Source organism: Rutidosis leptorrhynchoides, chromosome 6 (assembly GCF_046630445.1).
Source record: "Rutidosis leptorrhynchoides isolate AG116_Rl617_1_P2 chromosome 6, CSIRO_AGI_Rlap_v1, whole genome shotgun sequence".
In the NCBI taxonomy this organism is placed as follows: Eukaryota; Viridiplantae; Streptophyta; class Magnoliopsida; order Asterales; family Asteraceae; genus Rutidosis; species Rutidosis leptorrhynchoides.
In genome coordinates, this window is record NC_092338.1 from 441,106,375 (window position 1) to 441,178,463 (window position 72,089).

At 33.1% G+C, this 72,089-nt stretch overlaps 7 protein-coding genes across 7 annotated transcripts; 3 read left to right on the forward strand and 4 right to left on the reverse strand.

The window, feature by feature from the left end:
• Window positions 1–5,948: 5,948 nt before the first annotated feature.
• LOC139852113 (auxin-responsive protein SAUR21-like) lies at window positions 5,949–6,373 on the reverse strand. Its single transcript, XM_071841338.1, has one exon. It carries the CDS (start codon window positions 6,302–6,304, stop codon window positions 6,005–6,007), a length of 300 nt encoding a protein of 99 aa, XP_071697439.1. The 5' UTR covers window positions 6,305–6,373; the 3' UTR covers window positions 5,949–6,004.
• Window positions 6,374–8,368: 1,995 nt separating this feature from the next.
• On the reverse strand, window positions 8,369–8,905 carry LOC139852814 (auxin-responsive protein SAUR21-like). The gene has a single exon (XM_071842150.1). The coding sequence runs from the start codon at window positions 8,838–8,840 to the stop codon at window positions 8,514–8,516; it is 327 nt and encodes a 108-aa protein (XP_071698251.1). The 5' UTR covers window positions 8,841–8,905; the 3' UTR covers window positions 8,369–8,513.
• A 2,299-nt stretch (window positions 8,906–11,204) lies between these two features.
• Window positions 11,205–11,519, reverse strand: LOC139853125 (auxin-responsive protein SAUR19-like). Its single transcript, XM_071842502.1, has one exon. The coding sequence runs from the start codon at window positions 11,496–11,498 to the stop codon at window positions 11,205–11,207; it is 294 nt and encodes a 97-aa protein (XP_071698603.1). The 5' UTR covers window positions 11,499–11,519.
• Window positions 11,520–12,896: 1,377 nt separating this feature from the next.
• Window positions 12,897–16,346, reverse strand: LOC139852424 (SH3 domain-containing protein 2-like). Its single transcript, XM_071841718.1, has 10 exons — window positions 16,210–16,346; window positions 15,635–15,757; window positions 15,230–15,299; window positions 14,995–15,146; window positions 14,781–14,882; window positions 14,488–14,688; window positions 14,344–14,406; window positions 13,490–13,636; window positions 13,330–13,404; window positions 12,897–13,245 (listed from the first exon to the last, which is right to left on the reverse strand). The coding sequence occupies exons 1-10, from the start codon at window positions 16,267–16,269 to the stop codon at window positions 13,129–13,131; spliced, it is 1,110 nt and encodes a 369-aa protein (XP_071697819.1). The 5' UTR covers window positions 16,270–16,346; the 3' UTR covers window positions 12,897–13,128.
• Window positions 16,347–17,912: 1,566 nt separating this feature from the next.
• LOC139852772 (uncharacterized) lies at window positions 17,913–21,269 on the forward strand. Its single transcript, XM_071842102.1, has 7 exons — window positions 17,913–18,153; window positions 18,720–18,851; window positions 18,972–19,031; window positions 19,192–19,268; window positions 19,355–19,411; window positions 20,072–20,138; window positions 20,732–21,269. Exons 1-7 carry the CDS (start codon window positions 17,953–17,955, stop codon window positions 20,849–20,851), a joined length of 714 nt encoding a protein of 237 aa, XP_071698203.1. The 5' UTR covers window positions 17,913–17,952; the 3' UTR covers window positions 20,852–21,269.
• Window positions 21,270–21,693: 424 nt separating this feature from the next.
• LOC139851351 (auxin-induced protein 15A-like) lies at window positions 21,694–22,230 on the forward strand. The gene has a single exon (XM_071840374.1). The coding sequence runs from the start codon at window positions 21,750–21,752 to the stop codon at window positions 22,047–22,049; it is 300 nt and encodes a 99-aa protein (XP_071696475.1). The 5' UTR covers window positions 21,694–21,749; the 3' UTR covers window positions 22,050–22,230.
• Window positions 22,231–28,686: 6,456 nt separating this feature from the next.
• LOC139852868 (auxin-induced protein 15A-like) lies at window positions 28,687–29,270 on the forward strand. Its single transcript, XM_071842209.1, has one exon. It carries the CDS (start codon window positions 28,786–28,788, stop codon window positions 29,083–29,085), a length of 300 nt encoding a protein of 99 aa, XP_071698310.1. The 5' UTR covers window positions 28,687–28,785; the 3' UTR covers window positions 29,086–29,270.
• Window positions 29,271–72,089: the final 42,819 nt, after the last annotated feature.

The following is a 72,089-nucleotide window of genomic DNA, read 5'->3' on the forward strand; positions in this document are numbered from 1 at the left end:
GACTTGTGGGCAAGGTTGTAAAACTCACGAGTCGGGGGCGCATCGGTCGAGACCTAAAAAGGACGCGTCGGCAGAGTCGGGGACGCATCGGTCGTTGACCAGCGTTGACTTTATTAATAATTTCTTAAATATATATTTATATATGTATAAAATAGTTGATTATGTACCATAAATTTCTTAAATAAGAACTTGAAGTTAAATACAATCAAACTTCAAACTCAATTAAAGTTACCGAGTACATACTCAGTAAGGACACAGAGAAAAGAGCGGCCCAAAAAATGAAAACAAACCATAATTTTAAAACATATCACATCTTGACAAAAATTTGACCGATTTTGACCAAATTTGACCGTCTTTGACAGACTTTGACCGAGCTTTTAGCTTTGACCGTCTTTTGAGTCGTTTTCAGAAAAAGGGACGGAGAACCCGGAAAAATGACGCATCGGCCGACTTTTACAACACTGCTTGTGGGTGAGTTTGGTTGACTTTTCTGTATTTTATTTGACTTTCCAATTCTAGTGTTGGATGAACTATAATCTTCTATCTTACTAATCCGGTAAGATAAATCCACGTGGCGCCTCCATAGTCATCTTTAGCAATTCTAATTTTCACAGAATTTTGAATTAAAAAAATCCCCTATTATCTAAAAATGACGTGTGTCCCATTAGACACACGGATTAACTGCACCAATTAATTAGGTTTAACAACAATCTCTCTTCAAAAATAAAAACCACCCAAATCCTTTGACGACTGATTATGTCGTATCCAATCCGTTTGGAGGAAAACCTTCACCACCACTGGATTTGTTACGATTTTTCGAGCAATATGGTACCAATTTGTTACGATTATATCAAACTACATCAATTAGGGTTAACCAAAATCAAAAAAATCTCATCAACGACTGTCTTCTTCAACAGATACACATTAGGTTGTATAATCATCGTCAAAGGATGCAGTGGTTTTAAGGTAGATGGTGAGTTTGATTCTATTATTTCAATTCGTTAAATCCAAATTACTATCAAAGACAACGGGATTTGATTCAAGTATGGATTAAATACGAATCCAATCGAAATACAAATAAGGTTTTAAGGTACGCATATCAAATTATGTGTTTCCCGTTCCATGTAAAAATAGTTGAATCCCACTGTTGTTATTACCATTATTATATGTATATATTTTACTGAATTTTATATGTAAATAGTCGATATGTTAATTTGTTTATTCCCATTGTTCTTATTGTTTTATTTTACAGATGCATAAATCAAATATCTGGATGGTAGACAATCATTTCATGCAATATAGTCAAAATGGGTAATCATGTAAAATGAGTTTGGGTGTAAACCATGTAGATGCAATGTAGTCTAAATTTTGATTCATCTATTGATCTTTATCTAATAGAGATATATGGATCCAATTTCTATCTTTTTCACGCAGCTATACCCGTCATTAGTTGAAATCGATAATTAATAGTTTAATTGTTTGATTGTGTTTTTTTAGGTGCATCTTCAAGTTGGTTCTGCCTAAGTATCACGGCAAATTCGCGTTGAAATTCACTTCAGGTTTTCATTCTTTTAATACATTGACATGAATTGATCAAAAAATCTGGGTTGTTAGTCGATAATACAAAATTCATAGACAACATAAAATTATCATCCATAATTCCTTGAAAAATCACTGATTTTTACTATTTTATTACTATTGTTGTTTGAAGCCAATTACTGATTTTATTACTATTTGTTGTTGTTTGAAGGCAATTATTAATTTTAGTACTGTTTGTTGTTGTTTGAAGGCAACTTGGATTTGGATTAGTAGTTATTTGGTTTGTATGTTTTTTTTTTTTGGGCAAAGAAGCGAATATATTAATTTTCAAACGAACATACAAGGGCCGGACATTTCCCTAAGCCCAAAGCAAACATACACAACAAACAAAACACAACCACTAATCCATTACTAATTTGGCATCAGCCCACTTCATACACCAAATTCTACCAGCAATTAAAACTGCAGGAGACTTTTTAACTTTCAAAAGCATCAATTTGCATCTAACTGAAGGTTTGTATGTTGTAGCAGCAGTCATTTGGACTTGGTTGGTACTTATTTGGTAGGTACGTGTTTATTTATTTATATAATGTGATTGAATTAATCATTCAAGGTTTGTTACTCTTTGAAGGTATTGTGAGTTTAGGTACTAATTATACAGCTTGTGACTTGAATGCAAGTTGTTGTGATCATGTTTATATCCATTTTGCTTACATATATTTTCCTTTATTTATGGAGTTTATGATTATTTGATATGTAGGGATGGTTGGAAGTAAAGAGTGCTCGCAACTCGATGGGTGGTTCGCGTGTCAATAGTAGCTTGCTTAATTCTATTGGATGGATAGAGCCTTTCACCGTCAAATTCATGTTTGTGATTTCCCCTTATATAACTATTTATCTTCGTTATTAATCAATATATATATTGATTATACTTGTGTGGTTTATTAGGTCTATCTTAGTACTGTTTGTGATTTCCCCTTACATAATATTAGATGTGAGCCCAGCGGTAAAATAATAGGTCTGTCTTAGTACTGTTTCAAAATGGGTTGGGCGGGCTGTATTTTAATCGTAAATGTATTTTTGTTCAATCTTAAACGTTTGGCCCGTTTGATATTAGGCATAACCCATATAAACTAATTCACAATCTTATGGGTCGGAATGACCACCTCTACATTGTATTTCGATATTGATATTTTTGGCATTGCCATTTGGTTTTACAGTTGACTGCTCAATGAAGCTGCTGTCAACTTTTATTCATTTGAACAAGTGTTGTTGCATATTGACTTTTTGTGATGAATGGTTGTTCATCTGATGCTGTGGTTGGAAGTCTTTTAATGACCCACGGGCTCTTAAGTCTATTCGATTTACTTAACTGAGGAGTACCCGTGCAACGCACGGGCTCTTAAGTCTATTTAATATATATCACTATATGTTGTTATAGTTAGTCAATTTATATTTACTCAAGGTGGTGGTGTTATATGAAGGTGATTTGAGTTAATTCGAAGCCCGAAGAGTAGATGATGATTTATTGTCTATCGGTGTATCGCAAGTGGTTCGTAAAGACGAAGAAGGGATAACAAGGTAGAAATCTAACACTTGAAAAATGTTATCTACTTTTAGGCTTTAGGTAGGAATCGTGCAGCCACATTGTATGAACTCTGAACTATTCTATTATGTATATGTTTTCAAGCTTTGTTTAATTGCTTGTCCATTTATGATAACAATTATAATTCAGACGATGCTTCAGATGATGAAGATGACGCAGAAGGTGAATTTTGTATAAAATTCTTAAAATTGGCCTTTTTTCTTTTTCTAATGCTACAATCTTTGTTATGTGCAGAAAATATGGGGAACGATGCAAAGTGGAAAGAATCATTGGTTGAGAGGACAATAGCAAGGAAGACCATTAATCTTATGAAACTTGTGTATGGAAAATCTGAAACAAATTCAAATGATTCTATTCATGAAGTTATCGATGACGATGATGAAAGCAATGACGATGACCATTTTAAGCCTAAGGGAGAAGGAAACTAGGTCTGTCCTACTCACGTATAGTTCATTAATTGATTTCAAAGATTGCTTGATGGTTAATGTATATAATCTGTTGACCCATTGTTTGACTTTTCCCATAAACCAAGTAAAGGATTAGATGGCGATCAAGTAGATTATGAAGATAGTTCCAAATTTACCAATTATTTATCTCAAAATACTAGAAAGATGTAGAAACAGTTGAACGATTCGTGATCGATTTGAACCTGGCGATTGGTCAAAAGATGCTCGCCGAGGGAAAATTGATGAGGTGGACGGTGAGAAGCATGATGATGATGGTCCTGTTTTTGGTGTGTTTAATTCTGTTGTTCTGTTTAAGTCCATGTTGAACTGTTGGGCCTGGTGAACTGTCCAATTAAATCTCATCAACTGGTACACTGTAATTGGTTACTATGATTACCAGGTTTATTCATTCCAACCAAGGCTTACTCAAATTTTGTTGCTTTGTGGCTACTCAAACAGAACTGGGTGCCCGAAATATAAACGTTGACAGAGATACTTTCATTGAGCTAATTACCAAAACGAGGTCTAAACATCCAATATTTATTTTGATACTTCACTTATGTGTCTGTCAGTTTGTAGGTTTTTAACGAAGGGATTTACCCCAACAAAATTAGTTATGTTTTTAAGTAATTTATATAGAGTTTAAATTTTTAGCATACCCTTTTGTGTTTATTGGTTTAAGTCTAATTATTTATTGTTTTTAATGATTGGTATTTCAGATAGTGTATAATCTTGATGAAAGCTAAATAGATTAGTTGAAGAGGTGGATATGAATGATGGATTTTCAAGACTCTTTGTTTTATACTTGTAAGGTAAGATAAGGTAAGATGTATGTTGATCATTAATTAGTTGTAATATTTTGTTAATCATCATTTTTTTAATTATAGAATTTAAAATTTAAACTAATCTAATGCTTGAAAGGTTACATCATCCTATTATTGTTTTATATTCTTATAAATTGTTGACAAAAAAAAAAAAAATAGTACTGTATAATTGAAGATTGATGTGCGAATGGGCTAGGTGTTAACGTACAGTGATGGATTTAAGCTTAGTTTTAGCTCAAATTAATTAAATAGTTATGAATTTAAGCTTAATTTTAGGTCAAATAAAAAAGTTTAGTCGGTATAATTGATCTTTCCATTCTTAAGAGTTTGGTTTCTGTTCAGTGGGGTGTAATTAAAGACAATGTGAAGATTCAAATTTATATGAAAACAATGAATATGTTTATATATATGAAAACTAAATGGTGAATTGGTATAAAATATATATTTATGTTTGTTAGTGGGGTGTTTAAGAATGGAATGTCATTCTTAACAAGTTTCAGATATATGACAAGGGTAAGGATGCAAGAATTATAATAAATGTTGTGTATGATTTTACAAGACGTGACAAAATGAGCGGGTTGTGTTGGGTCCACTTTAGGTTGTTATGCAGAGATGATTATGAAGTCTATCCTGGCCATAAGGTTTGTAGTTTTGATATAATTTCACTTTAGTATTAAAAAATATTTTGTAGTTTTGAGTAGGAACAGTAGTTATAAAGTGGATTTGTGATCAAATGATGTTAAAGTATGCTTCTTGTAGACATTGAGCATTTCCCATCACTTCATCTCAGACACAAAGAAGTCGGTGTGTTCTATTACATTGTCCAGGTTTGAAATCCGTTCTCATGTTTCTAATACAAGTAAACCTTAAAATTATAAAATTCATATGTTTTAACGTCTTTAATTACCTCTTATGATAAAATGAGTTTTGATGTTTATTAGGATTTACCAAGATTAAGTGGTGTTGAATATGTTTGTCAGTTATATTGTGGATTTGAGGCCAATTTTGTTTCATTAACCTGGTTTTGATCAAGTGGGGTTGTAGATGATTTTATTGATTTTGTTTATTACCCTGTTACATACTTTTTTGGATCCAAGTAATCTGATAAAAAAAGGGAAATTAGATGCAAGTATTATCAACCACATCAATACTTTTCACACTTTTCCTATAATATCGTTATTTCATATATAAGTTTAAAAACTAATAATGTTTGCGGATGAGTCTCTGTGCAACGCACGGGCTCATAAATCTAGTTCGTTAATACAAAGGCACACAACTTTTATAAAGATAACACATTTTTTCAAATATTTTTCCTTTTTAATCAAAATGTTAAGTTTTTAAGCAAGCAATAATGCAACTCTATTTTCTAAATTATTAAAGATTTCTTTCGATTACAAGACATTTTCAAATTTGTACCCTTATAGCATATGTTAAAGAAGATTTATTAGATCAAAGTTTCCATGAAAAATATGAATTCTACAATCATATTCATATATTAATACATACTGGACAAGAATCTCAATTTACAAAGATTAATAGTAGTTCCTAGTGATTAGTTATTACAAAATTGACCAACTGCTGCATACAAATCATAAGGCACCCAAACGAGAAACAAGGTTAATAAACATGTCTTCACTAAACGGAATTGTGAGGCCACCCATTGGATGGTTGTACCCGTACTCTTCCTCTGTCTGATGTAGTAATTCTTGAAACATAGGTTGGCTTAGTACCGATACAGGTACCACAAATCGCTTCTTCTCCTGTTCCCCAACATAAACAGCAAAATGGCCTTTCGGGATGTCCATAGGCGTCGATATGTTGCTTCCGTTTGAGAATGATCTAAGAAGAGTTTTCTTTGCTTGAATAATCCGAGGCACACAAATAGCCATTTTTTATTGATTGATCAAAGAATGATATAATTAAATCTTGTATCTACTAAAAGAAAGATGTTGTGTAAGTCTTGAGAGTGAGTTGTGTTGGTGCTTTTCCTTTTGTTATGCTCTCTATATATAAAGACTTGTTGAAGCAATAGATCAATTATTTGAAATGTATAAAAAGATAAGTGAATGACACTTATTAATAATAATACTATTAACAGACCGCAGAATTACAAGATCATGTGATTGTGTTTTCCAACTTGACAGAAACAAAGCTGCTACATATGTCAACATCCATAACATTAACATCACATAACAAGGATACATAATAGAAAAGGATCACTTGAATGGATAGAATTTACATCATGGTCCCAGATACATAAATAAAAATGTGGCTATGCTTCCTAACAAATACAAAATCCAAACTATAATAGCTGGAATTGTCGTACGACATGCTAATGATATCCAGTGATTAGTGATCAAAGTATCACTATTTTTATGGATGTACTTAATTGTACTTAACAAAGAGCCAATCTATAGCTAGACATGGTAATATATGTTGGATGTGCAAAGAAGATCAAAACAAGAAACAGGTACTAGGTCGCGTTCGGGTATAGTTTGTCGCGATACGCGACATGTTGGAACGCGACACATGGAGCTGGAACGCGACAAATCAATCAGTAATCAGGACTCGATGGCTATCGCGTTTTGATCAAGTTTGTCGCGTGTGGATGCAGTTTGTCGCTGAACGTGATGGGGTGTCGCGAAACGCGACTATGTTCGTGGCCAGCAAGTTATTTGATTTGTTTCCTAATTTTGATTAGCACTATAAATATACCCTTTGTATTATGTAACCCTATGTACGAAAATCAATAAAAAAAAACTCTCTAGTTGCCCGTGGACTAAAGCAATCATACCGATTGCATATAACCACGTAAATTCTTGTGTCTTTTACTTTTCTTGCATTTATTTTGTCCGTTTGTCGTTTGTGGGATCACAATCTATTGATTGGTGATCGTTGTTGGGTCCATAAATTCCTAACAATATATTAATGTGCTAGCCCGTTACTATCATATACAGTCGGATAACGTGGTTTATAACTGTAATATCCTCAAATCCAAATAATCAAATTCAAAGGAGCTAGTAGTTGAATTTGGACCAACGAGTCAAACAAAAAGTCAAATTGTGCATTGGTGTGAAATAGGTAAGTACATGGACCAAAAGTTGCTATACGTAAACTGAATGTATGTTTGGTGTTATTAATTCAGATAGAATCGTTACTGTTGAACAAGAACTTAGTTGACCACAGAATTAGAATCATGTGATTCATATGAGTCAAGAAATAAACGGGTCAAAGGTACCATATGGGTCAAAAGAATTAAATGTGGAGAAAGATGAGTAGATGACTATAAGAGTCGTCAAATGATAATAAGAATCATTAATTGCTACTAAAAAATTACAATAACCAATTGTAATGAGTTTGGGGGAAGTTGGGAAGCAATTGTATGAAATGGGTCAAGAGTGCTATGTTAGTCGAAATTGAACCAATGGGTACAAACTGTTAGATAATATGTTAGCCTAGTCCAATCATGTGATAATATGTTAGATAATATTTTTTTTTTTTTTGTTTGTTGCAACCAAATCAGCGAATATCATTCTATTCGGTGCAACAACAAAAAAAAATTGTCACTTTGTTTATTTGTTAGTTTTTATTTTTTTTAACTCCAGTCCAAACTTTTACGATTTCGCCGTTCGGACTGCGGGGGAGTGTTAGATAATATGTTAGCCTAGTCCAATTATGTAATGGGCTTGGTCCATCTAGTTTTCTAGGGTTAGGACTCTATAAATAGTGGCTATGTAAACAATAATATTGACGGGGTTTATCATTGTTTAACACAAACTGGTTTTAGGTAGTGTCATATTGCTGTTTAAGGCCCAGAAGTTATTGACTAAATATTTACATAACACGTATAAGATCACTTGTGAAGTGAATACCAGATATGGTGCGAAAATATTTGAAAACAGAACCCAATCATTTAATCTTAAAGTAACCAAATATTGTTGTTTAATGTTCAAACGTGTTAGAAACAATGCCAAAGTACCCGATAGATAACTGTGAAATAGAAAAACGATGGTTCTTAATTCATTCAATTAAACTTTATACAACTGAGACAATTCACATCTCTATTCACAAACTATAATAGTTCCTAGTTTTTAATTGTTAACAAAATTGTGTTGCATACAACAACTCATAATGCACACCCAAACGAGAAGCAAGATCAGTGAATACGTCTTCACTACATGGAATTGTGAGGCCACCCATTGAATGGTTGTACCCAAATTCTTCCTCTGCTTGATGTAGTAATTCTTGAAACATAGGCTGGCTTAATAGCGATACAGGTACCACAAATCGCTTTTTCTCTTGTTCACCTACATAAACAGCAAAATGGCCTTTTGGGATGTTCATAGACGATGTGTTGCTTCCGTTTGAGAATGATCTTCTAAGAATTTTCTTTGCTTGAATAATTCGAGGCATACGAATGGCCATTTTCTAGACTTAAAAAGGATGATGAAAGGTATTTGTTCTTGCTAAATATAAGAAAATGTTGTAGAGGATTTGTAACGAAGTTATGGTTATGAAGTGCATATTGAATGGTTTATATAGAAGCTATACTAGGGGGAATTATGCATTATTAGATGATAGATAGTGACATATGGTTGATTAGGATAATCACATGGTTTGTCTTCCAACTTGGTTTTACAAGAATGAAAAATACAAAATCACTTATGAAGGAGAACATATGACCTGGTTTTAATTTGTACAAGACACCATGGTCCTTGTATCACATAGGTATTATATGGTGGATATGAAAGGGAAATTTAATGACTGATTGTGATGGAAGATATAAAAAAGGCAATCTCACATGGTTACTTTCTTCTACCAACTAGCAAGAAATAACAAGATTAAGCGTCTCAACCATAAAATTAAAATGATAGATTATCTAATATATATAACTAGTTGTGGAGCCCTCGCTTCGCGCCGGGGGCTCCGTTTTTAATGCGAGTTAAAAAAAAAAGTGTTATCTATTTTGTAATAAAAAAAAAATCGACATCTAACATTGAAGGGTTGTTCCTTTGTGATAGTTGCTTCTTTTAGCGTTCGGTTTTTTTTTTTTTTTTTTTTTTAAGTTAGTTGATCTATTTTGTAAAAAAAAAAATATTTTTCGACATATTTTGGTATCATTGAAGGTTTGTTCCTTTTATGAAAGTTGCTTTTTATCGTTTGAGACAAAAAAAAAAAAATAGCACAGTAGTAGCGTGGTGAGTGTTATTATTCAATATTTTTAGTGTTAGTGATGAGATAAATAATATTTTAGAATATAGGTACAAAATAGGGGGTTCGATTTGTATTTTAATGAAAGTTAGGGGGTTGGGTGTGTGAAAAATGAAATATTAAATAGTACTATAAAATGGGGGGTTCGATTTGTATTTTAATGAAAGTTAGGGTTGAGTGTGTGAAAAATGAAATATTAAATAATACTATTCATAACTAGTAAGACAAATTTTGTCTATTAGTTATATTAGTAATAGTAATAGTAATTATCGTGGATTATAACCTTCACTAGTCCTGCAAAAGAAAAAGGATTTGTATGACCAGATTTATAATCACACTTTTTAGTGAAGATGAATAGTAGCAAAGCACATGGTAGTGTCCTAAGGTCGAGGTATCTGTAGGACATTGTGCCTTGATCACGTACACCTGATAACCATTATTAAAGTATAAGTGACTTAAATGTAACGTGTTTATCACCCAAACAAGGTTGATGCCAACAAGGCAAAGAGTTGGGCTAAAACTTAGTGAACCTGCAGTTATCCTAATGTACATATGATTTTCAATTTTCTTGTTTTAAGATGAGTTATTACGATAAGATTAGATAAGTGATGTTTCTATCAATATGGACACAATATAAAATCTGATGAACTTTGAGGTGAACAGAAGTAGTATTCAAAAGGAATGTTTCTATTCTTTTGAGCTCAGTGATTTCTTAAATTATTTAGTGATAAATTATGATTAATGAGTAAAAAAGTTTATGATATTCATTTACAAGCTAAACATTGAGCTCCGATCGATGGGCTTCAGGGTGCATTCGATGTTGACATCATAATGGCCTTGATTAGTAAAAGTACTAGCTTCTATAAACTCTCGGAAATAATTACCTGCTGCAGGAACTTTCCTGAAAGCTTTTGAATGGTAACCGTTTTAAAGTTTATTGTTTCTATTGTTGTTCTTGTTCTGATATACTACGTATTTCTCTTATTCAAAATATCTGCTAACATGGCCGTCTCACTATTTTAATGGCCCAGTTAGAAACATTGAAAATAGACTCTTATAAACGTTAAATTAATAATTTATAATACATATAAAAAGATATATAGTACTAAAATCTTACCAATAGAAAGCAAAAATTAGCGTGCGATTAAATTTTCTGATAAATGAATTTTCAAGATTTGATATATGAAAAAAATTATAAATTAATGTATTACTACGTAGCATTATATAGGACTTTTAAATTATTGGGCCCTTCAAAATTCGGGTCTCTGCTTAGTTGCACACTTCTCACATGTGACCGAGACGCCAACCTTAACTTACCCATGGAAGTCTTTCAAATTCATTGTAGGTGGCACAAGATAAACTAATGACTGAGAATCACAGTTTAACGACATAAATCATGTTAAGAGAATGGTAGAAAGTTAAATAAGTTTGACGTTTATGTATAAAATAATGTGAAATCGTATTACAGTTATCATTTCAAAGTTTATACAACTGAATGAAGATCTCTATCTACAAACTATAATAGTTCCTACTTGTAGATGCTTAAAAACTGTGATAACAGAGGCAAAGTCTTAAAGCTCATAACGCGCCTAAACGAGAAGCAAGATTAATGAACATGTCTTCTCTACACGGAATCGTGAGGCCACCCATTGGATGGCTGTACGCGAACTCTTCTTCTGCCAGTTGTAGTAATTCTTGGAACATCGGTTGGCTTAATAGTGATACAGGTACCACAAATCGCTTTTTCTCTTGTTCACCTACATAAACAGCAAAATAGCCTTTTGGGATGTCTATAGACGTGGTGCTTCCATTTGAGAATGAATTTTTAAGAATTTTCTTCGCTTGAACAATCCGAGGCATACGAATGGCCATTTTTGAGTTTAAAAGGCTGATGGAAAGAAGAGAGATTTTCAATGTATTTCTTAATATGTTTTGAAGGATTGTTATGAAAGTTGTGGTTGCTTTGTGCATACTGAATGGTTTATATAGAAGGTGCATTAGGCATTAGATGATAGATAGTTATATATGGTTTAAAAGGCAAACTCACATGGTTTTGTCTTTCAACTTTATTTTAAAAGGATTATAAATACAAAATCCATTTTTGAAGGAAAACATATGGCTTGGTTTCAATGTGTACATAACATAATGGTCCCTCATCATCATTCTTATTCTGCAAATCCATGTATCATATACTCGTATTATATAGTGAATACGGAAGGGAAATTGTATGACTGATTATGAAGGAAGATATGAAGAGCAATCTCACATGGTTTATCTTACCAACTTGCGAGAAAGATAAATTAAACAAGATAAAATGACAAATATTATTGTGGACTAAAATCTTCACTCTACAACAAGAGTTCTAAGCACAACTAGTGATGAACAGTACCAAATCACATGGCGTTGTCTTACCGTTGAGGAATCCGTAGGACATTGTACCTTCACTCCTTAATAACCATCATGAAGATTGTAGTTCAAGTGGTATAATGTGACCTATTTTGAATTGGCTAATTGCAAGTGAATTTTCATACTAATAATAACTGCTATAATATTGGGTTGGAAACGGTCACTAGACAACCCATTTAGACCGTGTACATATGGTATAAAAACTCATCTTCTCCGGATAGTCTGAACAGAAAAACCTTATCCGTTTGCCATTTATTGCTGGAGTACTAAAATATAATTACAGTACAATTTAAAATAGAAAGGACTTTTTAATTAATTTCAGAGTTTCAGTTCATATATGTTCGCCAACATTGTAAATGTAATGTTTATACAATGATTACAACGATGACCAATCTGAGTTCAACTTTTAACATTGTCAGCATTCATTCTGTTGTAACCGAGACACAAAGTACAAGTTAGAATTGTTGACCGCACAAAATGATTTTTAGGTTTAATTATAACCATCTTTTATTATTCTGTTTAATTTAACTGTGTTGTCAATTAGATAACCGAAAACAATCATGAAGGATGCTACTGATGATTTTTTTCAGATGATCTAGATGCTGGTTGGGAAAGAACTATTGTTCAGTATATATGAAGCTTACCATTTCAAGTGTAACACAAATGAAATCTTTTTCAGTGCGTTCAGAAACAGGTATACAACACTAGTACAAATTCATCAAAGTACGTGCCTATGTGGAAGAATAGAAGGCGTGAAAGATTAAAAGGCCCTTACAAAACATAGGTGTAAAAATTAAAAGTAAAGAAAAACTGATATACAAGAGTGATTATCAATTACAAATTCACAACGAATGACAAACTGGTTTCAATCAAAAGGCAGGAAAATCCCACTAAAAAAATTGCAAAATTGGACAAGAAACAAAAAACAAAATTGAAAGAATGTACATAGCTTGGATAATGAAAGGTATGCGTGTTCTGTATAATTCTAACAAGCACATAACACTATGTTTTATGTCTGAAGGCCAAAAAAGCATACAAATAACACTTCGATTGAATATTTAAATATAATATAATGTGCAAAGGACACGTACATACTCTAAAAGATGTCTGTTACTTTGCTGGCAAGAACACGTTCCCGTCTTTCAATGTACCCAAGTGGAAACCAACCCGCTTTCCCCTTACATTCACCTTCAGCCCAACCATTATTGGAAACCTGCAAAACAAATAAGAGTTTAATTTAATTGTTCAAGACATCCTAGGAAGCCATAAATATACCTTATATGAGTAAACCTGATACCTTTCTGATAACAACGTAATCGCCCATTGATAAAGAGAGCTCCACATCAGACTCACCCTGATATGTGTACATCGCCTGAATAAAAAAACATTAAAACATATTCTTAGTAAAAGTAAGAGTAAGGTAGTTGATTGGTTACATAAAACTTTTATAGACTTGCCTCTCCTAAAAAGTAGTCCACTTCATCATTTGACCCGTTTTGCATTGGAGAAGTGAAGGCATTATTTACTTCTTCATATGATGGAGGTGGGGGCATTTCCACAGATGGAGTAGGAGCTGCTTCGATTCGTTGTCGCTCTGATAGCATCTAAGCACGTCATCAAGGAAAGAAAGTTATTCAAGCTCGAGAGGTGAATTATTGTTTGGGTTATATTTCCTCTTCAATAGGCCAAACGGGTCAAATACAAAATTAGCTAAACAATGGGACGGGTCAATTGGATAAAGCAGGTTAAATGCAGAAGAGTATTTAATACATTGATAAATTATAAAATCAGAGAAATGGACAAGTATTGGCGGGTCAGGTCAACCAAACAGACCCACATTGATCTGAGTAAAAAATTACTTATTTTGACCCACACCTGTTTAACCATGTTAACCAGCCTACCCAATCCGCCCATCTTGCCACTCTGTTTAGAATACAAACATTTCAGACCAAAACTCTGAAAATTCTTACAACTAGCATCAAGCACACTAGTAACTGTTATTGCATTCTTTTGCATCTTTTTCTGTTGAATACAATGCTTAATATACATGCTACTTTTAACATAAACAGCTTAATGATTCATGCTTAGATTTTACTCTTTTTACAGGCCAAATACAAATCTATGATAATCAACTTACACAGCCAAATGGTTTTGGTCAACATGACACATGAAAGTTACATCTTACATCATTTTAGTGCTTATTTGGTTTCTTATATGGATGTCAAGTTCTTATTCACATGTTAAAAAACAATTACCAAATTTATTATCTATGACAATTAAAACAAACTGGAATCAGACGATTCTTGCATACCTCGCCTTCAAGCTGATCCAGAATCTGAAGAACCTTCTGATGGTACGCACGTTCTGATTCAATCTTTTGAAGAAAACAAAAAAATATTCAGATAACATAATGAAGAAAAATAAATAAATATCCAATAAAGTGAAGAAATTTTACCATGGAAATTAACCTCTGTAGGGTCATTTTTTGTTGTTGACCTTCAACAGCAGCCATTGCTGATGCAGCTTCTCTTCCCAATATTGTCATGTTGGATTTCAAATCTTGTAATTTTGATTCTGCTGCTTCAAGTTTCACAATCATTTCTGGATTTCCCGCCCCTTCTCTAACTCTTGCTTGTCTTTTAGAAACTTCAACCGCCTACCAAAATTAAAAGGTAAATGAAATTACAAAAAATCTCATCATTAAACATTAGATGAAAGGTTATCATGTTTAAAAACACAATAAAACACCTGTGCTTCAGCCTCTTGTCGCATTCTATCATAACGTTGAGCAAGATGGCGGGCATCTTCAAGTGGTGCACCCATTACCATTGCTCTTAATGGCTCTGCAACCTGTTCACCAATGGACCAATAGCAGAGTGCCACGTACACGTTAGCATGCCAATGTCAGGTGCTAACTCAGTACATCATTTTAGACTGTATGAACTATGAAGGACATACAAACCTGTGTCCCAAAAGATTTCAATAGGTTTCCTATTTCCTTCTCCATTTGTGCACGAGCACGTGAAAAGTTTTTTGCAGCTCTTGAAAGCGTACTGCCACTAGTGCACGTATTCTCAACACCATATTTTCGACTATCTTCAGACAATTTAGTTCCTGCTTAATAAATCATTCATGTAAAACTACATCTACCTGATGGCCTTAGGTTAAAATTGTAAAAAAAAGCCTCACCGACTTACCTATTTCAACTTGTTTGGAGCCAGTAACAATATATCCTTCAACTCCACGAACAATGTCCCTTTGAAAATGCTGACAGTAAAAAAGCATTGGATTGTGAGAAAAGAAAAAACATATATTATCAGCAGAAATGTTCTATTTATGTTCCAGTTAGCTTCATGAAATCCATGACCCGTTAATCCTATACGGAAACTTTTTTTATCAGCTTATGTAAACATGTTTCTGTAATTTTCAGCAATTCACAAACTAGTATTTCAGCCTGTGTGATGTTCTCATTTCAAAATCAAATTTCATATTTTGCATAGTCGTCTAAAGCATGCAACTGTAACACCGTTTTGACACGTGGACTAGGTTGTTTGTTCTGTAGTACAGATAAAATAAGAGCTAGCACAAGAATGAATAGCAACCTTGGCAGCACGTGTAGATATGTACAACTTCTCAAGTTTTTGATGAAGCCTGAGTTCTGCCTCATCTGTAACAACATTATCTGAACCTCCATATCCCCCACCACCAAACTGCTTGAAAACCGCCTGAAAGTGCAATTTAATTTGATTATTGTGATAATGGAGTAACAGATTCAACCTACTTAAAAATACAAAACACATAAACACATCTTGATCTAAACTAACGGTGATTTATATGTCGATATTACATTAACATTTTATCGAGGTTAAAACAACTGTCACCCATTTTGATGGACAAAAACACTAGATAATATAGATTGTGCAAAACTAACTACTGTCGCCTGCATTTTAACATTCATTTGCATAAACATTCATTTATTTTTTATGTGCTACTTTTATTGAAACTTAAAATAACTGCAGCCCAAGTTGATGACGAATATATTAGATTCTAAGAATGTAAAATAAATCAGATTGTATAAACTACTTCACAGATCGTTAACAAATAAACTACAACAGAGAAAAAAATAGTCTATCTGAATTTGTAATGCTGCTAGGGTTTAAATTGAAAACAAATATACCTGTTGTTGTCTCGCAACTTGTTCCCGGAGTTTCGTCGCCTGTTTTCTGATTGCTTCCATTCACGATGTCACCGGAAGAAGAACTATCGCCGGAGATTCGTCCCGTCGAACAGATCTAATTTAATTATTTTACTAACTAAATTTTTTAATCTTGTACTGTTTGCTTTTTTATATTTATGTTGAAAACTAAAACTAGCCCCTCAACTATTTGTTAAAAGACGAAAACGTCAAGAACAAGATTCAATGCTGCTGGTATTCTCATCTCCGTCAAAGTTTTGCAATAGCGCGTGAATTTCGCTGATACATACCTTGGCTCTCGTCTTTGTTTTCTACTTTTCTTTACTATTTACTCCGTGTCAATTATTTATGTTGTTTATTTAATTATTTAATACAGATATACTTTAGACCATATACAATAGTGCTTCAATTTGAGACTTTAGATGAAGTTTAATCAACATGATAAAACTGACACAAAATTGACCGAGTCTAACGGGACGTTAGTATTGAACGTCATTTAGACTTGTGACAAAAAAAAAAAAAAAAAAATAAATCATTACTTTTGGACTCAACCAATCAGATACAAGAGATATTATATATTTATTACTCCTTTCGTCCCATATTAATAGTCCAGTATTCTATTTCAGGATGCCCCAAATTAATAGTCCACTTCCATAAATAGAATAGAATAAGAAGTTTAAGTTCTATTATACCCTTAATGTATGTGGATAAGATTAAAGGAGAAAGAAAAGGTAAAGGTAAAACTGGAAAGGAAACAGAAAGTATAATACTTTTATGACATTTTCTTAAACTGTGTGTTTTTTGTCTGTTGACTATTAATATGAGACGGATGGAGTATTTAATTTATTTTTTCCACCCAATTTACATTTATATTTTACTACATCGCCATAATCAATATTTGATAAAATACCGACACAACGGTTAAACAATGTAAGAAACTGATATTGTCATGTCATTGCACTTTAACTGCTTGTACGTCACAATCATGTTAGTAATGGTCTAAGTTTAAAATTTTAGATTTTTTACTTTGCTTACAACTTAAAGTTTCATGACTCAGTCTCCACCTTTTTCTTTGTAGAATTATTTAATTTAAAAAAAAAAGTTGTGTTTTGTAAAAAGCTTTCATATTTTGTCCCATCTAAAACATTACTCAAAAGATTGTATTTTAATGGAACAATGGAAGAAAAATATTTCTAATAAATGTGATCGTTTTAAATTTTTTTGCCCTCAATGAAAAGAGTTTCTGTTTCTGGTTCTGCCAGTGCTTTAGAAGCTTATTGCTAAAATATATAGGTAACAGTTTTCTCTGTTTGAGTTATTCGAAAGAACAAGTATTCAGACCTCATATTCTAATATACACAGCTTAACAAAATTGTTCATTGGTTCTTTTCAAACCATCCATGACAAACAATAAATATTCATTCCAGACAGGATTCAAACGTTAGATTAAACGCGAAGTCAAACACCTCTTAAAACTTTTAGTAAATATTGATTATTATGTTAAATGCGTATAATAATATAATTTTAAACAATAAATAAATAAAATAGATAAATAAATAAATCGTTCTAAAAAAAAATAAGAATAACTTCAAGACTTGTTCTCCAAACAAACCCTACTAGACATTGTTAATTCTTGATCACATTAACGGATGCACACATTACAAAATCCTTTTCTGAAATCTGAAATTATACAATTTAGCGTGACCTAAAATCAAACAGTTGAAAATGACTGCTGTAATGAAGCGACTAGTTCAATCAGGAATCATCAATTCAGGTTTCAAATCAAATTTAATCAACAACAACATAGGTTTTCCTACTACTACTACTTCATTGGTATCAAAATTTGATAATACTTACAGAAGAAATATCTCCCAACATGTAAACCCTAACGGCATACGTGTTTGTCTCGTTGATACATTGGCTCTGGTATATTATTATATCTCTATTTCCTAATTAATTATGTTTATTGAATTATGCTTTACTTTTCACTATATTTATTTGTTTTTATTATTTCGGTATGTGTAAATTAATTAGAAGTTATAATCCCAAAGTTTATAATTACTCTTTGAGGAAAATTTTGTTACAATTGTTAATATGAATTATGCTGTATGATTTAATTTGTGTATTGTAAGTTACAAGCAAACATAAGTGTTTTGCAAAGGCTGAGTTTTAATTTTGATGCAAGTTCTGTGACAATTTCGACTCGTTTATATGGAAAAGGGTGGATTTGGGTTATACTTTATCTATACGAGTCAAATGGTAAAACTTGATTTTGTGGTCAACCTGCTCATCTGAGACATATTAGAAAGTTGCCCAATTTGACCTGTTACCCACTCAACCTGCCTATTTTGCACCTCTATTGCCAGTTAGAAACCTCTTGTTGCTGTTCAATTTTTTTCTTTATTTGGTCTGATCAAGTTGGTTTGATAACATTGTTTAGAAATAGGTTTTGTGATGTTTATTGTGTAACTTGATTGAGGCTGGGTTTGCAGGTAAGAAGTTTAGAAGCGCAAGGTGTACCTTCAAAACAGGCCGAAGCAATAACATCTGCTATCACTGAGGTTCTTAATGACAGTTTGGAAAATGTTGCTCATACATTTGTCACAAATGCTGATATGCAAAAAGTATGAAATTTCATCTTATTGTTATATTTTCTTGACATTTTTTCTTTCCTTTAACATTGTGCGGCCCACAAATTTTCCTTCTTTTAAAGGATTTATCTTGGATTGTTTTTTTATATGTAGACTGTGATGCTTCAAGAAGCACATCTCTCTGCGTTTAAATCTGAAGTACAAAGCTCTCAGGTACTTTGTTAGACATTACCTTGTTCTCTGTTACTAAATCTCCTTTTTGGTTATCCCATATGATTTCCAGAATTGAGAATATGATTAAAAAGTAAGCTATTGATCTCATTTGTTCTCTGTTACTTAAACTTATAAACATTAATTCATACAAATGATGCAGGAGCACCATTTCTCGTTGTTACAACGTGAGACCGAAAAGCTACGGACTGATATAGATAAAATGCGAAGTGAACTAAGGTTTGCTTTTTTGCTTTTTGGATTTTATTTTAATTGTATTATATCATCTGACTGATTTCCTAATACTATTTATTTCATTATTATAGATATGAGATCGATAAGGTTACTGCAGGTCAACGCTTGGATTTAAATCTTGAAAGAGGGTAAGCACATATGTTAGCAGGTTTTATCTCGTATGCAAAATCTAGAGTCGCGTGTGATTCAGTGAGGTGGCAGTTTTGACCCAATTACTTATCTATTCCGTGCTATTTTTAATGGGAAAATGGATAAAATATAAAACGTAACCTTAAAGGGAACTGCTCAAATGGGTTAAAAGTCTCGCGATCCAAAGTGTATTATTAGAGCATAAAGCCTTAAAGTCATTCTATTTGAAATGCTCAAACTTTTGTAGTCTTATATGACACACTCCTTATCTATAATTAGTTACTGTATAAAATTGCAAATCTTGGACTTCTATTTTGTTTCAGTTGACCCTGTCATTCGGTCCATACCAAAAGTTAGTAATTTTGACTTCTTATCCAAGCTGTTCAACCCGCCCATTTTGCCACTGCAAAGGTTCATGGTCGCATTGATGAATCCATTGTTCGATTGGTGGTTCATATCACATACATGAGTGTAATCATTCTTGATTTGATCTATAAATTGACAATTATGTGGTAGAGTTTATCATTGCAAGTAAATATGCCTAGGCCTAGAGACATCAACAACTTTGACCAAATTGTCTTATTTAGCCTTGAATGATTCAAGTTTCGGATTTGGTACTGAATGGAGAGTAAATTACCATATATTAACTATACGTGCAGGCGTATTCGTGATGAACTCGCCAATCAGACTGCGGAAACTGGCAACCTTACTAACAAACTTGACCGAGTAAGTAGTTCAACTGTTGCATCAGAAGATGTTTAATGTAATCATTAGTATTATACCTGGAAAACGGGCCAGGTTGGGTCGGTTTGGGTAACGGGTCAAAACGGTTTTGGGTTGAATTGGTCATGGGTCAAGCGGGTAAAAAAATTTAACGGGTCCAAACCAGTCAGGTTGAGTCGGTTTGGGTAACAGGTCAAACGGGTGATTGGTCAAACAGGTTCAAACAGACTTTGACATTTGATTTTTTACATTTATTTTATTGTTTTAGTTATTATTATTATTATTTATATTATATTTATTTTTAATATTTATTATATATATAAGAAAATATAATAATCGATATAACCACTAATGCTTTCATTAATGATTGACGGATATTGAACTTTAGGATTTGATAACCATTTGACCCTTTTTTTATATTTTGTATAAGACCCAATAGGTTGGATAAAAACTCATTGGCCTTTTTTTTAAGTTTTTGTTTTACATTGCTGGACCTGATTGACCCGAAAGCTTGACCTATTTGACTCAAATTTGAGAGTACGGGTCTTAATTGCCAGGTATAATTAGAATTTAAATTACTTTCTACTTATACACAGGAAATACATGGATTAAGAGCCCAATTGGAAGGAGCAAAATATGATGTTATTAAATATTGCATCGGAACTATCACATCTATATCGGCTGTTGGTCTTGCTGTCATTCGTATACTCATGTAACAGGCTTTCACGCATTAGCAGAATCAACCCCAAAGAATTTTTTAGAAATATTTTGTTGATTTTTCAACATGAGACACATTATTGATACTCGATGCAGCTCTATTCTTTTAGTGTCCGTTTTTTTGGATTGAACATATACGAGTCTCAACTTAGTTGATGGATTAGATTACTCGATTCTTGAAGCATATGGTATATGAAACTAGAGATCTTTCCCGTATAGCATCATACTGTATTGACATATTTTGTACAGATATATTTTTAATTTGCGAGCAATATTTTTGTAATAACATGTATCCAGTGCCGTGTAAGTTGTGCTTGCTCCGGTTTTGGCCATATTTGAGATCTGGGAAATGCCTGCCTTCAGGAAGAATTAGGCAAAGTATAGATATATTTTATGTATGTATATATTGTTACGAGAGGTCGAGAGTTATCCAAATAAAATTATATAATTTATCCTCTAATACTGAGGATTATGTTAACTTGGAACTATTAAACCAATGGTTTGAAATTAATTTTGACATAGTAACCCTATATGTATATTATGTATATGTATATGTATATGTATAATTGTATATGGTATGATACATAGATCTGTTGGGTAAACATGATGAGGGGCCTGGTGTTGTGTGCAAATTGAAACCATGTACAACAACAGCAACACTAAATGATCCTTCTTAATAATTGACTTTTTATTATTGACTCTTCATGCAGAAACTTGTAAAGACAAAACCATGTGACCAAGTGAGTATGCCTTTTTTTCAACCATGTATATATAGATACTTGTTGTCATCCAATACTAAATGATCCTTCTATATAAACCATTCAATTCAATTCAATATTCACAACACAACCACCACATCCTTCAAAATCCTCAACCAACATATTTTGAATTGGAAAAATGGCCATTTGTATGCAGAGAATTATTCAAGCAAAGACATTTTTTCTCAAACGATCGTTCTCGAATGGAAGTGGAACGACATCTATGAATATCCCAAAAGGCTACTTTGCTGTCTATGTTGGGGAAAAAGAGAAAAAGCGGTTTGTGGTACATGTATCACTATTAAACCAACCTATGTTTCAAGAGTTACTACATCAAGCAGAAGAAGAATTTGGGTACAACCATCCAATGGGTGGCCTCACAATTCCATGTAATGAAGACGTTTTCATCGATCTTGCATCTCGTTTGTGCGCATTATGAGTTATATGCAGTAGTCCATCGTTGGTATTACAATTTTGTCAACAACTAACAACTGGGAACTATACTAATGTAAATGTAAATATAGATACTTTGTTCCATTTGTATAAAATTTGAATTATAAACTATTTCGAGTTCTCTGTATTCTATTTAGTATGTGTTTAGACATGAATGACAAACTTATTTCACCTATGCTATTTTGGCTAGTAAAAGGCTTGCATAATTTCGTAACACGAAGTCTGTCCTTGTGCTGATATAAGCATGTTATACATTAGTTGTTTCGTGTAAGCTAAAATGAACTTAAAACAAGATGATTATTGAAATTGAATTTTAAAGCTATTTATTAGCTTGTGTTTTAACACATTTACTCACAACCGGGACTTCTTATTACAAAAAACGTATGTTGGCAGAAAATTATAATAATATAATATTGTGAAAGTTAAACATGATCAAGGTATTGTTGCTGTTCTTTAAAAAAGGCTGAGAAAATTTTACACATGAAGGAATTATATATGACTGCAGACGATTCGAAAATAAACAAGAAGCAGCTATTCTTTAATCATAAGAAATTTACTTTCTATGACACAATCATTCCATTGTGATATTGTATTTGTTACCTGTAACTCTGTAAGTTCAGCAGTGTATATTGTGCCCATAATGATTTATCATTTATCTATCTCTTGTTTAAACCTATCATAACAACTTTTTTATTTCTAAAATTCGTAATTAAGATCTATATTTACTTTAGTTAAAACAGCCTACCGAGTTTTAGCCTTGTGGATATGTGAAACATGTCTAGACATAAATAGATCACATTTAAGCTCTTCAAAATACAGAACTGTATTGGTTATTAAGTGCAAAGACATACTGTCCTACAGGGTACAGATACCTCAAATTAATATCAAAACAAGACCATGTGATTTGGTACTAGTCTTCAAACTATGTTTATAAATTCTGGCCATACAACTTCTCACCTATCTTCTTTTACACAGTGAAGGTTGTAGACTTGTAGTCCACAATAATTATATTAAATATCTATTATTATATCTATGGTTGAGACTTGAGACCCTTAATCTTGTTCTTTCTTGCAAGTTGGTACAAGAAAAGTACCATGTGCCATTGTTATTATATCTTCCTTCACAATTATCAGTCATTAAATTTCCATTTCATATCTGTTGGAAATTTACGGTCTCACTAATTCCCACCACCCAGCCCAACAATAATAGTAAAGAAATAAGAACAATACACAACACAAGATTTAACGTGGAAACTCCAAAACAGGAGAAAAACCACCGGCCCCCAAAGAGAGAAATACACTATATCACAAATTGTTACAATGATATAGACGACTCTCTCCAAAATATTTAACTAATACAACTCTCAAACAAGGGTAAGAAAGAAAGAAATAATTAAATACTTAAAGTGTATTGATTGGTGCAAATTGGAATGAAGACTTAGCCCTCCTTTTATAACCAAGTCACCTACCTCCAACTTTCTCCTCCCACCTATGTGGGATAACATCCTTCACAAAGTAACCATATCAATTTTTTCTATCAAAAAATAAAACCAACAAATCTCCACCTTTTTGATAGAAAAAGATAACCATACTTCAATATTATAAGGATAACCGATATAGATGCTTCCTCGACGACAACTTCAAGATCCTCATCTTCATGTCGATGACATTATCTCCCAAAAGAGAAAACTTGCATCTTCATCGAACATTGTCTAAACCGACAATCATTATCATCACAGACAATCATAACTCTTAACAAGAATTATCATACTCCACCATTAAGAGTATAGCACTTAGAATATCACATTCCAAGCATTTCACCTCGGCACATGTTGTTGAACAACCAGCTGAAACTTTATGGTGCAACTTCCTGTTTGGCTTTCCCTGGAAGTTTCATCAGCTACAACATCAGTTTCCACCACACAACCTGCATCAATGCCAAACCAATGCCCATGTGCAATTGTGAAACCGCTAACGAACATCCCTTTCCATGGTGGCGCGGACACACCATGAGGATGGTGTGACTTCAGAGGAATTCGTCACTCTCCGTAACAACGGAGACAATGTTAGCGTCTTTGGAGCCATTTGCTGGATTAGCTCTACCTGGACAATTAACCCTTACATGCCCAGTCTTCCCGCACCTCCAGCATACCAGATTCTTCCCAGAGTTTCTCTTTCGCCTATCCGAACACAACACTATCGTATCTCCTGATGACGAGACCCCGTAACCTTCCAGTCTTTTCTCCTCGGATAGGAGCTTGCTAGTAACGTCTTCAAACTTCAGAGTTTTCTTCCCATACATCAAAATAGGTTTCATGTGTTCATAAGACGATGATAAAGATAATATCAACCTCAAAGCTTTATCTTCATCTTCCGTTTTAAATCCAATAGCCTCCAGTTCTGAAACAATACCGTTAAGAATACTTAGATGATCTGAAATCTTTGAACCCCCATCCATACGCAGAGTATGAAATTGTTCTTTAAGACAAAGCCGATTTGAGATGCCCTTGCCCTGGTACAACTGCTTTAGTTTAACCCAAAGCTCATTTGCCGTTGATAACCCGTGCACATTTGCAAGCACGTTCTTTGCAAGACACAAACGAATCGCACTTGCTGCCCTCAAATCCATATCATCCCATTCTTCTTCATCGAACTTACTGCTAGAATCACTGCCGGGAACAAAGGTGAGTTTACCTTTCAATGCCTTGTGTAACCCGGACTGAATCAACACATCCTTGACTTGAACCTGCCATAAGCCAAAATTGATCATCCCATCAAATTTCTCTACATCAAACCTCATTGGACTGAACTTCGACATCGTATCCGTATCCTATAAACAACACTTTCTCTGATTTTGCTCACGTTTCGAATAGCTAAAAGATGTAGCAGGTAGCCAGGACCCTTTAAATCGAAAATCCACAACTCGCCACTAACAAATCCAACTATTACTACGAATCAGAAAAAATATTGTCTAACCAGATACCCTATACGATCAATAGAACTCATTTCTGATGTGGACGATCCACTCCCGTGGCAACCACAGAGCATACTCCGACTCCTATAACCGAGACCCCCCGTGATACCAGTTGTTGGGAAATTACGGTCTCACTAATTCCCACCACCCAGCCCAACAATAATAGTAAAGAAATAAGAACAATACACAACACAAGATTTAACGTGAAAACTCCAAAACAGGAGAAAAACCATCGGCCCCCAAAGAGAGAAATACACTATATCACAAATTGTTACAATGATATAGACGACTCTCTTAAGCCAACTACACTCTCCAAAATATTTAACTAATACAACTCTCAAACAAGGGTAAGAAAGAAAGAAATAATCAAATACTTAAAGTGTATTGATTGGTGCAAATTGGAATGAAGACTTAGCCCTCCTTTTATAACCAAGTCACCTACCTCCAACTTTCTCCTCCCACCTATGTGGGATAACATCCTTCACAAAGTAACCATATCAATTTTTCTATCAAAAAATAAAACCAACAATATCCACCATGTATGCTACCAAGATCACGGTGTCATGTACACAATAAAACTAGGCCGTATGTGAAACGACCCGTCCATATTACTATAAACGCGGTACATTATTCATTGGTCTCATAGCGAGGTATTTGACCTCTATATGATACATTTTAGAAAATATTGCATTCGTTTCTAAAAAAAAAAACACACCATTATTATACATAATGCATGTTTTAAACAAGTGGGCGATTATTTAAGAAATATTCCTCAAAATACATCGGTTTCCAAATACTACACACGTGACATAACAGTCGAATATAATACATGATAAAGGTTTTATTGAATGTAACACTTTATTTAAATCAAAGCATGAGACTCCATGCAATGCAACAGCGGAAGACTTTCTTAAGGACCTGAGAATAAACATGCTTAAACAGTCAACACAAAGGTTGGTGAGATATATAGGTTTAACATCGATATAAATATAGACCACAAGATTTCATAGTTATAAATATATGTACACTCGCAAGTGTATAAAAGTATTCTATAAGTTGTTGAGCGCTTCGGTAACCATACTTCACCATTAATGTGGCATATTCCCTTTATTATGAAATCTCCCTACACTGTACCAAGTGTAGTAAAAACGAAGTACTATGCAACCGTTTACGATACTAGAGCGACTAGCCCGGTTGGGGTTGTCAAACCCGATAGATCTATCAATAGGATTGGCGCTAACATGTTCTTACAACATGTAAATATTAGTTACCAAGCTATTAGGGAAGATATGCAATGTGGTACAACTCAACGTAGAATATATTTTAAGTACTTGTGTCCATGGCGTAAAACATAAAATGCATGTATTCTCATCCCAAAATATTTTTAGAGTTTAAAAATGGGACTATATACTCACAGTAGTAAAAGTATATTAATAATAAGTTTTCAACTTATTAAAAATATGACCGTCGTTCTTGAATTCACGAACCTATAACAATAATAACGATTCAGATAATAATACGACATATGAATAAAATAAAGCAAGTTCATAGAATACTTATATAATAATTTTTAACATTTGATGTCAGTAGTCCATTGTTAGTAGTCCTTTGTTAGTAGTCCAAAATGGTCCGAAAAGTCCAACAGTCCAATAATCGGTATATATATATATATATATATATATATATATATATATATATATATATATATATATATAATCTTAGAATTACCCCACGATGTATTGTATACGTATTGTCTTTGCATCAATCCAGAGACGTATTGTATACGTATTGTCTTAGAATTAACTAAGATGTATTGTGTACGTATTGTCTTAGGATTTATCAAAACGTATTGTATACTTATTGTGTTAGGACGTACCAAGAATATTATTATACATATATACAATCACAGGATTAATCAAGATTATAATATTTTGTTATACTACTGATAACATGTCCAAATATATATAGGATATAGGAAAAGTTAACAAGGATATGGTTAATATAGTTATTATAATATAAATTTCGTCCATACAACGTTAATTTTAGCAGATTTTGTTTTGCTCGCCAAATATTCATTACAACTCCGTTTTAAGTGAATCAAATTGCTATGGATTCATTAAGAAGTAAATTTTACAAAACCAATTCGAAAAGTTCATCCCAAGTAGTAATTTTTAGAGCTTTACCCTCTTTTTGTGTCGATGGACAGATTTGGAAAAATCCCGGCATCCACCCAATATATGATTTTTGATAAAATACTTCCACTTTGTCTAAAATCATGAAAAAAATACTGGAAGACTTATTTACATATATTAACATATTTCCAAAGTCTTAGCCTCGAACTCAAAGTTTAAGATAGGTTTTTAATTCCTAACCCAAAACAGCCCGCTTTTTACCGAATGGAGATTAAAGGATATATGTTAAGTTTCAAGATGTTCTTCATATGTACAAGTTATAAGTTCTTATATTAACTTAATATAACATCATAATACATATAAATAAGTGTTATTAGAGTTAAGTTAGAAAGATTAGATTATTTTTTCAAACAAGCTTAGTGTTCACCATAATAAGTTCTAGTTTTTACAAGTTTTATAAGTATAATAAGATAGCAACTATACAAGGAATTGAACAAGGATTTTGAGAAGTATTTTACCTTGATTATGAAGAGTAAAGTTGCTGAGATTAAAATATGATATGAGAACATTCAAGTGTGTATTTTTAGTTTAAGAAAATGTGTAGTAAAAATGAGTTAAAATGGTCCTTATTTATAAGCTTATAATTTTGGCTTTTAGTGAAAATATCTAAGATAAGTTAAATTGTATTAAGTCATGCATGACATATTAAATTGATTAGGTTATGTATGACATATTACACAAATAATTACAGATTTCTATTGGTATATACCAATAGTAAATATTTCTAGAAGCTGTGTATAATACGGGTAAAAATACCGTATGAATGCGAGTAGAATTCTTTGAGAAAATTGAACGGAAATATGAGTATAGCTATCCTTTATATGTATTGGTATATTATAAAGTGTATTCAATACTTGTAAGGATGCATTTACACTCGTAATACATTATATGTAAATACATTTTAACATAAGTTAATTACGTCGTTTAAATAGTAATATATATATTGTTTGAAAACTCTTTAAATTAGTAGTATGAAAATATATATATATATATATATATATATATATATATATATATATATATATATATATATGTATATATATATATAATACTTTGTTAATATACTTAATGAGATATTTAATTATCATATTTTCAAGTTAAATATATATAAATCAATATATATACACAATAATTAAACAATTAAACTAAGTTATGACGTTCGTGAATCGTCGGAATAAAAGGGTGACCAAAAGCTTGTGTAAAACTCTTTTCGGAGGTTCAAGATTTATTAAAATTCATTGCTTATCAAGTCGGAATTATATAAAGATTAAGTTTAAATTTGGTCGGAAATTTCCGGGTCGTCACAGTATGTTATCCTTTTATAAATGAATTTGTATTTTCGATCCTTCTAAAAGTAAGTTGGAAGACAAAACCATGTGACATTTCCTTTTCAACCATACATCTCTATCATCGAATCCCTAACGCCTCAAGCTTCTATATAAAGGATCTAATATCCACAACACAACCTCAACTTCTATAGAAATTCATAACAACAATCCAACAAGTACTGCAAAACTTTTTCTCCTTTCAATTCACCAGCCTTTTAAATTGAAAAAAATGGCCATTCGAATGCCTAGAATTATTCAAACAAAGAAAATTTTCAGACAATCATTCTCAAATGGAAGCAACACGACAGAATATATAGACATCCCAAAAGGCTATTTTGCTGTATATGTTGGGGAAGAAGAGAAAAAGCGATTTGTGGTACCTGTATCATTATTAAGCCAACCTATGTTTCAAGAATTACTACATCAAGCAGAGGAAGAATTTGGGTACAACCATCCTATGGGTGGCCTCACAATTCCGTGTAGTGAACACGTATTCACTGATGTTGCTTCTCGTTTGGGCGCGTTATGAGCTTTGTAAAGAACTTGCCTCTGTTATCACAATTTTGTTAGCAAGTAACAGTTAGGATCTACATAGTTTGTAAATAGACATGCTTGTTCCACTTGTATAAACATTGAAATGATAACTAGTATTTTATTGTACTCTATTTACCATATCTATAATTAGACATAGATGAGAAACTGCACCTTGCACTATTTTGGTATCCAGATAATCTTATAATCGAAGTCTGCACCTTGCACTGAGTTGCCCAATGAAGCACACCACCCGGCTTTAATTCCTGGCTATGCCAAATTGTTCAAAAAGGGAGTGTGACTAGAGGGGTGGCGCATAATGCGTAATTCACCCGGTACCAGGTCTCGCTCTCGGGGGGCTTGATTACCCGAGGTTTTACCTTCTATGAGAGAGCCAATGTGCTCGTTCATAGGAGAGTTTCCTCGCTTACCCAAAAAAGTCTGCATTTGCACTGTTATACGCATCTCATACATCAGTTGTGTTACCTACAATAAACGTAAAAAGGTATACAAGAAAAGGTCATTGATTTTACCAAGTGATTAACAATACATTAGTTTACATAAGAAACGTTATACTCGTTAATCAAAACTTCTCATCACTGAAAAAATATGATGGTAGTACTTATAAGTAGCTCTACATAAATGTTATAATAATTCAGCATGTCCTATGTAATTATTGATGTCATACATTGAAAGGAGCCTGGAAAACTCTTAAGAAAGATGAATTAACAATTATGTTTGACTAATTCTTTGAAAAGTATGCTATACCTAGTATGTAAACCCGGAAATTAAGACCCGTAGCTTGAAAATGGGTCCATTTGGTTAGATATTTAACCAAATGGGTCCAGCGGGTCCTTAATGGGTCTTAACAGGTCTTTACGAGATTAAAAATATTATTATCTTGAGGTGTTACGAGTTTTAGAGACTTTGAGAAACGAGTCTCAACCCACCCCGACATGACATGACTCTTTAAGACCCGACCCGTTTAACCAATCTAAAAAATCAGGCCCGTTCGACCCATGACCTGTTTTGACCCAAACCCATTCATTTCTTGACCCAAACCGACATGACCTGACTCAATAAGACCCGACCCTTATAACCAATCTAAAAAATCAAGACTGTTCGACCCAAACGCATTCATTTCTCGACCCAACCCGACATGACCCGACTCATTAAGACCCGACCCTTTTAACCAATCTAAAAAATCAAGTTTGTTCGACCCATGACCCGTTTTGAACCAAACCCATTCATTTCACACCAGAATTTTTTTTCACCGAGGGTGATTTTTTTTTTTAAAGCGTAGCAAATTTTTTGGGCAAAATATGGAGGTTTTTGGGCAAAATTTAGAAGTTTATGGGCAAAATTTGAAAGTTTGGGGCATAATATGGAGGCTTTGGGGGCAAATTATGGAGAGTTATGGGGAAAAAAAAAAAAATTCCACTGGGGCAAAATCGAAAAATCCAAAATTTTTACACTAAAAATTGTAAATCCACTGGGGGCGGATACCCCCCCTCTGCCCCTTAATATTATCGCCCCTGTTCACGACCCAACCCGACCCGTTTTCCAGGTATACTTATATGTTTGGAATCACCACTCTCAATTGAATAAAGACATTCATTTTGGGCAGGTACTATTGAGTCAATCAGCAGACTGTACATTATGCCCATAATAATGAAAACATCTCATATCTAATCTTAAGATAAGAGTTCATCTACGGATAGTACAACTAAGTTAAAATATATATGAACATTCGGATAGCTGTGGGTTCTCCGAGTTTTTGCCCAATGACATTGTTGATATCGAATCTTTACAAAAATAGGTTACATTTAAGCCACTTAAATTCAAAGTATATATATTTGTTATTAGGTGAAAGGCACGCACAATGTCCTACAGACACCTCAACCATAAGACAACACCATGTGATTTGGTGGTATTCATCACTAATTTGTAGTGACCCGAACTTTTTCATGTTTATATATATTAATTGAGATTGATATTTACATGACTAAATGTTTTTAACGTGTTAAGCAATCAAACTTGTTAAGACTTGATTAAATGAAATAAGTTTCATATAGACAATTGATCACCCATGTTGACCGGCGATTCACGAACGTTACAAAATTGTAAAAACTACATGTTGTGGTATATATAGACATATATATATGGTTGACATAAGGTTATGATGAGTAAGTATCGCACTAAGTATATTAACAATGTGTGATATACATAAGAAATGAGATTACTAAGTTAAGAAACTCGAAATGATATATATAACGATTATCGTTATGATAACGTCTACTAAATACATATGTATCATATTAAGATATTGATACACTATATTTAACATGATAAAATGATATTTAAATATATCATTAAGTGTGTTAAAAAATGAACTACATATGTAAAAACAAGACTACTAACCCAAGAATTACGAAACGAGACTTATATGTAACGATTATCGTTGTAACGATATTTTAATGTATATATCATATTAAGAGATATTCGTACATCATAATATCATGATAATATAATAATTTAACATCTCATTTGATATAATAAACATTGGGTTAACAACATTAATTGAGATCGTTAACTTAAAGGTTTCAAAACAACACTTACATGTAACGACTAACGAAGACTTAACGACTCCATTAGAATGTATATAAATGTTGTGTTTTGATATGTATTCTTACACTTTTGAAAGACTTCAAGACACATATCAAAGTACTTCTACTTAACAAAAATGCTTACAATTACATCCTCGTTCAGTTTCATCAACAATTCTACTCGTATGATGATGTTATGCGAGGTGTATATAAAATAGTTATTAATTTTAGCAGGAAATACTATTAAATACGATACAATTTTACACAAGATATTTATTTATTTATAGAATGGATATACTTAAACCTTGCTACAACACTTATAGGCAGTGTACCTAATCGTACAGTAGTGTAGTTTTTAGTAAGTCCGGTTCGTTCCACAGGGAAATCTTTAAACAAAGCTCAACGCTATATTAGTTTACTTTTATAAAAATACAAATATATATATAAGTAATATTATTATTATAAAGGGGGGTTTTTACCGTTTAATGACCGGTTTGTCGATTTTAAGACTTTAGTCGCAGTTAAAACCTAATGTAAAATATAAAATAAATACAAGACTTAAATTAAAGCGTAAAGTAAATAACGATAATGAAATTGCAAATAATAAAAGTGCGATAAAATAAAATTGCGATAATTAAAAAGTACAATAATTAAAAGTGCGATTAAATAACAATAAATAAAAGTGCGATAATTAGAAGTGCAATTAAATATAAAATAAAGGAAATTAAATATGAAATAAAAGAATTATGCTTATTTAAACTTCCGTAATCATGATGTTTGACGTGTTGATTTTAGTTTTATGCCCATGGGTTAATTGTCCTTTGTCCTGGATTATTTAATATGTCCGTCTGGTTTTTGTCCATAACAGTCCATCAGTCATAAATATAAAGTGCGAGTGTCCTCATCAAATTATTCTTATACCCGAAGTTAAATATTCCAACTAATTGGGGATTCGAATTGTAACAAGGTTTTAATACTTTGTTTAATGAATACACCAGGTTATCGACTGCGTGTAAACCAAGGTTTTACTACTTTGTTAACAATTACACCAATTACCCTTGAATGTAATTTCACCCCTGTTTTAATTATTCTAGTGGCTATTAATCCATTCCAGTGTCCGGTTAAATGAACGATTATTCGTACATATAAATACCCCGCCCATCGTATCCGATCGAGTGTATATGGTAATTTATAAGGACGCCCAATTGTAAATCTTTATATTAACATTAACAAACTATCATTTAGTTAAACAAATATAAAGCCCATTAATAGCCCATAGTCTAATTTCCACAAGTGTCGTTCTTTTGTCCAAACCCCAATTATGGTACAAAGCCCAATTACCCAATTTTAGTAATTAGCCCAACATCATGATTACTTCATTTTAAATAAGCATAATAATAACTTAGCTACGAGACATTAATATAAAAAGGTTGAACATAACTTACAATGATTAAAAATAGCGTAGCGTTACACGGACAGAATTTCGACTTACACCCTTACAATATTCGCTAACATACCCTTATTATTAGAATTAAAATTAAAATTAAAATATAAATTATATATATATATATAAATTTTACGTATGATAAGAGAAGAAAAAGATTATGAAATTTTGATCAGAATTCGGTTTGCTTTATAGGGATTTTTGATTTTTGGGGCTTCGCGACTCGCGGTGAATTTTGCCTTCAAACTCCGCGAGTCGCGGAGTTTGCAATTACAGCTCACATCTTTTGGAGTCTTTCTTGCCGACGGATTTTATATATAAATATAAAATATAAATAATTAATATAATTATTTATATATTATATTATATTCTTGTGCATAGTAGACTTGTAATTTTTAGTCCGTTGCGTCGAGCGTTAAGAGTTGACTCTGGTCCCGGTTCCGGATTTTCGAACGTCCTTGCGTACAATTTTATATTTTGTACTTTGCGTTTTGAATCTTGTACTCTTGTGATTTCGAGACGTTTCTTATCAATAATTGGAACCTTTTTGATTGTCTTTTGTACTTTTGAGCTTTTTGGTCGTTTGCGTCTTCAATTCGTCGAATCTGTCTTTTGTCTTCACCTTTTATTATTTAAACGAATATCACTTGTAAATAGAACAATTGCAACTAAAAGCTTGTCTTTCTTGAGGAATAATGCTATGAAATATATGTTCGTTTTTAGCATTATCAAATATTCCCACACTTGAGCGTTGCTTGTCCTCAAGCAATATCGTCTTGAAATACTAGAATCACTTCTTTATTCTTTACACTTTGTACATCAGTGATTTCTATACGGCGGTATAAACAATGGTAGTAACGATATGGTTTACAGTCCCACATGACTATAAAAATTTAGATCCATTAAGGAAATTGGATCTTTATGAAAACATTTGATCTTTTGAAATCTAGTTTTTACCCTAGATAAGTTTTCCGGAATAACCCTTTACCGGTGTTTGCAAAATATTTTTGTGGGTTTGGTGGGTTTCAGATTTGAAAATTTTAGCTCAAAACTTGCGGTTTTGTGTCACCCACTTGCTAACCTTGTATTAGGAGAGCAACACGTCCAGTTTACTTGTTCCGTATATTACCTTTCGGCAAACTACCGTCCGGTTGTAAAGGAAAGCGTTGAACAAGCAACTGTTAAGGCAATGTCCCGTGACATGCTTTTGATTATGGTCTATAACGTGTCGGACGCAATTACTATCCTTGGTAGGAGCAATAGTAAAGCTCACCCTTATAATTTTTCGGTCTGGCACAAGGTCCTGTCTTTGACCACTATGCAACCACCGTTCTTACGGTTGACACCCGATTTGGTTCAGGTGACCTAATGAATTCCAGGTGAATTCCTAGGATTTTACGTTCAATGGTAATGAACGCATTGAAAATAGGGTTTTCAGAAAACAAATCGGTTTGTAATTTTGATCAAAATATTTTCTCGTTCAAGCTCGAGTTTAGATATCATTGAATTCCATGAGTTTGTAATTCTTAATCTTTAAGGTCAATCTCTAGGATTGAGTAATATCAGTCTTAAAAGCTGATTTTTAATCTTTAAGGAGATTATCCTTTCTGGGGATCTGATTCATTAGTCTTATCCAGCTAATTTGCATGGTGCCCCCCATTGTACGAGATAAATCCTTCTCATGGTTAGGATAAATCTGACCACTTGGCGACCCTGTTTAATGCTGAGGTCCGTGGATTTCCTGCTGATTTTAGTGATGACTTTTCTAGATTTTTCGTCAACCTACAGCTGGTCTGGACGACAACTTCATGACCTAAATCAAGAAGCGCGTTTCTTTTTCGGAAGAGTTTACTTCCTTTTAATGATGGAATTGATTCATCGTGTAGATCCATCTTTTCTTTTCTTTCATCGGGTAAAACAGTTTAGTTTAGTCCAAAGCAAAAGTATTTTCAGTTATTTGTTACAGATATATGTGACATATGTTTAAGATAACTTGGTAAATTTTCCCACACTTGGCTTTTATTTTCCTTTTTATCGTCCTCTATTCCATTTTAAATGAATTTTAACATTTTGGTTTGTTTCTCAATTTATGTCCTTTCCGAGGTAACAATAATTTCGGTGTTAAAACCTAGTTTTATCGTTCATAAATATGTATAAACATGATTTTGAGTTCATTTAATTGAAAATTTTGAAAAATTTTACTAGAATTGGGTAGTCAGTATATAAGATTAGGGCTGTTCTTTTTTATCAGAGAGCACTAGATTCTAATACAACTACTGCTTTACTAGTATTTTTAATGGTAACCAAGTGTATAAAGTAAAAAATTTTAAAATCCGAAAGAATTTAACCCCTTCCCACACTTAAGATCTTGCAATGCCCTCATTTGCAAGAAATCAGTAACAATTTAAATTATTGAGGGTGATTTGTGTGAAAATGATTAAATTTTACCAAAGTTTCCAAATATATTGGCGTTTGTTTGCTGAATGATAAATGGTGCACATCATTTGTTCATTCCGTCTTGTTGTTATTTCACATATATTTTGCATCTTGTCGTCAAAATTAGTTGCTTTTGCTGAACTTAATGCCAGTCTTTGAAAATGCGTTGTTTTACCCTGTTGTGTACATAAGATAAACTGCAAACATATATACATATTTTTGAAGTTTGGTATATTACCCCACATTCAAAAATTATTAAAGTCTAAGAATAAAAGTTAGATAATTAATGATTACAATATTAACAAAAGTATTAAACGTATCAATAATTACAAATTACAAAATAATAAAAAATAATAAGTAAACTAAGGATGATATTGGTACCAATAGGGGTTCCAGGCATAACCATAAGTGCTATAGAATGCTTCGGCAGGGTCATACGTAGGATATGGTGGCTGCATCTCTATAGACCAAGGAGGGAAGATGGGTTTCGGTGTAGGAATATAGTTTCTACCTATATGTTGGCAATGAGCTATGATTTGGTTCTGATGAACTTGCCAATCTTCAAATGCTCTCTGTCTAGCATTTTCGTATTCCTGAGAAGCTATAAACCTATGCATTTCTTGCATATCATTCCCCCCTCCTACATTACCTTGCTGCTGGTTTCTCTCCACCTGTGGATGTCTACCATGGTATCGTACTGCGGCGTTATTTCGCCTCTTCAAAACTTTCGCACCATGGTATACATTTAAACCTATAGTATCGCGGGGTTCCGGCTCTTCTAGTAATAATCCCCCCCGACTTATATCCACACCGAGATATTCACCAATCAAAGTAATAAAAATACCACCTCCTATTATGCTATGTGGTCGCATCCCCCGAACCATAGCTGATAAATAATAACCCACACAATATGGTATACTTACAGCGCTTTGTGGGTCTCGAATACACATATGGTAAAACAAATCCTGTTCATTTACTTTTTCCTTGTTTTTACCCCTTTGTGTAATCGAATTAGCTAAAAACCTATGTATCACTCTTAATTCGGCTCTATCTATATCCAAATAAGAGTAATTTCCCCCTTTGAAACGGTGATGGCTTGTCATTTGACTCCACACACCGTGTGTATCAAAATTTTCATCTATCTTTCTACCGTTTAATATCAATCCTCTACAATCGGCAGACGCTAACTCCTCAGGCGTATATATACGTAAAGCCTGAGCCATGTCCAGTAAAGACATGTGGCGCATCGAACCGCCTAACAAAAATCTAATAAAAGAACGATCGGTTAAACTAGCTACCCGATCATTCAACTCTATACTACATAACAATTCTTCACACCATACTTTATATACAGGTCTTCGTATGGTGAATAAACATATCCAGTCATTAAAAGAAGAATTACCATACCTCTGTACAAGTAATTCCCTAATTGGCCCGGCCAATTCTACAGCTTCTAAGGGTCCCCATTCTATGACCCTTGGTACCTCAACAACCTTAGAATGAAGAGTATGCAAACCCCTTTGATATTTTGGATAATCTATCCAAAGTCTGTCAAATCTCAGGTTCGGGTGCAACTCTTCCAAATGCATATCGGAAAAGGTCATGACTGGATGAGGTACATCCTGCTTGTAGTAGTTATCCACCTCCTGTTGTTCTAAATTCTCAGCAGGAGCATTGCGGGCTTGGGATGAAGATTCACCCCTTTCATTCTGCAAAACACATCAAACACAATTTTTGTGCATCCAAATATGCATTAGTGTCAGCAAAATCATCAATCAAAATAATTACAATGACATTATCAATTTATATCAAACTTAAGCTCATTTTCACATTTTTATCAAATCTACACTTTTTCAAATAAGCATATACGAAAATGTTCGCCAAGTTCATAAGCATTCAACTCAAATAACATGTCAAAATAATCATTACTAGCAATTAAACAAGTCTCAAATGGCATTATCTTTCAAAAATCAAGTTCATGAATTTTAGACTTGAAAAAGTCCACTTTAATTCTCAAAATCATGTTTAGGCTCAAAGTTTGGATCATTTAACTACCTAGACATGTTACACTACTTAATTTAGCAACAATTCATGACAAAAATCGGCCATAACCTGTTTATATCAAAAAGCCCCAAATTTGCTCAAGAACACAAACCCTAGATTATTCAAAATTTGAAGTTTAAGGCTTCTAATCATGTTAAACAGCATCAATCTAGGTTATATAAGCATAATACATAAACAATTTAAGCCTAATTACACTAAAAAGCATCAAAATCAAATTGGGAAAAAAATAGCTCAAGAACATCAAATTTCGAATTAAATGGTGTTTAGGTGTAGAAATTTACCGTTTTTCTTGAGTAATTCTTAGATAGCATCCTTCTCAACATGATTTTAGCAAAAGATTTGATGATTAACGGTTAAAAATCGTGATTTTTGGGGTGTTTTTGGGTGGTTTTTCGGGGTTTTTTCGCTGTGAAATTCGCTGTGTTTTTGAGTTGTGGAGTGTACTGATCGTTCAGCTCTTTATTTTTTTTTCTGATTTTTGGTACCTCCGCGAGTCGCGGAGATTAACCCTCCAAACTCCGCGACTCGCGGAGTTTGTTTTTTTTTTTTTTTTTTTTTTTTTTTTTTTTTTTATAATCATTAACTTATTAAAACAATTAAGAAATTAATTTTAAAATTTTGTTTCCCTTATTATTTAGGACGAGGTCGTTTCGGATCGATGTCCTAGTCCGTCTCTCGACAAAATTTTAAAATTTGTCTTTTTGTAGCGATTGTTTTAAAAGCTAAGATTTTTTTTGGGTTTTTTCAATGTTTTTGGCATACTTTAAATCAAAAAGATTAAAAATAATGATAATAAAAGTTCTCGTCCCTCCCTTGGGTAAAGCAATTTCGGTTCAAAGACCTAGTCTTCAACTTACGACGAATTTTAAAAATCATATTCTTAACTTAATGAGATAGAGTAAATTTTTGTTTTTAAATTCACACAACTTAAATATAAAATTCAAAATTAATATTAAAAATTCATACCAAACTTAAAATTTGAAATGCATAAAATTAAAAATTAATATTTTAAAAATTAAAAATTCACACCAAACTTAATTTAAAAATTTATAAATTCATATCAAACTTATATTAATTTTTCAAATATTTACAATTTTAAATATATTAATTTAAGATTTAAATATTAATTTTAAAAACATGGTAAAAATAAATTTAAAAATCTTTTTGTCTTTTTATCCCACTTTAATTAATCAAATATTATCAAAAATATGCGCCCCTCTTTTCGGTAAAGTAATTTCGGTTCCAAAACTTAATTTAACTCATGACGAATTTTTGAAATATTTTGGGTTGATTGATTAAAGATATTTATACCTTAAGAATAAACGTTAAATTTCGCAGTGATGTAATAAATTTTTGAATGATATCAATAATTTCGGTCGCCAAACCTAATTTTATTCAATACCAATTTAATACTTTTTAGCGAACAAATTAGCGTTTATTATCAAAAGGTTAAAAATAAAAATAAAAATAAAAACTGTACAGACATACCTGTGAAATAGATTTCTTAGTTATATGATCTATCCCATTCATAAGATAGTCGGTTTAATTGATTTTCCATGGCTACATAGGCGTAACCTCGAGCATTCAGTGTCTTTTCTTCTAAACATATGAACGGTCCGTCTCTGCATAAAGTAACAAATTCGGTATTTGAATAGGTTTGATTATTGGAACATTTACCTCCATGTGACCATTTTCCACATTTGTGACATCGTTCTAGGTGTCGTGCTCTTCTTTTCGCTGCGGATTTTGATTTTCCTTTACCAAATTGTAACTTATTATCTTCGCATCTGGATTCTTTTCTAACTCCGTCCATTCTTTCTCTGATTACTGATACTATTTCACTCGGGAGTATGTCATTATTACGTTTAGTGATCAAAGCGTGTAGCATTAGACCATGGTTTAGTTCACAGGCAGTCTTCATTTTGTAAAAACCTAAAAAAAAAAAAAAATTCAGAATGGGGGGAGAAGACTAGTTCTTTAGGGTCTGCTAGGGAAAGACCATTCGGGTTCCATTTTCGAGAACTACACGAAAACAGACAATCTAACTCTAACAGAAATACATATTATCCTTTAAAGACTTGATTCTCCCCACACTTAGTTAGCTGTGGTATCGAAATTGTGATTAACTTCGTTGTCGACTTCCATCGGACCATGTATGTAATGTTTAACTCTGTGACCATTAACTTTAAATTCAATCCCATTTGAATTTATCAATTCTATCGTTCCGTATGGGAAAAATCTTTTGACTATGAATGGTCCAGACCATCTTGATTTCAATTTTCCAGGAAATAGCTTGAATCGTGAATTGAAAAGAAGAACTCTGTCTCCTTCTTTAAATTCTTTTGAACTTCTGATTCTTTTATCATGCCATTTCTTCGTTCTTTCTTTATAGATTAACGAATTTTCGTATGCTTCATGTCTTAATTCTTCTAATTCGTTTAGTTGACTTAATCGTAGACGTCCGGCTTCATGTAAATCAAGATTACATGTTTTCAAAGCCCAAAATGCTTTGTGTTCAATTTCTACTGGAAGATGACATGCTTTTCCATAAACAAGTCTAAAAGGTGTGGTTCCAATTGGAGTTTTGTAGGCTGTTCTAAAAGCCCAGAGTGCATCCTCCAATTTAATGGACCATTCCTTCGAATTTGATCCTACGGTTTTCTCTAGAATACGTTTTAAAGCTCGGTTGGTATTTTCAACTTGTCCACTTGTTTGTGGATGATATGCGGTGGAGATTTTATGAGTTACTCCATATCTTTTAAGAACTTTCTCAAGTTGATTATTACAAAAATGAGTTCCCCGATCACTTATTAAAGCTTTCGGTGTTCCAAACCTTGCAAAAAGACGTTTTAAAAAGTTGACTACAACTCGTGCATCGTTAGTTGGGAGAGCTTGTGCTTCCGCCCATTTAGATACATAATCAATGGCTACGAGTATATATAAATTATTATGAGATTTTGGAAATGGACCCATAAAGTCAATACCCCAAATGTCAAATACTTCACATACTTGGATGACATTTTGTGGCATTTCATCACGTTGACTTATTTTTCCGGCCCTTTGACATGCATCACAGGATTTGCAAAGAAGGTGTGCGTCTTTGTAAATTGTAGGTCAATAGAATCCAGCTTCATAAACTTTTCTTGCTGTTAGTTGAGGCCCATAATGCCCTCCTGTTGGTCCTGTGTGACAATGGTTTAAAATTTTACTAGCTTCATCTCCAAATACACATCGGCGTATTATTCCATCGGGACAACTTTTAAACAGATGTGGATCTTCCCAGAAATAGTGTTTTATATCACTGAAGAATTTCTTTCGTCTTTGGTAAGATAATCCTTTTTCAAGGAATCCACAAACTAAGTAGTTTGCATAGTCTGCAAACCATGGGATTTCTTTATAATCTATCTTCAATAGATATTCATCAGGAAAGTTGTCTTGTATGGCCGATTCATTTAGAACTTCTAATTCGGGATTTTCAAGACGAGAAAGATGATCAGCGGCGAGATTTTCTGCTCCTCTTTTATCTCGAATTTCAATATCAAACTCTTGTAAGAGTAAGATCCAACGGATTAATCTTGGTTTAGCATCTTGTTTTGAAAATAGGTATCTAAGAGCAGAATGGTCGGTATAGACCACCGTTTTTGCTAGAACGAGATATGATCGAAATTTGTCAAAAGCAAAGACAATAGCAAGGAGTTCTTTTTCAGTAGTTGTATAGTTCGTTTGTGCTCCTTGTAACGTCTTACTAGCATAATATATAGGTTGAAATCGTTTTTCAATCCTTTGTCCTAAAACGGCTCCCATTGCAAAATCACTTGCATCGCACATTAGTTCAAATGGTAGATTCCAATTTGGTGTTATCATGATCGGCGCATTAGTGAGTTTCTCTTTAAGAATATTAAAAGATTTGATACATTCATCTGAAAAGATGAATGGAGCATCCTTTTCTAGGAGTTTATTCATAGGAGTGGCAATTTTAGAAAAATCTTTTATGAAACGTCGGTAAAAACCGGCATGCCCTAGAAAACTCCTAACTCCTCTAACATTTGTGGGATGTGGAAGTTTAGCAATTACATCTACTTTAGCTCTATCCACTTCAATTCCTTCTTTTGAAATTTTATGTCCAAGAACGATGCCTTCTTTAACCATGAAATGGCATTTCTCCCAATTAAGTACTAGATTTGATTTTTCGCATCTAATTAGCATTCGTTCCAGATTAACTAGACATGATTTAAATGTATCACCGAAGACTGAAAAGTCATCCATGAAAACTTCCATGCATTCTTCTATCATGTCGTGAAAAATCGCCATCATGCACCTTTGAAAGGTTGCAGGGGCGTTGCAAAGTCCAAATGGCATGCGTTTGTAAGCAAAAGTACCATAAGGGCACGTGAATGTGGTTTTCTCTTGGTCTTCGGGTGCTATTGGAATTTGAAAATATCCGGAAAATCCATCTAGAAAACAATAGTAACTATTTCCGGCTAATCTTTCCAACATTTGATCTATGAAAGGTAAGGGAAAGTGATCTTTTCTGGTGGCGTCATTTAATTTTCTATAATCAATACATACACGCCATCCTGTTACAGTCCTAGTAGGAATAAGCTCATTTTTCTCATTTGTAATGACAGTCATGCCACCCTTCTTAGGCACGCATTGAACTGGGCTTACCCATGGACTATCAGAAATTGGATATATCAAACCTGCATCTAGCAGTTTAATAATCTCTTTCTTAACTACATCTTGCATATTAGGATTTAGTCTTCGTTGGCGTTGCACATACGTTTTATGACCTTCTTCCATAAGGATTTTATGTGTGCAATACGAAGGACTTATTCCTTTAATATCATGAATCTTCCATGCAATGGCTGGTTTATGAGCTTTCAACACAGAAATGAGTTGTGATTTCTCATTTTCAGTAAGAGAAGACGATATTATTACAGGTAATTCAGATTCACCATGTAAATAAGCGTATTCCAAATGGTTTGGAAGTGGCTTTAACTCTAATTTCGGAGGTTCTTCTATCGATGATTTATATCGATATCTGTCTTCTTCTTTTAGCATTTGAATTTCTTCTGTTGTTGGTTCATATCCATTAGCTATAAGTGTAGCTAACATTTCAGCTTCATCAATTGGTTCATTACCTTCTCCTAAAGAACATTCTCCTGTTCCTTGTAATTCTGGAAATTCTTCTAATAATTCTGCATGTGCATCTATAGTTTGAATATAATAACATGTATCATCTGCAGATTATGGTTGTTGCATTGCTCTATCAACTGAAAAGGTAACACTCTCATCCTCTATACTTAGGGTCAGTTTCTTACCGAACACGTCTATCATTGCTTTAGCCGTGTTTAAGAATGGTCTTCCTAATATGAGAGGAACTTGAGAATCTTCTTCCATGTCCAAAACAACAAAATCTACTGGAAATACTAAAGTACCAACTTTAACTAGCATGTTCTCCATTATCCCTCTAGGATATTTTATTGATCTATCGGCTAGTTGTATGCTTATTCTGGTTGGTTTCAATTCTCCAAGGTCTAGTTTAGCGTATAGTGAATACGGCATTAGATTTATACTAGCACCTAAGTCTGCCAATGCTTCTATTGAACTAAGACTACCCAGAAAACATGGAATTGTGAAACTTCCTGGATCAGATAATTTTTCTGGTATCTTATTCAACAGCACTGCTGAACAATTAGCATTCATAGTAACAGCCGAGAGTTCTTCCATTTTCTTTCTATTTGAGATTAGATCTTTCAAGAATTTAGCATATCTAGGCATTCCTGAAATCACATCAATGAAAGGAAGATTTACATTTATCTGTTTAAACATATCCAAGAATTTGGATTGCTCGGCTTCAAGTTTTTCTTTCTTCATTTTACTCGGGTAAGGAAGTGGTGGTTGGTATGGTTTAACATAAGGTTTATCCTTAACTGTGTTATCTTCATTATCCTTTTCAACTACCGGTTCTTTTTCCTTATCTTGATCAGGTTGTGGTTCTTGTGGAGTAGGAATAGTTTCATCAGAAGTTACAGGTATTTCAGGTGGTTTAAGTGTTGTACCACTTCTTGTGGTAATAGCTTTAGCTGTTTCATTCCGGGGGTTAGCATTTGTATCACTAGGTAGACTTCCCGGTTTTCTTTCACCTATTAACCTTGCTAGGTTACTTACTTCTTGTTCCAGATTTTGAATAGAAGCTTGTTGATTTCTAAATGCTTGAGCATTTTGTTCATTTGTTTGTTTTTGAGATGTGAAAAACTGCGTTTGAGTTTCAACTAGCTTCGTCATCATATCTTCTAAATTTGGTTTTTTATCATCGGTTTGTTGTGGTGGTTTGTTTTGAAAATTAGGTCTTTGCTGATTGTAAGTATTATTGGATACTTGTTGATTGCTAGGACCTTGTTGGTTGTTGTATGGAATATTTCGGTTATAATTCTGGTTTTGATTGTAAATCGGTCTTGGCGGTTGATAATTATTCTGATAATTATTTCCAGGCCTTTGGTTTATGTATGAAATATTCTCTCTTTGTTCCATTGTTAATTCAATACTGAGACAATCTTTTGTCAAATGTGGTCCTCCACACTGCTCACAACTAATTCGTATTGAGTGAATATCCTTAGTCATCTTTTCCATTCGTCTCTCCACAGCATCTATCTTTGCGGAAATGGAATCTAAGTCATGGCTAGAATCGGCTCTAGCTGCTTTAGATGATCTAATGATGTCTTTTTCTTGGTGCCACTCATGTGAGTGGGAAGCAGTATTATCAATAATTTTGTAAGCATCAGTTTCGGTTTTCTTCATAATAGAACCACCAGCTGCTATATCTATGTCTTTTCTTGTAGTGATGTCGCATCCTTGGTAGAATATTTGTACTATTTGACAGGTGTCTAAACCATGTTGCGGACATCCTCTTAATAACTTTCCATATCTTGTCCACGCCTCATATAGAGTTTCATTTGGCTTCTGTGTGAACGTAACAATTTCTGCTTGAAGTCTTACGGCTTTAGATGCAGGAAAGAATTGTTTAAGAAATTTGTCAATTAAAACGTCCCATGTATCGATCGCCCCTTCAGGTAACGATTCCAACCAATCTTTGGCTTCTCCCTTTAAAGTCCAGGGAAATAACATGAGATATATCTGTTCATCCTCCACTTCTCGGATTTTAAATAGTGTGCAGATCCTATTAAAGGTACGTAGATGTTCATTTGGATCTTCCTTCGGCGCACCACTAAATTGGCATTGATTAGTCACCATGTGTAAAATTTGTCCTTTGATTTCATAATCTGGCGCATTAATGTCTGGATGAGTAATTGCGTGACCTTGGCCAGTGCGTTTAGCTCTCATTCGGTCTTCCATACTTAAAGGTTCCAGATTCTCCATAATTGAATTTGTTGAATCGGTATCACTAGATGATTCTGATTTAATGGTTCGTTCCTCAACAATCTCTGTTTGAATGATTGGTGGTTCCGGAGGAAAGTTTAATGGTTCAGGATCTACGAACCGTTCCTGAATATTTTCCGGATTCTCAATTGTGAGGTCGGGTTCAAAAAATGGATTATCGGAAATTTGAACTGAAGTACTTGGTCGACTGGATGACGATTCTAAAGAAAAATCAACGGCGGTTATATTTGTTAAACGATGTCTTGATCGAGTTACAGGTGGTGAACGTACAAAAGGTGATGAACGTCTTGCTCGGTGCATTCACTGAATATCCTATTAGTTTTTTAAAAGGAAAGAAAAATTATAATAAGTTATCCAATCAATAGACTTTTCAGATTTTGCCCACGTTTCGAATAGCCAAAAGATGCAGCAGAGGGGCAGGATTCGTTTGGTCTCAATATAATTGAGGACTGTTTGGCTCCAATAACCCGGTCCACGTACAAATCCAACTATTACTACGAACCAGAAAATTTTGATGTCTATCAATTTAACTACTTAAAATAAATTTTCGTAATTTTAAGAAATTTAGATAAGAAGTAGAAAAAATTCTAAGTCTTAAAAACTAGAATAGCGAGAAATAAGAGAGAAAAAAGAGTTCGTCGCAAAAGGTAGAAAAAGAAAAAAAATGGTTGAAAAATAAAAGGTGACGGAAAAATAAAAGAAACTTATAAAAACTTAAAAATACTTGACTAACCTAACCTTATTACTACAACTAACTTAAAATTATAATCGCAAATTGAGATTACTAATTGGAATGATAATTGATACATAGTAAAAGGTCTAAAATTATTAAAGCTTACAAGGAAAAACTAAATCCCAAATGGAAATAACTTAAAAAGAAACTAAAACTTAAAAAGGCGTCGCAAAATTCTAAAGCACCTAAATCTTAGTCTAAAGAAAAAGCACTTAAGGAATTCTACGGCAAAGCCTAAAAATCTAGGAGTAAAAATAACTATAGCAAAAACTAAGTTTAAAATTAAATATGAGCTAAAAATACAAATATTACGCTACAACGATTAAAAAGGGACAAAATATAAAAATATACAAAAAGTTGTAAAAAGTACAATTTTTATAAAAATATTATTTTTATATTATTTTTTTAATAAAACTACTAATTTTACAATTTAATAAAACTAATTAATACTAAATACATAAATTAAATAAAAAGTAAAAATAAAAATAAAACTAATAATAATAATAATAATAATTAGGTTTAAATAATAATTATAATTAATAATAACCCGTAATTAATGCAGGATTAGGGTTTTTTGTCGCCTGTCAGAAAGGCTCCGCGAGTTGCGGTAATTAATACATCAAACCCCGCGACTCGCGGGGTTCAGAAATTCAGTTGACAGATTTAAATTCGACGCGTTTTCTTTATTTTTTTTTTTTTTGTTTTTAATTTTTTTCTATAAATAAAAGATAGTTAATAAAACTTATATTTTTATAAACTAAAATAGAAATAAAGAAACTTATAAAACTTAAATATTTAACAAAATCTTAAAAATACTTATATTTTTGTTTTTCTTTTTATATTTTTGAATATTTAAAACGTATTTTTACAAAAACGAATTTTAATAAAAGTAAACAAAAAATCTTTTTTTTTTTTTTTTTTATATTAGCGTTGCGCTTCCGGCTTTTAAGATAATCCCCGGCAGCGGCGCCAAAAAATACTTGATGTTATGCGAGGTGTATATAAAATAGTTATTAATTTTAGCAGGAAATACTATTAAATACGATACAATTTTACACAAGATATTTATTTATTTATAGAATGGATATACTTAAACCTTGCTACAACACTTATAGGCAGTGTACCTAATCGTACAGTAGTGTAGTTTTTAGTAAGTCCGGTTCGTTCCACAGGGAAATCTTTAAACAAAGCTCAACGCTATATTAGTTTACTTTTATAAAAATACAAATATATATAAGTAATATTATTATTATAAAGGGGGGTTTTTACCGTTTAATGACCGGTTTGTCGATTTTAAGACTTTAGTCGCAGTTAAAACCTAATGTAAAATATAAAATAAATACAAGACTTAAATTAAAGCGTAAAGTAAATAACGATAATGAAATTGCAAATAATAAAAGTGCGATAAAATAAAATTGCGATAATTAAAAAGTACAATAATTAAAAGTGCGATTAAATAACAATAAATAAAAGTGCGATAATTAGAAATGCAATTAAATATAAAATAAAGGAAATTAAATATGAAATAAAAGAATTATGCTTATTTAAACTTCCGTAATCATGATGTTTGACGTGTTGATTTTAGTTTTATGCCCATGGGTTAATTGTCCTTTGTCCTGGATTATTTAATATGTCCGTCTGGTTTTTGTCCATAACAGTCCATCAGTCATAAATATAAAGTGCGAGTGTCCTCATCAAATTATTCTTATACCCGAAGTTAAATATTCCAACTAATTGGGGATTCGAATTGTAACAAGGTTTTAATACTTTGTTTAATGAATACACCAGGTTATCGACTGCGTGTAAACCAAGGTTTTACTACTTTGTTAACAATTACACCAATTACCCTTGAATGTAATTTCACCCCTGTTTTAATTATTCTAGTGGCTATTAATCCATTCCCGTGTCCGGTTAAATGAACGATTATTCGTACATATAAATACCCCGCCCATCGTATCCGATCGAGTGTATATGGTAATTTATAAGGACGCCCAATTGTAAATCTTTATATTAACATTAACAAACTATCATTTAGTTAAACAAATATAAAGCCCATTAATAGCCCATAGTCTAATTTCCACAAGTGTCGTTCTTTTGTCCAAACCCCAATTATGGTACAAAGCCCAATTACCCAATTTTAGTAATTAGCCCAACATCATGATTACTTCGTTTTAAATAAGCATAATAATAACTTAGCTACGAGACATTAATATAAAAAGGTTGAACATAACTTACAATGATTAAAAATAGCGTAGCGTTACACGGACAGAATTTCGACTTACACCCTTACAATATTCGCTAACATACCCTTATTATTAGAATTAAAATTAAAATTAAAATATAAATTATATATATATATATATAAATTTTACGTATGATAAGAGAAGAAAAAGATTATGAAATTTTGATCAGAATTCGGTTTGCTTTATAGGGATTTTTGATTTTTGGGGCTCCGCGACTCGCGGTGAATTTTGCCTTCAAACTCCGCGAGTCGCGGAGTTTGCATTTACAGCTCACATCTTTTGGAGTCTTTCTTGCCGACGGATTTTATATATAAATATAAAATATAAATAATTAATATAATTATTTATATATTATATTATATTCTTGTGCATAGTAGACTTGTAATTTTTAGTCCGTTGCGTCGAGCGTTAAGAGTTGACTCTGGTCCCGGTTCCGGATTTTCGAACGTCCTTGCGTACAATTTTATATTTTGTACTTTGCGTTTTGAATCTTGTACTCTTGTGATTTCGAGACGTTTCTTATCAATAATTGGAACCTTTTTGATTGTCTTTTGTACTTTTGAGCTTTTTGGTCGTTTGCGTCTTCAATTCGTCGAATCTGTCTTTTGTCTTCACCTTTTATTATTTAAACGAATATCACTTGTAAATAGAACAATTGCAACTAAAAGCTTGTCTTTCTTGAGGAATAATGCTATGAAATATATGTTCGTTTTTAGCATTATCATATGCACCCGTATTCGTACTCGTACAATACACAACTTTTAGATGTATGTACTATTGGTATATACACTCCAATGATCAGCTCTTAGCAGACCATGTGAGTCATCTAACACATGTGGGAACTGAAATGTCCCGTTCTTATTGATTAAAAACGTTCCATATTAATTGATTTCGTTGCGAGGTTTTGACCTCTATATGAGACGTTTTTCAAAGACTGCATTCATTTTAAAACAAACCATAACCTTTATTTCATCAATAAAGGTTTAAAAAGCTTTACGTAGATTATCAAATAATGATAATCTAAAATATCCTGTTTACACACGACCATTACATAATGGTTTACAATACAAATATATTACAACAAAATAAGTTTCTTGAATGCAGTTTTTACACAATATCATACAAACAAGGACTCCAAATCTCGTCCTTATTTAAGTATGCGACAGCGGAAGCTCTTAATAATCACCTGAGAATAAACATGCTTAAAATGTCAACAAAAATGTTGGTGAGTTATAGGTTTAACCTATATATATCAAATCATAATAATAGACCACAAGATTTCATATTTCAATACACATCCCATACATAGAGATAAAAGTCATTCATATGGTGAACACCTGGTAACCGACATTAACAAGATGCATATATAAGAATATCCCCATCATTCCGGGACACCCTTCGGATATGATATAAATTTCGAAGTACTAAAGCATCCGGTACTTTGGATGGGGCTTGTTGGGCCCGATAGATCTATCTTTAGGATTCGCGTCAATTAGGGTGTCTGTTCCCTAATTCTAAGATTACCAGACTTAATAAAAAGGAGCATATTCGATTTCGATAATTCAACCATAGAAGGTAGTTTCACGTACTTGTGTCTATTTTGTAAATCATTTATAAAACTTGCATGTATTCTCATCCCAAAAATATTAGATTTTAAAAGTGGGACTATAACTCACTTTCACAGATTTTTACTTCGTCGGGAAGTAAGACTTGGCCACTGGTTGATTCACGAACCTATAACAATATATACATATATATCAAAGTATGTTCGAAATATATTTACAACACTTTTAATATATTTTGATGTTTTAAGTTTATTAAGTCAGCTGTCCTCGTTAGTAACCTACAACTAGTTGTCCACAGTTAGATGTACAGAAATAAATCGATAAATATTATCTTGAATCAATCCACGACCCAGTGTATACGTATCTCAGTATTGATCACAACTCAAACTATATATATTTTGGAATCAACCTCAACCCTGTATAGCTAACTCCAACATTCACATATAGAGTGTCTATGGTTGTTCCGAAATATATATAGATGTGTCGACATGATAGGTCGAAACATTGTATACGTGTCTATGGTATCTCAAGATTACATAATATACAATACAAGTTGATTAAGTTATGGTTGGAATAGATTTGTTACCAATTTTCACGTAGCTAAAATGAGAAAAATTATCCAATCTTGTTTTACCCATAACTTCTTCATTTTATATCCGTTTTGAGTGAATCAAATTGCTATGGTTTCATATTGAACTCTATTTTATGAATCTAAACAGAAAAGTATGGGTTTATAGTCGGAAAAATAAGTTACAAGTCGTTTTTGTAAAGGTAGTCATTTCAGTCGAAAGAACGACGTCTAGATGACCATTTTAGAAAACATACTTCCACTTTGAGTTTAACCATAATTTTTGGATATAGTTTCATGTTCATAATAAAAATCATTTTCTCAGAATAATAACTTTTAAATCAAAGTTTATCATAGTTTTTAATTAACTAACCCAAAACAGCCCGCGGTGTTACTACGACGGCGTAAATCCGGTTTTACGATGTTTTTCGTGTTTCCAGGTTTTAAATCATTAAGTTAGCATATCATATAGATATAGAACATGTGTTTAGTTGATTTTAAAAGTCAAGTTAGAAGGATTAACTTTTGTTTGCGAACAAGTTTAGAATTAACTAAACTATGTTCTAGTGATTACAAGTTTAAACCTTCGAATAAGATAGCTTTATATGTATGAATCGAATGATGTTATGAACATCATTACTACCTTAAGTTCCTTGGATAAACCTACTGGAAAAGAGAAAAATGGATCTAGCTTCAATGGATCCTTGGATGGCTCGAAGTTCTTGAAGCAAAATCATGACACGAAAATAAGTTCAAGTAAGATCATCACTTGAAATAAGATTGTTATAGTTATAGAAATTGAACCAAAGTTTGAATATGATTATTACCTTGTATTAGAATGATAACCTACTGTAAGAAACAAAGATTTCTTGAGGTTGGATGATCACCTTACAAGATTGGAAGTGAGCTAGCAAACTTGAAAGTATTCTTGATTTTATGTAACTAGAACTTGTAGAATATATGAAGAACACTTAGAACTTGAAGATAGAACTTGAGAGAGATCAATTAGATGAAGAAAATTGAAGAATGAAAGTGTTTGTAGGTGTTTTTGGTCGTTGGTGTATGGATTAGATATAAAGGATATGTAATTTTGTTTTCATGTAAATAAGTCATGAATGATTACTCATATTTTTGTAATTTTATGAGATATTTCATGCTAGTTGCCAAATGATGGTTCCCACATGTGTTAGGTGACTCACATTGAAATGTCCCGTTCTTATTGATTAAAAACGTTCCATATTAATTGATTTCGTTGCGAGGTTTTGACCTCTATATGAGACGTTTTTCAAAGACTGCATTCATTTTAAAACAAACCATAACCTTTATTTCATCAATAAAGGTTTAAAAAGCTTTACGTAGATTATCAAATAATGATAATCTAAAATATCCTGTTTACACACGACCATTACATAATGGTTTACAATACAAATATATTACAACAAAATAAGTTTCTTGAATGCAGTTTTTACACAATATCATACAAACATGGACTCCAAATCTCGTCCTTATTTAAGTATGCGACAGCGGAAGCTCTTAATAATCACCTGAGAATAAACATGCTTAAAACGTCAACAAAAATGTTGGTGAGTTATAGGTTTAACCTATATATATCAAATCGTAATAATAGACCACAAGATTTCATATTTCAATACACATCCCATACATAGAGATAAAAGTCATTCATATGGTGAACACCTGGTAACCGACATTAATAAGATGCATATATAAGAATATCCCCATCATTCCGAGACACCCTTCGGATATGATATAAATTTCGAAGTACTAAAGCATCCGGTACTTTGGATGGGGCTTGTTGGGCCCGATAGATCTATCTTTAGGATTCGCGTCAATTAGGGTGTCTGTTCCCTAATTCTTAGATTACCAGACTTAATAAAAAGGGGCATATTCGATTTCGATAATTCAACCATAGAAGGTAGTTTCACGTACTTGTGTCTATTTTGTAAATCATTTATAAAACTTGCATGTATTCTCATCCCAAAAATATTAGATTTTAAAAGTGGGACTATAACTCACTTTCACAGTTTTTTACTTCGTCGGGAAGTAAGACTTGGCCACTGGTTGATTCACGAACCTATAACAATATATACATATATATCAAAGTATGTTCGAAATATATTTACAACACTTTTAATATATTTTGATGTTTTAAGTTTATTAAGTCAGCTGTCCTCGTTAGTAACCTACAACTAGTTGTCCACAGTTAGATGTACAGAAATAAATCGATAAATATTATCTTGAATCAATCCACGACCCAGTGTATACGTATCTCAGTATTGATCACAACTCAAACTATATATATTTTGGAATCAACCTCAACCCTGTATAGCTAACTCCAACATTCACATATAGAGTGTCTATGGTTGTTCCGAAATATATATAGATGTGTCGACATGATAGGTCGAAACATTGTATACGTGTCTATGGTATCTCAAGATTACATAATATACAATACAAGTTGATTAAGTTATGGTTGGAATAGATTTGTTACCAATTTTCACGTAGCTAAAATGAGAAAAATTATCCAATCTTGTTTTACCCATAACTTCTTCATTTTAAATCCGTTTTGAGTGAATCAAATTGCTATGGTTTCATATTGAACTCTATTTTATGAATCTAAACAGAAAAGTATGGGTTTATAGTCGGAAAAATAAGTTACAAGTCGTTTTTGTAAAGGTAGTCATTTCAGTCGAAAGAACGACGTCTAGATGACCATTTTAGAAAACATACTTCCACTTTGAGTTTAACCATAATTTTTGGATATAGTTTCATGTTCATAATAAAAATCATTTTCTCAGAATAAAAACTTTTAAATCAAAGTTTATCATAGTTTTTAATTAACTAACCCAAAACAGCCCGCGGTGTTACTACGACGGCGTAAATCCGGTTTTACGGTGTTTTTCGTATCTCCAGGTTTTAAATCATTAAGTTAGCATATCATATAGATATAGAACATGTGTTTAGTTGATTTTAAAAGTCAAGTTAGAAGGATTAACTTTTATTTGCGAACAAGTTTAGAATTAACTAAACTATGTTCTAGTGATTACAAGTTTAAACCTTCGAATAAGATAGCTTTATATGTATGAATTGAATGATGTTATGAACATCATTACTACCTTAAGTTCCTTGGATAAACCTACTGGAAAAGTGAAAAATGGATCTAGCTTCAACGGATCCTTGGATGGCTCGAAGTTCTTGAAGCAGAATCATGACACGAAAACAAGTTCAAGTAAGATCATCACTTGAAATAAGATTGTTATAGTTATAGAAATTGAACCAAAGTTTGAATATGATTATTACCTTGTATTAGAATGATAACCTACTGTAAGAAACAAAGATTTCTTGAGGTTGGATGATCACCTTACAAGATTGAAAGTGAGCTAGCAAACTTGAAAGTATTCTTGATTTTATGTAACTAGAACTTGTAGAATATATGAAGAACACTTAGAACTTGAAGATAGAACTTGAGAGAGATAAATTAGATGAAGAAAATTGAAGAATGAAAGTGTTTGTAGGTGTTTTTGGTCGTTGGTGTATGGATTAGATATAAAGGATATGTAATTTTGTTTTCATGTAAATAAGTCATGAATGATTACTCATATTTTTGTAATTTTATGAGATATTTCATGCTAGTTGCCAAATGATGGTTCCCACATGTGTTAGGTGACTCACATGGGCTGCTAAGAGCTGATCATTGGAGTGTATATACCAATAGTACATACATCTAAAAGCTGTGTATTGTACGAGTACGAATACGGGTGCATACGAGTAGAATTGTTGATGAAACTGAACGAGGATGTAATTGTAAGCATTTTTGTTAAGTAGAAGTATTTTGATAAGTGTATTGAAGTCTTTCAAAAGTGTATAAATACATATTAAAACACTACATGTATATACATTTTAACTGAGTCGTTAAGTCATCGTTAGTCGTTACATGTAAGTGTTGTTTTGAAACCTTTAGGTTAACGATCTTGTTAAATGTTGTTAACCCAATGTTTATAATATCAAATGAGATTTTAAATTATTATATTATCATGATATTATCATGTATGAATATCTCTTAATATGATATATATACATTAAATGTCTTTACAACGATAATCGTTACATATATGTCTCGTTTAAAAATCATTAAGTTAGTAGTCTTGTTTTTACATATGTAGTTCATTGTTAATATACTTAATGACATGTTTACTTATCATAGTATCATATTAACTATATATATATATCCATATATATGTCATCATATAGTTTTTACAAGTTTTAACGTTCGTGAATCACCGGTCAACTTGGGTGGTCAATTGTCTATATGAAACATATTTCAATTAATAAAGTCTTAACAAGTTTGATTGCTTAACATGTTGGAAACATTTAATCATGTAAATATCAATCTCAATTAATATATATAAACATGGAAAAGTTCGGGTCACTACAGTACCTACCCGTTAAATAAATTTCGTCCCGAAATTTTAAACAGTTGAAGGTGTTGACGAATCTTCTAGAAATAGATGCGGGTATTTCTTCTTCATCTGATCTTCACGCTCCCAGGTGAACTCGGGTCCTCTACGAGCATTCCATCGAACCTTAACAATTGGTATCTTGTTTTGCTTAAGTCTTTTAACCTCACGATCCATTATTTCGACGGGTTCTTCGATGAATTGAAGTTTTTCGTTGATTTGGATTTCATCTAACGGAATAGTGAGATCTTCTTTAGCAAAACATTTCTTCAAATTCGAGACGTGGAAAGTGTTATGTACAGCCGCGAGTTGTTGAGGTAACTCAAGTCGGTAATCTACTGGTCCGACACGATCAATAATCTTGAATGGTCCAATATACTTTGGATTTAATTTCCCTCGTTTACCAAATCGAACAACACCTTTCCAAGGTGCAACTTTAAGCATGAACATCTCTCCAATTTCAAATTCTATATCTTTTCTTTTAATGTCAGCGTAGCTCTTTTTTCGACTTTGGGCGGTTTTCAACCGTTGTTGAATTTGGATGATCTTCTCGGTAGTTTCTTGTATAATCTCCGGACCCGTAATCTGTCTATCCCCCACTTCACTCCAACAAATCGGAGACCTGCACTTTCTACCATAAAGTGCTTCAAACGGTGCCATCTCAATGCTTGAATGGTAGCTGTTGTTGTAGGAAAATTCTGCTAACGGTAGATGTCGATCCCAACTGTTTCCGAAATCAATAACACATGCTCGTAGCATGTCTTCAAGCGTTTGTATCGTCCTTTCGCTCTGCCCATCAGTTTGTGGATGATAGGCAGTACTCATGTCTAGACGAGTTCCTAATGCTTGCTGTAATGTCTGCCAGAATCTTGAAATAAATCTGCCATCCCTATCAGAGATAATAGAGATTGGTATTCCATGTCTGGAGATGACTTCCTTCAAATACAGTCGTGCTAACTTCTCCATCTTGTCATCTTCTCTTATTGGCAGGAAGTGTGCTGATTTGGTGAGACGATCAACTATTACCCAAATAGTATTAAAACCACTTGGAGTCCTTGGCAATTTAGTGATGAAATCCATGGTAATGTTTTCCCATTTCCATTCCGGGATTTCGGGTTGTTGAAGTAGACCTGATGGTTTCTGATGCTCAGCTTTGACCTTAGAACACGTCAAACATTCTCCTACGTATTTAGCAACATCGGCTTTCATACCCGGCCACCAAAAATGTTTCTTGAGATCCTTGTACATCTTCCCCGTTCCAGGATGTATTGAGTATCTGGTTTTATGAGCTTCTCTAAGTACCATTTCTCTCATATCTCCAAATTTTGGTACCCAAATCCTTTCAGCCCTATACCGGGTTCCGTCTTCCCGAATATTAAGATGCTTCTCCGATCCCTTGGGTATTTCATCCTTTAAATTTCCCTCTTTTAAAACTCCTTGTTGCGCCTCCTTTATTTGAGTAGTAAGGTTATTATGAATCATTATATTCATAGATTTTACTCGAATGGGTTCTCTGTCCTTCCTGCTCAAGGCATCGGCTACCACATTTGCCTTCCCCGGGTGGTAACGAATCTCAAAGTTGTAATCATTCAACAATTCAATCCACCTACGCTGCCTCATATTCAGTTGTTTCTGATTAAATATGTGTTGAAGACTTTTGTGGTCGGTATATATAATACTTTTGACCCCATATAAGTAGTGCCTCCAAGTCTTTAATGCAAAAACAACCGCGCCTAATTCCAAATCATGCGTCGTATAATTTTGCTCGTGAATCTTCAATTGTCTAGACGCATAAGCAATCACCTTCGTTCGTTGCATTAATACACAACCGAGACCTTGCTTTGATGCGTCACAATAAATCACAAAATCATCATTCCCTTCAGGCAATGACAATATAGGTGCCGTAGTTAGCTTTTTCTTCAATAACTGAAACGCTTTCTCTTGTTCATCCTTCCATTCAAATTTCTTCCCTTTATGCGTTAATGCAGTCAAGGGTTTTGCTATTCTGGAAAAGTCTTGGATGAACCTTCTGTAGTAACCAGCTAGTCCTAAAAACTGGCGTATGTGTTTCGGAGTTTTCGGGGTTTCCCACTTTTCAACAGTTTCTATCTTTGCCGGATCCACCTTAATACCTTCTTTGTTCACTATGTGACCGAGGAATTGAACTTCTTCCAACCAAAATGCACACTTTAAAAACTTAGCGTACAATTCTTCCTTCCTCAATACTTCTAACACCTTTCTCAAATGTTCACCGTGTTCTTGGTCATTCTTTGAGTAAATAAGTATGTCATCAATGAAAACAATGACAAACTTGTCAAGGTATGGTCCACACACTCGGTTCATAAGGTCCATGAACACAGCTGGTGCATTAGTTAAACCAAACGGCATGACCATAAACTCGTAATGAGTGTAACGTGTTCTGAAAGCAGTCTTTGGAATATCATCTTCTTTCGCCCGCATTTGATGATACCCGGAACGTAAGTCAATCTTTGAATAAACAGACGAGCCTTGTAGTTGATCAAATAAGTCGTCGATTCTCGGTAGTGGGTAGCGGTTCTTGATGGTAAGTTTATTCAACTCTCGGTAGTCGATACACAACCTGAATGTACCATCTTTCTTCTTGACAAACAAAACAGGAGCTCCCCACGGTGATGTGCTTGGTCGAATGAAACCACGCTCTAAAAGTTCTTATAATTGGCTTTGCAGTTCTTTCATCTCGCTGGGTGCGAGTCTGTAAGGAGCACGAGCTATTGGTGCAGCTCCTGGTACAAGATCTATTTGAAATTCAACGGATCGATGTGGGGGTAATCCCGGTAATTCTTTCGGAAATACATCAGGAAATTCTTTTGCAATGGGAACATCATTGATGCTCTTTACTTCAGTTTGTACTTTCTCGACGTGTGCTAGAACAGCATAGCAACCTTTTCTTATTAGTTTTTGTGCCTTCAAATTACTAATAAGATGTAGCTTCGTGTTGCCCTTTTCTCCGTACACCATTAAGGGTTTTCCTTTTTCTCGTATAATGCGAATTGCATTTTTATAACAAACGATCTCTGCTTTCACTTCTTTCAACCAGTCCATACCGATTATCACATCAAAACTCCCTAACTCTACTGGTATCAAATCAATCTTAAATGTTTCGCTAACCAGTTTAATTTCTCGATTCCGACATATATTATCTGCTGAAATTAATTTACCATTTGCTAATTCGAGTAAAAATTTACTATCCAAAGGCGTCAATGGACAACTTAATTTAGCACAAAAATCTCTACTCATATAGCTTCTATCCGCACCCGAATCAAATAAAACGTAAGCAGATTTATTGTCAATAAGAAACGTACCCGTAACAAGCTCCGGGTCTTCCTGTGCCTCTGCCGCATTAATATTGAAAACTCTTCCGCGGCCTTGTCCATTCGTGTTCTCCTGGTTCGGGCAATTTCTAATAATGTGGCCCGGTTTTCCACATTTATAACAAACTACATTGGCATAACTTGCTCCGACACTACTTGCTCCGCCATTACTCGTTCCGACACCATTTGTTCCTTTCGTTCTATTAACCCCTGGTCCGTAGACCTCACACTTCGTCGCGCTATGACCATTTCTTTTACACTTGTTGCAAAATTTGGTGCAGAACCCCGAGTGATACTTTTCACACCTTTGGCATAGCTGCTTCTGATTGTTGTTGTTGTTGCGGTTATTATTGTTGTTGGGATGATTGTTGTAGTTGCTGTTGTTGTTGCTGTTGTTGTTGTTGGGCCGTTTGTTGTAGTTGCGATTGATGTTGCGATTGTTGGGATAATTGTTGCGATTATTGTTGTAATTGCTGTTGTTGTTGTATTGGTGATTCTTATCACCGTTTTCCTCCCACTTTCTTTTGACTTGCTTCACATTGGCCTCTTCAGCAGTCTGTTCTTTAATTCTTTCTTCAATCTGGTTCACTAGTTTGTGAGCCATTCTACATGCCTGTTGTATGGAGGCGGGCTCGTGTGAACTTATATCTTCTTGGATTCTTTCCGGTAATCCTTTCACAAACGCGTCGATCTTCTCTTCCTCATCTTCGAATGCTCCCGGACACAATAGGCACAATTCTGTGAATCGTCTTTCGTACGTGGTAATATCAAATCCTAGGGTTCGTAACCCTCTAAGTTCTGTCTTGAGCTTATTGACCTCGGTTCTGGGACGGTACTTCTCGTTCATCAAGTGCTTGAATGCTGACCACGGTAGTGCGTACGCATCGTCTTGTCCCACTTGCTCTAGATAGGTATTCCACCATGTTAACGCAGAACCTGTGAAGGTATGCGTAGCGTACTTCACTTTGTCCTCTTCAGTACACTTACTTATGGCAAACACCGATTCGACCTTCTCGGTCCACCGTTTCAATCCGATCGGTCCTTCGGTTCCATCAAATTCCAAAGGTTTGCAGGTAGTGAATTCTTTATAGGTGCATCCTACACGATTTTCTGTACTGCTAGATCCAAGGTTATTGTTGGTATGTAGCGCAGCCTGTACTGCGGCTATGTTTGAAGCTAGAAAAGTACGGAATTCCTCTTCATTCATATTCACAGTGTGTCGAGTAGTCGGTGCCATTTCCTTCAAAATAGTCAAATGGAACAAGTTAATCATACAGAATATTAAGAGTAGTTAATAGTATTTCGTAGCATAATATGAGCTCATTTATAAAAGCTTTTTCTTCATATTAGCGTTTTATAAGTTTAAATTCAGGTAGTACCTACCCGTTAAGTTCATACTTAGTAGCTAATATACAATTCAACTACTACAATTCTATATGAAAAACTGATTATAATAATATTTCGCGTTCAAACTTTTACACAATATTTTACAAACTTACAATACCGCTTATTTTGCATATAGCATGAAATATAGCCCACAATAAATTTGATACAAGATGGTTGTGAAGATAATTCTAGCTAGTACACAAGTCGTTCAGCAAAGGCAATAAAGACACATAATTCATACGTCCAGAAACAAGTCATGCATTCTGGTTTTACTAGGATTACTTCCCATCCTTGGTCTTGTGGAACATAACCGTTATGGCCGTTGATAAGACAGCGTGTTGTAACGTCGTCAAAGGGACGAGGGTTACGTAATGTCCAACAGTCCCGTAACAATCTAAAAACCTCATTTCTTACCCCAATTACCGACTCCGTCACTTGTGGGAACGTTTTGTTTAATAGTTGTAGGCCGATGTTCTTGTTCTCACTTTGGTGAGAAGCGAACATTACTAATCCGTAAGCATAACATGTTTCTTTATGTTTCATGTTAGCCGCTTTTTCTAAATCACGAAGTCCAATATTCGGATATATTGAGTCAAAATAATTTCTTAACCCATTGCATAAAATAGCATTTGGGTTCCCCGCAATATATGCGTCAAAGTAAACACATCGTAACTTATGGATTTCCCAATGTGATATCCCCCATCTTTCGAATGAAAGCCTTTTATAAACCAAGGCATTCTTGGTACGTTCTTCGAATGTCTTACAAACTGATCTCGCCTTAAATAGTTATGCCGAAGAATTCTGACCGACTCTAGACAAGATTTCATCAATCATGTCTCCGGGTAGGTCTCTTAAAATATTGGGTTGTCTATCCATTTTGTGTTTTTATACTGTAAAATAGACAAGAGTTAGATTCATAAAAAAAAATACTTATTAATACAAGCAATTTTTACATATATCATAAAGCATAAGCACACTATATTACATATATTACACCACACGAATACAACTATCTTATTCCGACTCGCTTGTTTCTTCTTCTTCGGTTTTGGTTCGTTTTGCCAAGTTTCTAGGGATATATGATGTTCCCCTAATACGAGCCGTAATTTTCCACATTGGTTTAGAAAAACCTAGTGGTTTAGAGGTTCCCGGGTCATTGTTACAACTTAAGGACTTCGGGGGTTGACGATACATATAAAGTTCATCGGGGTTGGAATTAGACTTCTCTATTTTTATGCCCTTTCCCTTATTATTTTCTTTTGCCTTTTTAAATTCAGTTGGGGTAATTTCTATAACATCATCGGAATTCTCGTCGGAATCCGATTCATCGGAGAATTGGTAATCCTCCCAATATTTTGCTTCCTTAGCGGAAACACCATTGACCATAATTAACCTTGGTCGGTTGGTTGAGGATTTTCTTTTACTTAACCGTTTTATTATTTCCCCCACCGGTTCTATTTCTTCATCCGGTTCCGATTCTTCTTCCGGTTCCGACTCTTCTTCCGGTTCCGACTCTTCTTCCGGTTCCTCTTCGGGAACTTGTGAATCAGTCCACGAATCATTCCAATTTACATTTAACTCTTCATTATTATTAGGTGAGTCAATTGGACTTGTTCTAGAGGTAGACATCTATCACATAATATCAAACGCGTTAAGAGATTAATATATCACATAATATTCACATGTTAAAAATATATAGTTTCCAACAAAATTTGTTAAGCAATCATTTTTCAAGTAAACACGGTCGAAGTCCAGACTCACTAATGCATCCTAACAAACTCGATAAGACACACTAATGCAAAATTCTGGTTCTCTAAGACCAACGCTCGGATACCAACTGAAATGTCCCATTCTTATTGATTAAAAACGTTCCATATTAATTGATTTCGTTGCGAGGTTTTGACCTCTATATGAGACGTTTTTCAAAGACTGCATTCATTTTAAAACAAACCATAACCTTTATTTCATCAATAAAGGTTTAAAAAGCTTTACGTAGATTATCAAATAATGATAATCTAAAATATCCTGTTTACACACGACCATTACATAATGGTTTACAATACAAATATGTTACAACAAAATAAGTTTCTTGAATGCAGTTTTTACACAATATCATACAAGCATGGACTCCAAATCTTGTCCTTATTTAAGTATGCGACAGCGGAAGCTCTTAATAATCACCTGAGAATAAACATGCTTAAAACGTCAACAAAAATGTTGGTGAGTTATAGCTTTAACCTATATATAACAAATCGTAATAATAGACCACAAGATTTCATATTTCAATACACATCCCATACATAGAGATAAAAATCATTCATATGGTGAACACCTGGTAACCGACATTAACAAGATGCATATATAAGAATATCCCCATCATTCCGGGACACCCTTCGGATATGATATAAATTTCGAAGTACTAAAGCATTCGGTACTTTGGATGGGGCTTGTTGGGCCTGATAGATCTATCTTTAGGATTCGCGTCAATTAGGGTGTCTGTTCCCTAATTCTTAGATTACCAGACTTAATAAAAAGGGGCATATTCGATTTCGATAATTCAACCATAGAATGTAGTTTCACGTACTTGTGTCTATTTTGTAAATCATTTATAAAACTTGCATGTATTCTCATCCCAAAAATATTATATTTTAAAAGTGGGACTATAACTCACTTTCACAGATTTTTACTTCGTCGGGAAGTAAGACTTGGCCACTGGTTGATTCACGAACCTATAACAATATATACATATATATCAAAGTATGTTCGAAATATATTTACAACACTTTTAATATATTTTGATGTTTTAAGTTTATTAAGTCAGCTGTCCTCGTTAGTAACCTACAACTAGTTGTCCACAGTTAGATGTACAGAAATAAATCGATAAATATTATCTTGAATCAATCCACGACCCAGTGTATACGTATCTCAGTATTGATCACAACTCAAACTATATATATTTTGGAATCAACCTCAACCCTGTATAGCTAACTCCAACATTCACATATAGAGTGTCTATGGTTGTTCCGAAATATATATAGATGTGTCGACATGATAGGTCGAAACATTGTATACGTGTCTATGGTATCTCAAGATTACATAATATACAATACAAGTTGATTAAGTTATGGTTGGAATAGATTTGTTACCAATTTTCACGTAGCTAAAATGAGAAAAATTATCCAATCTTGTTTTACCCATAACTTCTTCATTTTAAATCCGTTTTGAGTGAATCAAATTGCTATGGTTTCATATTGAACTCTATTTTATGAATCTAAACAGAAAAGTATGGGTTTATAGTCGGAAAAATAAGTTACAAGTCGTTTTTGTAAAGGTAGTCATTTCAGTCGAAAGAACGACGTCTAGATGACCATTTTAGAAAACATACTTCCACTTTGAGTTTAACCATAATTTTTGGATATAGTTTCATGTTCATAATAAAAATCATTTTCTCAGAATAACAACTTTTAAATCAAAGTTTATCATAGTTTTTAATTAACTAACCCAAAACAGCCCGCGGTGTTACTACGACGGCGTAAATCCGGTTTTACGGTGTTTTTCGTGTCTCCAGGTTTTAAATCATTAAGTTAGCATATCATATAGATATAGAACATGTGTTTAGTTGATTTTAAAAGTCAAGTTAGAAGGATTAACTTTTGTTTGCGAACAAGTTTAGAATTAACTAAACTATGTTCTAGTGATTACAAGTTTAAACCTTCGAATAAGATAGCTTTATATGTATGAATCTAATGATGTTATGAACATCATTACTACCTTAAGTTCCTTGGATAAACCTACTGGAAAAGTGAAAAATGGATCTAGCTTCAACGGATCCTTGGATGGCTCGAAGTTCTTGAAGCAGAATCATGACACGAAAACAAGTTCAAGTAAGATCATCACTTGAAATAAGATTGTTATAGTTATAGAAATTGAACCAAAGTTTGAATATGATTATTACCTTGTATTAGAATGATAACCTACTGTAAGAAACAAAGATTTCTTGAGGTTGGATGATCACCTTACAAGATTGGAAGTGAGCTAGCAAACTTGAAAGTATTCTTGATTTTATGTAACTAGAACTTGTAGAATATATGAAGAACACTTAGAACTTGAAGATAGAACTTGAGAGAGATCAATTAGATGAAGAAAATTGAAGAATGAAAGTGTTTGTAGGTGTTTTTGGTCGTTGGTGTATGGATTAGATATAAAGGATATGTAATTTTGTTTTCATGTAAATAAGTCATGAATGATTACTCATATTTTTGTAATTTTATGAGATATTTCATGCTAGTTGCCAAATGATGGTTCCCACATGTGTTAGGTGACTCACATGGGCTGCTAAGAGCTGATCATTGGAGTGTATATACCAATAGTACATACATCTAAAAGCTGTGTATTGTACGAGTACGAATACGGGTGCATACGAGTAGAATTGTTGATGAAACTGAACGAGGATGTAATTGTAAGCATTTTTGTTAAGTAGAAGTATTTTGATAAGTGTATTGAAGTCTTTCAAAAGTGTATAAATACATATTAAAACACTACATGTATATACATTTTAACTGAGTCGTTAAGTCATCGTTAGTCGTTACATGTAAGTGTTGTTTTGAAACCTTTAGGTTAACGATCTTGTTAAATGTTGTTAACCCAATGTTTATAATATCAAATGAGATTTTAAATTATTATATTATCATGATATTATCATGTATGAATATCTCTTAATATGATATATATACATTAAATGTCTTTACAACGATAATCGTTACATATATGTCTCGTTTAAAAATCATTAAGTTAGTAGTCTTGTTTTTACATATGTAGTTCATTGTTAATATACTTAATGATATGTTTACTTATCATAGTATCATGTTAACTATATATATATCCATATATATGTCATCATATAGTTTTTACAAGTTTTAACGTTCGTGAATCACCGGTCAACTTGGGTGGTCAATTGTCTATATGAAACATATTTCAATTAATCAAGTCTTAACAAGTTTGATTGCTTAACATATTGGAAACATTTAATCATGTAAATATCAATCTCAATTAATATATATAAACATGGAAAAGTTCGGGTCACTACAGGAACCATCATTTAGCAACTAGCATGAAATATCTCATAAAATTACAAAAATATTAGTAATCATTCATGACTTATTTACATGAAAACAAAATTACATATCCTTTGTATCTAATCCATATACCAACGACCAAAAACACATACAAACACTTTCATTCTTCAATTTTCTTCATCTAATTGATCTCTCTCAAGTTCCATCTTCAAGTTCTAAGTGTTCTTCATAAATTCCATAAGTATAGTTTCATAAAAATCAAGAATACTTCCAAGTTTGCAAGTCTACTTCCAAGCTTTCTAATCCATTCCAAGTAATCATCTAAGATCAAGGAACCTTTGTTATTTACAGTAGGTTATCTTTCTAATTGAAGGTAATATTCATATTCAAACTTTGATTCAATTTCTACAACTATAACAATCTTATTTCGAGTGAAAATCTTACTTGAACTGTTTTCGTGTCATGATTATGTTTCAAGAACTTTCAAGCCATCCAAGGATCCTTTGAAGCTAGATTCATTTTTCTCATTTCCGGTGGTTTTATCCAGAAAACTTGAGGTAGTAATGATGTTCATAACATCATTCGATTCATACATATAAAGCTATCTTATTCGAAGGTTTAAACTTGTAATCACTATAACATAGTTTAGTTAATTCTAAACTTGTTCGCAAACAAAAGTTAATCCTTCTAACTTGACTTTTAAAATCAACTAAACACATGTTCTATATCTATATGATATGCTAACTTAATGATTTAAAACCTGGAAACACGATGAACCCCATAAAATCGGATATACGCCGTCGTAGTGAAACCGGGGACTGTTTTGGTTTGGATAATTAAAAACTATGATAAACTTTGATTTAAAAGTTGTTCTTCTGGTAAAATGATTTTTCATATGAACATGAAACTATATCCAAAAATCTTGGTTAAACTCAAAGAGAAAGTATGTTTTTCAAAATGGTCATCAAGATGTCGTTCTTTCGACGGAAATGACTACCTCTTTAGTAATTGACACGTAACTTAAATTTCCAACTATAAACCTATACTTTTTCTATTTGGATTCTTAAATTAGAGTTCAATATAAAACCATAGCAATTTGATTCACTCAAAACGGATTTAAAATGAAGCAGTTATGGGTAAAACAAGATTGGATATTTTTGATCTTTTTAGCTAAGGGAAATGTTTAAAAAATCTATACAAATCATATCCTAGCTAACTTATATTGTATTATAAATGTATTCTAATATATTATGTAATCTTGGGATACCATAGACACGTATGCAAATGTTTTGACATATCATATCGACCCATGTATATATATTATTTGGAACAACCATAGACACTCTATATGCAGTAATGTTGGAGTTAGCTATACAGGGTTGAGGTTGATTTCAAAAATATATATACTTGGAGTTGTGATCTAGCCTGAGACGTGTATACACTGGGTCGTGGATTGATTCAAGATAATATATGTCGATTTATTTCTGTACATCTAACTGTGGACAACTAGTTGTAGGTTACTAACGAGGACAGCTGACTTAATACACTCAAATCTTTAAAACATAATAAAAATGGTTGTAATTATATTTTGATCATACTTTGATATATATGTACATATTTGTATAGGTTCGTGAATCGATCCGTGGCCAAGTCTTATTTCCGAGGAAGGAAATATCTGTGAAAGTGAGTTATAGTCCCACTTTTAAAATCTAATATTTTTGGGATGAGAATACATGCAGGTTTTATAAATGATTTACAAAATAGACACAAGTACGTGAAACTACATTCTACGGTTGAATTATCGAAATCGAATATGCCCCTTTTTATTAAGTTTGGTAATCTAAGAATTAGGGAACAGACACCCTAATTGACGCGAATCCTAAAGATAGATCTATTGGGCCTAACAAACCCCATCCAAAGTACCAGATGCTTTAGTACTTCGAAATTTATATCATATCCGAAGGGTGTCCCGGAATGATGGGGATATTCTTATATATGCATCTTATTAATGTCGGTTACCAGGTGTTCACCATATGTATGATTTTTATCTCTATGTATGGGATGTGTATTGAAATATGAAATCTTGTGGTCTATTGTTACGATTTGATATATATAGGTTAAACCTATAACTCACCAACATTTTTGTTGACGTTTAAAGCATGTTTATTCTCAGGTGAATACTAAGAGCTTCCGCTGTTTCATACTAAAATAAGGACAAGATTTGGAGTCCATGTTTGTATTAAATTGTGTAAAAACTGCATTCAAGAAACATATGTCGATGTAATATATTTCTATTGTAAACCATTATATAATGGTCGTGTGTAAATAGTATCTTTTAGATTATCATTATTTGATAATCTATGTAATGTTTTTAAAACCTTTATTGATAAAATAAAGGTTATGGTTATTTTAAAAATGAATGCAGTCTTTGAAAAACGTCTCATATAGAGGTCAAAACCTCGCAACGAAATCAATTAATATGGAACGTTTATAATCAATATGAACGGGACATTTCAGTTGGTATCCGAGCGTTGGTCTTAGAGAACCAGAAAATTTTCATTAGTGTGCCTTATCGAGTTTGTTAGGATGCATTAGTGAGTCTGGACTTCGACCGTGTTTTCTTTAAAAATGATTGCTTAACATTTTTGTTGGAAACTATATATTATTAACATGTAAATATTATGTGATATATTAATCTCTTAACATGTTTGATATTGTGTGATAGATGTCTACCTCTAGCACAAATCCCATTGACTCACCTAATAATAACGAAGAGTCGAATATATATTAGCAAGATTCACAAGTTCCCGAAGAACCGGAAGAAGAGGAAACGGAACCGGAAGAAGAGGAACCAGAAGAAGAGGTACCGGAAGAAGAAGAGGTTCCGGAGGGGGGAATAGTAGGAACCACAGAAAACCGGTCAAATAAAAGAAAATCCTCAACCAATGGACCAAAGTTAATAATGGTCAATGGTGTTTCCGCTAAGGAAGCAAAATATTGGGAAAATTACCAATTTTCCGATGAATCGGATCCTGATGAGGATTCCGATGATGTTATAGAAATTACCCCGACCCAATTTAATGAGGAAAAAGAAAATAATAAGGGAAAATGCATCAAAATAGAGAAATCTGATTCCGACCCCGATGAACTTTATATGTACCGTCAACACCCGTATTTTCAATATCGTGACAATAACCCGGGAACCTCTAAACCACTAGGTTTTTTTAAACTAATGTGGAAAACGACGACTCGTATTAGAGGAACATCATATATCCCTAGAAGATTAGGAAAAAGAACCAAGTCCGAAGAAGAAGAAACCAGTGATTCAGATTAAAGGGGTGTGAGCATGTTGTGTAATAAATGTATTGTAGTGTGCTTGTACTTTTATGTTCTATGTAAAAATTGCTTGTATTGTTTGTTATTACGAATCTAATCCTTGTCTATTTTACAGTATAAAAACAAAATGGACGTTAAGGGTAGACAACCGAATATTTTAGAAGACCTACCAGATGTTATGATTGAGGAAATCTTGTCTATAGTCGGTCAGAATTCATCAGCACATTTAGTTATGGCGAAATTAACTTGTCAAATATTTGAAAGACTTTCCAGAAATGCCTTAGTTTATAAAAGGCTTTCCTTTGATAGGTGGGGTATATCACATTGGGGAGACTTTAGGTTACACCGTGTTTTCTTTAAAGCGTTAAATGCGGGGAACCCAAATGCAATTTTACGCTACGGGTTAAGAACCTATTTTGACTCAACATATCTCAACATAGGATTTCGTGAATTAGAAAGAGCTTCTAACATGCAACATAAAGAAGCATGTTATGCTTACGAGTTAGTGATGTTCGCTTCTTACCAAAGTGAGAAAAAGAACATCGGATTGCAGCTTTTAAATAAAACTTTCCCACAAGTGACGGATTCAGTAGTTGGGGTGAGAAACAAGGTTTTTAGATTATTACGGGGCTGTTGGACATTACGAAACCCTCGTCCTTTTGACAACATTACAACATGCTGCCTAGCTAATGGTCATAACGGTTATTTTCCACAAGACCAAGGATGGGAAGTCGTCTTAGTAAAACCAGAATGCATGACTTGTTTCTGGATTTATGAATTACGTATCTTTATTTCCTTTGCTGAACAACTTGCGTATTAACTAGATTTATCTTCAAAACTGTCCTGTATCATAGTGTACTATATTTCATGTTATATGTAATACTGCGAAGTTGTAAGTTTGAAGAATATTTGTATGTGATATATTATTATAATCAGTTTTTCATATGGAATTGTAGTAGTTGAATTGTATATTAGCTACTAAGTATGAACTTAACGGGTAGGTAGTACCCGAATTTAAAATTATAAAACGCTAATATAAAGAAAAAGCTTTTATAAATGAGTTCATATTATGCTACGAGATACTATTGACTACTCTTAATATTCTGTATGATTAAATTGTTTCATTTGACTATTTTGAAGGAAATGACACCGATTACTCGACACACCTTGAATATGAGCGAAGAGGAATTCCGTGCCTTTCTTGCTTCAAACATAGCCGCAGTACAGGTCGCGCTACATACCAACAATAACTCTGAATCTAGCAATACAGCTAACGGCGCAAGAAATCGTGTAGGATGCTCCTACAGGGAATTCACTGCCTGCAAACCTTCAGAATTTGATGGGACCGAAGGACCAATCGGATTAAAACGGTGGACCGAGAAAGTTGAATCGGTGTTTGCCATAAGTAAGTGTGCTGAAGGAGACAAAGTGAAGTACGCTACGCATACCTTCACAGGTATTGCGTTAACATGGTGGAATACCTATCTAGAGCAAGTGGGATAAGATACTGATTACGCGCTACCGTGGTCATCATTCAAGCACTTGATGAACGAGAAGTACCGTCCCAGAACCGAGGTCAATAAGCTCAAGTCAGAACTTAGAGGGTTACGAACACAGGGATTCGATATTACTTCGTACGAAAGACGATTTACAGAATTGTGCCTATTGTGTCCGAGAGCGTTCGAAGATGAGGAAGAGAAGATCGACGCGTTTGTGAAAGGGTTACCGGAGAGAATCCAAGAAGATATAAGTTCACACGAGCCTGCCTCCATACAAAAGGCATGTAGAATGGCTCACAAACTAGTGAACCAGATTGAGGGAAGAATTAAAGAACAGGCGACCGAAGAGGCCAACGTGAAGTTAGTCAAAAGAAAGTGGAAGGAAAACGGTGATAAGAGTCACCAAAACAACAACAACTATCCCAACAATCGCAACATCAATCGCAACTACAACAAACGGCACAACAACAACAACAACAACTACAACAATCATCCCAACAACAATAACAACCACAACAACAACAACAATCAGAAGCAGCTATGCTAAAGGTGTGAAAAGTATCACTCGGGGTTTTGCACCAAATTTTGCAACAAGTGTAAAAGAAATGGTCATAGCGCGGCGAAGTGTGAGGTCTACGGACCAGGGGTTAACAGAACGACAGGAACAAATGGTGTCGGAACGAGTAATGGCGGAGCAAGTAGTGTCGGAGCAAGGTATGCCAATGTAATTTGTTATAAATGTGGAAAACCGGGCCACATTATTAGAAATTGCCCGAACCAGGAGAACACGAATGGACAAGGCCGCGGAAGAGTTTTCAATATTAATGCGGCAGAGGCACAGGAAGACCCTGTGATGACCCGGGAATTTCCGACCAAATTTAAACTTAATCTTATATGATTTCGACACGATAAGCAAAGTCTGTAGAGTTGAGTCTCAAAACTTTTGAACTGTTTTATGAATTCGATTACCCTTCGACTATTCCCGACGATTCACGAACAATTGTTTGTAAACAATATGAATATATATATTTATAAACGTAAGTATATATAATAAATTGAAATTTATAAAATATAATTTATATATTAGAAATAAATATGTAAAATAAAATACAAAGTAATTAGGTGCAATTTAAATGAACATATATATAAATATATATGATTTCTATGTGTAATTATTATTATGTGCATATCGTAATGTATATTAACTTGTATATAAATTCAATACTCAATATAAGTTATAGTGTAAAGTATATTATATAGTTATATTACGTAATCAATAATATGTAAAACAAATATATTAAATTTAATTATAAATAAAGTTATATTGTTATTATTTTCAATATAAATACTAGTGTCATTAATATTATTTTAAAGATACGAATTTGATATATATAAATGATTATAGTATTAGTATTACTGATATTATTAGCATTAGTCTAATTAATATTATTATAATTAGTAATATTATAGTTAGTGTTATTATTATCATCAATAATATCAATGTTATAAATTTTATAATTATTATTATTATTATCATTAATAACAATATTATTATTTTTATTATATTAATTTATCACAACAACAATAACAATGCCCAATCCCGCAAGTGCGAGGTATGAGTAAGATTAAGAATATTATTATTATTGTTAATTATAAGATTAAGTAAATTATATAAACACATCGCAGAAAAATATCAAATTCAGATAAGATACAAGTTTAAATAATTCTTATAAATGTAAATAAAAACAGATATATAAGTAAATACGTGTAAAGGATATATATCCTTATCTGCTCTTACCTGCTTCTCATTTTCTGTTTACTTGTGACTTTCGGTAAGATTAAATCAAGATACAAACAAGATTCAATCAATTCTTATTACTGCAAACCCCTTCAATCACATACTTATTCTCGTTTTTTTGTAAATCCAAATCAATGAAACAGATTTTTTTTTACAAACCGTCAGTTTCTCTGTTAAACTACTTTTTAGCCAAAATTGAAAATCGAATGATTTATAAAAATCTAATATTGCAGTTTGGTTAGGAATCATTCATTTCAACTATCTGTAAGTTTTTAATTTTCAATTCGTTATATATACTCTGAATTTCAAAGTCAAAGTTTTAAAATTCAAAAGTTAACTTTTGTTCTACAACTAAATTCGAAATTTCTGTTTCAGTATGAGTTAAATTGATAATTTTTCTAGCTTCTAGGAGTGATATGAAACACAAGTTGTGTTATAACATTTGGCTAAAACCTTATATAAATCAAAATCTATTTTGGTGTTCTTATTTTTTTTTCGCGATACAGATACAGGAGACCCCGCTGTTATATATATTTTTAATCAATTCATTTACAAATTGTTTGTTATGTTTCATTTATATATCATAATTAAAGTCATTAAATAACTGGTTTAGATGATTAAGTATTTGGGTCGATTCAGTTTTGTGATGAAGAAGAAGAAGGTAAATGGAAACAGGAATTTACAGGTTAAATATATATGTTTTCTATTATATTCTGAAAAGAGGGCAACAGCCCAACTGGTTGAGTGTTGGTTCGGGTTTACGAGAGGTCGCGGGTTCGATACTCGGCTCTGACAGTTTATTTTTTTGAGGCTCATCTCATTAAGGTAGCCTTTCAAGTATTTTATTAGTATGTTATTATTATTATTATTATTATTATTATTATTATTATTATTATTATTATTATTATTATTATTGTTGTTGTTGTTATTATTACTATGATAATTATAATTATTATCATTATCATTGTTATTATCATTAATTGTTATTGTTGATATTAATTATTATTATCATTACAAGTATCA

Excerpts from the sequence above, each read along its gene's own strand:
- LOC139852113 (XM_071841338.1), bottom strand. The coding sequence starts at position 6,304 with ATGGCTATTTGTGTGCCTCGGATTATTCAAGCAAAGAAAACTCTTCTT.
- LOC139852814 (XM_071842150.1), bottom strand. The coding sequence starts at position 8,840 with ATGGCCATTCGTATGCCTCGAATTATTCAAGCAAAGAAAATTCTTAGA.
- LOC139853125 (XM_071842502.1), bottom strand. The coding sequence starts at position 11,498 with ATGGCCATTCGTATGCCTCGGATTGTTCAAGCGAAGAAAATTCTTAAA.
- LOC139852424 (XM_071841718.1), bottom strand. The coding sequence starts at position 16,269 with ATGGAAGCAATCAGAAAACAGGCGACGAAACTCCGGGAACAAGTTGCG. Across the intron at positions 14,407-14,487 it reads TACAGAGGTTAATTTCCATG|ATTGAATCAGAACGTGCGTA; the intron begins GTAAAATTTCTT and ends TTTCTTCAAAAG. Across the intron at positions 13,246-13,329 it reads ATTACGTTGTTATCAGAAAG|GTTTCCAATAATGGTTGGGC; the intron begins GTATCAGGTTTA and ends TTTGTTTTGCAG.
- LOC139852772 (XM_071842102.1), top strand. The coding sequence starts at position 17,953 with ATGACTGCTGTAATGAAGCGACTAGTTCAATCAGGAATCATCAATTCA. Across the intron at positions 18,852-18,971 it reads CAAATGCTGATATGCAAAAA|ACTGTGATGCTTCAAGAAGC; the intron begins GTATGAAATTTC and ends TTTTATATGTAG. Across the intron at positions 19,269-19,354 it reads AAAATGCGAAGTGAACTAAG|ATATGAGATCGATAAGGTTA; the intron begins GTTTGCTTTTTT and ends TCATTATTATAG.
- LOC139851351 (XM_071840374.1), top strand. The coding sequence starts at position 21,750 with ATGGCCATTTGTATGCAGAGAATTATTCAAGCAAAGACATTTTTTCTC.
- LOC139852868 (XM_071842209.1), top strand. The coding sequence starts at position 28,786 with ATGGCCATTCGAATGCCTAGAATTATTCAAACAAAGAAAATTTTCAGA.